We start from the raw sequence: 72,089 nt of genomic DNA on the forward strand, positions 1-72,089 counted from the left end.
TAGGAGATTCAGAGTTCCTATCCTGTCGCAGTTACCACCTGACGAAGGCCAGAGGAATAGTTGGCTAAAACGTTGTGAAACAACAACTAATAAAGATGAGAATAATAGTTCGCAATAAATAAATTAACACAACTTTATTTTTTTATTTTTTTAATGAAATCGAATAGTCGTTTTCAAATTTGTTGCCATATGAAATAACTATCTGGAGATTGATGCAAACTCTAGCGAGCACATAAGACTTTAAATCTTAATTTGCAGCATAAAAGTTTGGGACCGACAAGCAAAGATGTTACATTTCTGAATTTTTGAGATGATTACTTATTCGTCTTATTTGGATTCATCGGACTACTGTTCTCGTCTTGAGTGTCATTTTCACAACATTTCGGTGGATGTAACCGCCGACCTTCTTCAGGTGTATCTTGTCAAACTCTGGAATCTACACATATTTTCGGGGGATGTAACCGCCGACCTTCTTCAGGTGTATCTTGTCAAACTCGGGAATCTACACATATTTTCGGGGGATGTAACCTCCGACCTTCTTCAGGTGTATCTTGTCAAACTCGGGAATCTACACATATTTTCGGGGGATGTAACCGCCGACCTTCTTCAGGTGTATCTTGTCAAACTCGGGAATCTACACATATTTTCGGGGGATGTAACCTCCGACCTTCTTCAGGTGTATCTTGTCAAACTCGGGAATCTACACATATTTTCGGGGGATGTAACCTCCGACCTTCTTCAGGTGTATCTTGTCAAACTCGGGAATCTACACATATTTTCGGGGGATGTAACCTCCGACCTTCTTCAGGTGTATCTTGTCAAACTCTGGAATCTACACATATTTTCGGGGGATGTAACCGCCGACCTTCTTCAGGTGTATCTTGTCAAACTCGGGAATCTACACATATTTTCGGGGGATGTAACCTCCGACCTTCTTCAGGTGTATCTTGTCAAACTCGGGAATCTACACATATTTTCGGGGGATGTAACCGCCGACCTTCTTCAGGTGTATCTTGTCAAACTCGGGAATCTACACATATTTTCGGGGGATGTAACCTCCGACCTTCTTCAGGTGTATCTTGTCAAACTCGGGAATCTACACATATTTTCGGGGGATGTAACCGCCGACCTTCTTCAGGTGTATCTTGTCAAACTCGGGAATCTACACATATTTTCGGGGGATGTAACCTCCGACCTTCTTCAGGTGGTGTATCTTGTCAAACTCGAGAATCTACGCACAATTTTGAACGGAACCCTTTATTTACTCTTGATCTGTCAGGCAAAGACACATAGCGCAGTGGTTAGATTACTTGGAAAAATCAATTGTAAAAAGTGATATTCACCTGAAGGTTAGAGGTTCAATTCTCAGTGTGGGTGACTGAAAAATGCAATTGCGAATTAATTAGAATTTCTTGCCTTCGGGCCGGGATCAAAGTGTAGTATCTGTTCTGCAGATGCTGCACTTAAGATAATTTGTCCCGGTCAATGGAGGGGAAACCCTCTATATTGAGACAATTATTATTTTTGGTCACAACCAGAGTGCCCCTTTTTACCCTACTTTTAGGGGAGCTGGTTGGTCCCCCCCCCCCACATTAAAAACGGCCTTGTGCCTTATTTGCTTTCGTGGGGAAGCAAATAAATACAATTAGAACCTCTATCTAGTCATGGCCGAAGGAACAAGAGCATGCTACCCCCTTGAAGTAAATAAAGCGTTCAAAATTATTATTCTTTTATATACTAACGCATGTCCACGGTGTTTCCTACAAGCCGCATTGATATCGCCTTCAAACACAACTACTTTTATAATTCGAATTTGATGGTATGAATAATCGGGCTGATTTCCTGAAGAGCTTCCATCGCATTTTGATTTTGCAAACCGATAATTTTCATGTGCATTTCACGTTCTTGTTATGCTGATCGATATCCGAAGTGATGATTGCTTCATCATCTCGAGAGTTAGTTTTTGTATTAATTTCCACATTTCAATTTTTTTTATTTTGACCACTGACCTTAGGCATTTAGTTAAAAAAAAAAAAAAAGAAACCCCTAGGCATTTAGTTAAAAAAAAAAAAAAAAAAAAAAAAAGAAAAGAAACCCTTAGGCATTTAGTTAAAAAAAAAAAAAAGAGAAATTTTTGGTAAATTTCATTTGCATATTGAAATAGGATATTATGAAGAAAAAAAAAAAAAATTTTGGTTCTTTTAAAATTTTTACTTGGTGCTTCTTCAGACTGGCACTTTGTGGCAGCAATTAAAAGTAAAAAGAAAATACAAAAAAGTCTGTATGATGTACGCACTCATTGCAAAACGAAGATGTCATATTCCAAAAATCACATAAGTCGTTTCTTATATTTCTTTTACACTATGAACAATGCTTTAAGGAAACTACATCCTTCTCAAAAAAAAAAAAATCAATTTATTTTAAGTTCTATCACTTTCTTTAACAGTTTTAACCATTTCCCATGAAATATATCGGAAACAACACAAAGCGTAGAAAAAGTTTTTATCTTCACTCCTACGTTGTCGGCTAGATTATTTTTAGTTTTTGAAAAACATTTCTTAAATAATATCGCATTTCTATATGCGAATGAAATTTACGAAAAATTTATTGCATTTTTTACTCAGTAATGCCCAGGGGGTTTCTTCCTGGCAAGTTTTTAGTGCTTCTGTATTTAAATAATAAAAAAAAAATATTGAATTTCAAATAAAACAAAATGGTACCCATGTAATTGTCATGTCGCAAATAGTAACACAACCAAAAATTACAGAAAGAAAATTAATTAATGAAAAAAGACATTTGTAAAATCTAGCGATTTGGTTTCGAAATCTTTGATTTGAATCGGAAATTTAAGATTTCAATTTCCCGCCAAAATTTAATCAGTTATTTTTTTTTTTTTAAAAAGAAATAAAAATCCAAACAGTTAAAAAAAAAAAAAGTTATCTTTTTAAAAATTCACAAATTATGTATATACGCTATGCTTATCTTTGTTTTCTGAATAAATTCTGTCGGCTACACATGGTGTTTGAACTGAGTTACTTCCTCTTTGCTTACATTATGTGACCCAATATGCCCACCCCAGCGAGTAACTTTATTGAAGTATTTTTTATCTTTATAGAAACTGTTTCTCACAAATAAGTTTCTACCTTATGGTTTCCCATAATTTTTGGATATGTTACTATTTGTGACATGACAATTACGTAGGTAGCATTTGTTTTCCTTGAAATTCAATATTCTTTTTGTTATTTAAATATGGAAGTACTAATTTTGTTTTTTGTCAAATTATTTATTCATGTTTTAATTAAACGTAACTATCAGATTGAAACTATCGCAAGAAATACAAATATATAAATTGTTTTCTGATATTTTACAAAAAAAGCTATTCGATGAGCAATTTGAAAAAAAAATGGGTGTTTATATTTTCTTTGTTTAAAAATGTATAAGTTATTTATTTATGACGTCCGATACAGTTTGAGGCTAAACCTGTTCTTTTCAAAGGCAGCAGAAGCAGGTACAGAACTGAAACCTTTCTTTTGTTGTATCAAAGACTGTTAACCCTGCATTTGTCCCATGAGGTATTTTATCACTCAAATTTTGCTTAAGTGTTTATGATTCCTAGTTGGCAACTTATTTTTTTTTTTTTGCTCTTCTGACTCGTGGTATGGCACAGTTGTATCTCAATTTTCCGTGGAGGTAGACATCGCTTTGTCCTTATGGGGTGTCTATCTATTGACCCCAGTTGACCAATGTAGGTATGATTTTATGATTTACATATTTTTGCATTTTTCCAGTGGGAATGAAAATTTGAACATATAAGCACTCTGTAATATTTAATGTTTTCGTATTTTCCTTATCATCATAAGATTTCATGGGATTATTATTTCTTTACAATTTATTATTCTTTCAATCTTGTAACTATCTCATGTAATATCTTAATTTTTTCCTTAGTTTTATAATTCATTTTACTGTATTTTTTATATTAACAAGATACAAGTGATTCAAACTGTTCAACAAGGACTGTAGATATATGCTGAACCAACAGGATAATTATATTTTACAAAATAATAAAACTATAAACATTTTTGTATTGGAATGTATAAACACCTCATGGGACTAACCATGATTGGATCATTCAGGTGACTAACGCAGGGTTAAATAAATGTAGATTCCATGATGAAAGGCAATAAGCATCGTTCCAAAGAAGGTCATGAGCAAGAAGGCAAGGTACACCTCCGCGGTGTACTTAGCCGTGTCACACCACATCAGAAATGGTGCTCTGTTTCTAAAAAAAAAAAAAAAATTAAAAAAAAAAGTTCTTTCTCTTACAAAATCTGCTCTCATAAACTTTCCATCATCGCTTCAATCACTTGTTTTTTCATGTTGAATAATCGCTGTGGGATTTTTTTCCCATTTTTGTGAAAATTACTTGCGGCATTTGTGTCACCGGAAGCCAATGAGAGTCCATCTTCACTTAAGTCATCCTGCATCGAAGAATCACACGGTTCAGGTGGAAGAAAATCAACATCATCATCATTCTGAAAAAAAAAAAAAAAGAGTATTTTTTTAAAATCTTAGAAAATTCGAGGAAGCTTAGACTGCGGTCCTCAATTAGAAAATATGCATGGGAAGGAGTAAACTTGAGGTGCATTTAGTTTTATATGATCCCTGTTGATGTCCACTGGTACATGAACCCCAAGTGAATAATAATAATGGGACCTGTGGAAATTCCACAGGGGACTCATTAATACGTAATATATTGATGTTGGCATTCTGTGTATGTTCAGCGTAAATGGAGATGCTCTGATGTTATTGTAGTTTTCTTTGTTAAAACTGCAAAAGTATTTATCTAAGCTAGCAAGGATGCCCGGTGTAGCCCGGTTATAAAAGTACGCTTAAATATGTTATTTTAATTCTTGCAGATTTCGCATATATTAGTATATTATTATAGAGTTAATGTTCTATCGATTTTTATAAAGTTGTGAATTCGAAAATAAAAAATATATACGTATGACTTGGGTGCATCAGCTTGAATCGAAATCGAAGCCAAATCTTATGAAAAGTTGGCCTAATGGTTATCGTACCTGACTCACTGTCAACAATGGACCGAAGCCTATGGAGAACACTAACCACGGCATGAACATGATTTGCAAGTCTGCACAAGTTTACGTCACAAGAAAAGAGAGAAAAAATGCATCACATGGCGAGGAAGAGAAGCAAGTTGTGCATCGCTTATGGAATGTGAGGACTAAAGGACATAAAATAAGGGAAATGAGACGTCCACTTTCTACTCTATTGGGTGGGTCAGTTTGTTCGTAAAACTTTGGCCTATTACACCGTACGATACATGTTTGAAGTTAAGCAACGATGAACCTGACCGGTAGCAGACGGGTGACCATTTGGGAAGGCTAGGCACTGTATGTACTGAGTGCAAGATGAATATGTGAATACGAGGACGAGAAAGTGTCAGATGGTGGGGAGACAGTAACTTTTAAAAACCGTGTGTGCGTGAAAAGACTTTGGAAGTATAATGAAATGCATAGTTTTGAAAGAACCACAAATAAATTTATTTCATTTGCACTTAAAAAAAAAAATAAATAAAAAAAATAAATAAATAAAAAAAATAAATAGATAAAAAATAAATAGATAAAAAAATAAATAAAAAAAAAAATAAATAAAAAAAAATAAATAAAAAAAAAAAAAATATAAAAAAAAAAAATATAAAAAAAAAAAAAAAAAAAATAAAAATAAAAAAAAATAAAAATATAAAAAAATAAAAATATAAAAAAATAATGCCGAGTCAGATTCTTATTTTTCCTGTTTTATTTGTTTGTTTCTTTGTAGTGTTACCAGGCAGCGTGTGGATCTGAGAGGTTTGAAGTGTAACGACAGTTTACAAGTAACGGGCACGTTACTCCCTCTCCCTCAATGAAAAAAAAAAAAAAAAAAAAAAAAAAAATAAAGAAACGTATGTATCAAATGAGTTACTTACCATTGCTTGTACAGTGGCTGTATTCGTTTCTACACTGTCATATTCACGGTAAAGAGGCTTTATGAATTTATTTGTTCTGTTAATTAAAAAAACAAAAAACAAAATTGTTTAAATGAAATGATAAAATATATAATGTTCTTCGCTTGAGTGCTGTTTTCACAGTATTAAAAAAAAACAAAAACAAAAAATAAAACGATCCAACCTCTGACCTTCTTTAGGTGTATCTTGTCAACTGAGGAATCTTTCTGTCAAACTCAAGAATTTGCGCAGAATTTCAAATGGAAGCATTTATTTAATAATCCACGAGGGTACCATGCTCTCGTTTGATCAACTATGATTCGACGGAAGTTCTAAGCAATTCACAATTGTAGTTTGCGTATCGCCTGCACTGAGGATTTAACCATCAACCTCCAGAAGAGTGTAACTTTACAACAAAATTTTACTAAGTAGTCTATTCACTATATCAAGTGTCCTTGCCGACAATCTATATACAATAGAACCCTGTGATACGACATTAAAAATTAGTAACAAAATACAGTACAGTATATAATACACATGTATATAATCAAATAACATTATATATAACACTGTAAGGTGGGGCAAATAAGATAACAAGGGGCCGGAAAAACATTATATTCCACATTGTAACCTGGAAAAACCGTATCCTAGGGTTCTACCATATCTTTAAAAGTGAGAATGTGTGTGAGGACACTTTTCAACCATTATACTCAACAAAATTTTGTATATAGAATATTCAGACACATGGAAAACTTAACCAGTTTTCATCTGGATAAAAAGACTGCTAAGGGATCATCAGATTTTTATCTGTTTGTCAACTATTTCAGGATTGCGCATACACGAATTGTTCATATAAGATTACTTAAGAATAAGTAAGTTTGAAAATACTTTTTAAAGATTGTGGCAAGCTGGCCTAATGGTTATTGTACTTGACCCACTATCTTTAGGTTCGATCTCAGCTAAAGTATTTTTTTTTTTTTTAACTTACAAAAAGTGAACTGTTTAGAAAAATCATAATACTTGCATAATACATGTCTCAGTTTCTTTCTGTTTTTCTTTTTTTAGAAGAATTTAATGTTACGTTTAATACCGGGCACATCTAGTATAAATTTTAGTCTTAAACCTATTTTGTTTCCTAGGTGTACAATTTTACTATTTATTATATATCACCATGGCTGTATTCATTCGATCAAGTAGTTTATTTCAAATTTTAGCAACAGTGATCACGACAGAGTCATGTTGCTAATTCTAGGGCCAGGTGAGATAACTATTGAATTCTTGAAGTTTGTCAAAATTTAATGAGATTTTTTTTAGTTTTTAATTATTTTAAGTATTCTTTTTTTCCTTGTTATTTTTTTTCTTTTAAAAAAATCTTTTCAAAATTAATAAATTAAATTATTAGAACTTCATGGGTTTTGGAAAACTTCAATAATTGGATGGAGTTATCTCCCCTGGCGCCTCTCTCCTCATGGCTGAAATTGTCAACATGGCTCAGATGTGATCACTGTCACTAAAATTTGATTTTCTACTGTAAAAAAAAAAACAAAAAACAAAAAACTACTGGATCAAATTTTGACAAAATTTGGTAAACTTCAAGAATTAGATAGAGTTATCTTCCCTGGTGCCCCCTCCCCCTCTTCATAGCTGAAATTGCTAAGATGGCTGCATCGTGATGGGTTTCACTAAATTTTTTTTTTTTTCTTACAGAGGAAAATCAAAAAGAAAAAGAAACTACTAAGCGATTTTTTATTTCATAATGGAGATTTTACTTTATCTTGTTTCTTTTGTTAAACTGCATAAGCACGAAAATAAATATTTGCAAAAAATGAAAAAAAAAAGAAAACAAAACAAAAAGAAAAAAGAGAAAACAAAGAAAAAAAAAGAGGAACAAAAAAGGAAAAGAGCAAAAAAAGAGCAAAAAAAGAGAGGAAAAAAGAGGAAAAAAGAGGAAAAGAGGAGAGAAAGAGGAGAGAAAGAGAGAGAAAAGAGAAAGAGAGAGAGAAAAGAGAAAAAGAGAGAGAAAGAGAGAGAAAAGAGAGAGAAAGAGAGAGAAAAGAGAGAGAAAAGAGAGAAAAAAGAGAGAAAAGGAGAAAAAAGAGAGAAAAGAGAGAAAAAGAGAAAAGAGAGAAAAAAGAGAGAAAAAAGAGAGAAAAGGAGAAAAAAGAGAGAAAAGGAGAAAAAAGAGAGAAAAGGAGAAAAAAGAGAGAAAAGGAGAAAAAAGAGAGAAAAGGAGAAAAAAGAGAAAAAAAAAACAGAGAAAAAAGAGAGAAAAAAACAGAGAAAAAAGAGAGAAAAAAGAGAAAAAAAGGGGAAAAAAGGAGAAAAAAAAAAAAAAAAAAAAAAAAAAAAAAAGGAGTACCTTGGTAAGATGCAAGGGTCAAAGGGGAAAAAACAATCCAAACGTTTTTTTTTCTCGGTTGTAAACACTTCAAGACAGTCATCCTCTAACAACTCCCGCTTGTTCCGTTCAATAATTGTATCACACATCGCCAACTGATGGAGGCTGAAAATAAAAATTAAAACTTACAATAATTTTTTATCAGAACACATTAAATATCACTTTCATACATTTAAAGGTTGCAGTTATTTACACAAAATTATCTGGCACTTCTAAACTATGGGGACAAAATTTCAGAAACCGTAAAACTGAATTTCACATGAAAATAATGACATCTATGTATTCCTTGTATTTTAAGATGATTATATCCAAAAACTACGAAAATCGATATGGTAGAAATTATTTATTAAAGAAAAAAAAAAAAAAATAAATAAAAAAAATAGAATTTGATGAAAACAATCGTAAGACACAGGAGAGTTTAAAAGAGAGGTAATTTTCCGTTTTGATTTAAACAAGATGGCGGCATTTTTTCACCTGCTAACACGATTAAAGTTGTTTTGTTTAATAATTTGGTTATATTCAGGGAATTTTGACAGCATAATTTGGAAGCTAACATTGTAACTTATTAGAATTGACAAAAAAAAAAAAAAAAAAAAAAAAATCAGTTGAAACTGAAAACTCCATTTATCAACTACAAAATCTCATCCCAATTCTGTAGAAGCACCAATTATCTTTTCATGAGCCTGGTTGCTCCTCTCATAATTACTGGAATGATGGAAATCTTCCTCAGATTCCGGTTTCTTTCATGCTATACATAAGTATATGTATGGAGTATTGTTGCCACATCTGGGCTGTGCATCTACCACTAGTCTCTCCCTCTTAGATAAGGTCAAAAAAAAAAAGAAAGAAGAGTTGTCAATCTAATTGGTCCCACTTTATCAACTAAGCTCCAGTCCCTGTCCCATCACCACAATGTTGCATCACTACTGTGCCTGTTTTACAAATATTTTAATGGAATGTGTTCTGGTGAATTCGTTTAACTTGCACCTCCTCGTCGTACATATCCCCGACAAACCCGCTTAGCAATAAGATCTCACCTGTGGAACGACTATAACTCTCTTCCGTTTGCCTGTTTCCCACCTGACTACAACTTGGATTTCTTCAAGTCCAACATAAACAAATTCCTAATGAACCGCCCCCTTAAATAAGACACTTTATCAAATCTACAATACTAACTATTACTTTAATACTATCCCATTGATTACTGTATATGCAATAACCCTTATCCCCTAGCAGCTTCCGGGCCTTGATGTAAAAGTGACCTCCATGTAAAAAAAAAAAACAAACAAAAACAAAAAAAACCCTCTTCACTGTTGATGCCCCTAAATGCCAGAAAGCTTTCTATTCTAATAGTTTCTTCCTTCTAGAACAGCTAGACTTTGGAATTCCCTTCCTGCTGCCTGCACATATACAGAAGTGTAAACGTTACATTTACATAACATAAACAAATATCTTGTTGCTCTTTCCTAAACATGGTCACAAATAGTAGACCCTTACGTCCAAGTGGAGATATGCTTTATAAGGGGTGAAAATGAGTATAAAAAAAAAAAAGAAAAGTATTTTGCGATCTTCTTCCTCTCAGCAGTTTTTAACCCAGCATCGTTACTAACACTAACTTCTACTAGGGTTGTTTCTCCTTATCTCACTAAACCATGTCAGATTTAATAGCTCGTTTTCTTGGTACGTTACTGTAGGAATTGCATAGTCATAGTGGATTGGGTGCTCCTTAAGACATAGTTGACCAATCGATTTTTTTAAATATACCGTTTTAAGTAAAAACAATAATACATACTTAAACGCCATGTGGAAAATAGTAATATATCCAAAAATGGTGCAAATTCATTGAGTAAAACAACTGCTATTGTGTTTTTAACAAAAAAAAAATAAATAAATAAAATAAAAACAAAATAAATAAATAAGAAAGCCTATCGCTTTAGACGGCAAATACTGCAGCCATGACACTAAAATATCCCGTTCGGAGTTATGTCCCCTGCATTTAGACGGCTACTTTGTAAGGTTATATTGATACTTATTATACAAACTTTAATTTTTGGCAATTATAATTTAAAAACAATTTTATATGAGCTTGCACGTATATGGCATAATCTAGAGGTACGATTTTAACAAACTCTATGCATTAAATTAGGCTGTATTTCGGCAATAAATCGTTGAACGCTGTCTTCCAAATATCCCCAAATAAAATAATTTCATTTGCAATGAAAGAAAATAGAGTTGTCAATTTACAGTCTGCTGCCTAAAAAAAAAAAACTATATGTATATATATATATATATATATATATATATATATATCTCTTAACTTTCTTGAAGTTTTACATTTGGATTTTACCGTCACTGGATTTTTTATCTTCCACCAGACTATCCATTCATGTGTAATCACCTTTTTCTTTACCATATTCCCTCTGCTTAACTTATTTTGTTTTCAAGTAAGATCTTTGACTTACTTGTTGTTTCATCAAATACTTCTGCATGCAAAATCCGATCCTGCATTTTGCTAATTCCTACCCTCTGATAAGAAGGAGAGTATTTCTTCGAAACTCCACGGATTAAGGACTATCCATTTATTTAGTGTTTCCTTTTCAGATTAAATGTTTTTAACTCATTTCAAAGTGTTTTTTAACATTTTAACAAAATAAGGGAAAAATATATATATATATTAGCATATTGGTTGGTGTTGTCTGGTCATAAAAGCATAACTTACCGCATAACACAGGCAAACTTGTCAACTAAATGCTGTGAACAAAATTTTAGAGGATTCAACTGGCATGTGACAATCCGTTGGAAATTCCAAGTCGTCATTCGATTATAACCTGAAAAAAAAAAAAAAAAAGGGGGGGGGGGAAATAAATAAAAAATAAGATAATCAATAGCAGGAGTTTGGCATAAATAAAAATATATTTTTCATTAATTCAAATATTTAAAAGACGTGGCTAATCACGTATGGAGAGAAAAAAAAGTGTGTGTGTGCGGGGTTGGGTGATGAGGGTTAGAGCCCCATCTTGTTGCCTAGTTGAAAGGTGGCTAATTACAAATTCTTCCCTCTTTGTCAGAAACATCATTCATGGAATGTGAGGACTAAAGGACAAAATAAGGGAAATGATAATTGTGAGGCTGACGAAAATAAACCCAATGTCCACTTTCTATTCTATTTTATGCCAGTTTCTTTGTAACAATTTTGCCTATTACACCGTGTGATACATATTTGTATTAAACTGAGGTTTTTACGATTGCACGTTATATATATATATATATATATATATATATATATATATATATATATATATATATATATATATCCGGCACAATCGTGTTCACACACCGGTTCTTGCCAGATCATTGAAGCTAAGCAACGAGGAACCTGGTCAGTGCTAGAGTATCTGGGGGTATGTTTAACCTATTAGGGAAGATGCACTAGCAGTGTCAGAAATTTCGTGAAAATAGTGAATAATTCCACCCCATCTTTCCAAGCTTATAACTCCTCGAAAAATGTAATTCAAGCCCTAATTTTTTTTTTCAATTAAAGGAGCAAGGACCAAGGTTTTATTAAAAAAAAAAAAAAAAAAAAAAAAAAAACAATGTGTTTTTTTTTAAAAAAAAAAGGTTTTAAACTTCGGACTTTACAGGTAAATTTCTAAAAAAGGGATTTTTTTTTTTGTTTTAAATTTGAATATATTATTTATTGACCTTTTCTCTTCAATTTGTGATATATAAAACTATTAAACATAAATTAATTATTTACATTTTAAGAGAAACTTGAAAATGTGTGACACTTACACAAATGGGGGGGGGGGGCGTGAATTAAAAAAAAAAAAAACGTGTCTAAAATATTATATTCGGTTTATTGGAAAGAACATAAAATTTCACATTGACCCTGAAAATATCGTAAAAATAGAATCAATAGAAAAATTTTGATAGATTTTTAAAGTTTAAAAATTGAAAAATATTGAGTTCGGAAAATTCATTACTGCTTTTAAAAAAAAAAAAAAAAATATTTCTATTACTTTTAAAACAACTGTAATAGTTTATTTTGGAAGTATAATCCATAAAGAAAATAAATAACCCACTTTTAACAGAGAAATTACGAGATTTTCATATTTTATTCGCAGTTTCGTGTTAGGGGTGTCAAAAATTCATACAAAAATTCTGATACTGCTAAAGATGCACTCCAAAATGAAAGCACCGGAAAACTACCTTCCTGAGATTACCATGGCTCTGCAATTTGGAGAGTTGCGGTCGCCGACGACAATGTTAAAACAACAGGGTCATTGATGATGAGGGTATCTATTAGAGCAATCAACTCGTGCATTTTATTAGTTTTTTTTTTTTAGTTTTTTTTTTACAGAAAACATGGAAGCTAACAAAATCACAGCTCCTGTGATCATGAGTTTAACAAAACTAAAAATTAAATTAAATTTTAGACCTTTTCTTTTTTTTTATAAATATGTTAGTAATAATATTTTAGCATTTGTTTGATATTTTTTTTCTAATCTTAAACAAAAACTTAATATACGAAACCAGAGTCATTAAGGTAAGCGGATTTTGGAATTATGACAAAGAGAAAGTAGTAAAGCAACAATACAAAATATTTTTGTGTCAAAACTTTATCGATTTTTGAGGGAAAATAACTTCAAACATTGAAAAAAATTCAATATTTGTCAAATTGTATACTTCAGGTTTCTCTGGACGTTCAAGTATGAGAGTATTTGAAGGACCAAATAAATTAGGACACAAAGGAAATTTCCAACTTGAACCTGTCGATAAAGCTGCCGTGACAAGATCTAAAAAGTTAATTGTGCTAGGAGAAAGGCAAGTTCGGAGCATAAAGTGCAAAGTTTGACACAAGACCTTGGGAGCAGTCAAAGAAATTGGAGCCCAGATCATTAATTACAGCACTAGCCATTGGCTGCTCTTGAATGACCAATCACATACGAGTCCGAAGGAGGGGTGTTTCCTCCATGGTCATGGCGTTTCCTCTTATTCCTCCTCTATGGTCATGATGTTAAACCACTGGTCGACAGTCATGGATTGGTTGACCAACCAGAAAGTGCATCTGCTAAAAATCAGGTTCATAAAAAGAGGGACACCGAATTGAGAAATAGAGTTGGTTCGTTGACCGAGAACCAAGTCCCTTATCGACAACTCTGACGCCGTCATATCTGCCGTTTTTGACTATCAAAAATTTCCCACCAGTCAACCATATTCTCTCCATATCTCCAGTATTAAATTTTTTTTTTTTTTATCAAGTTTTTTTTTACACATATTATTGTAACACCAACGTGTTTCAATAAATCTCGTCATTGTTGTCGATTGTCCATTTTCTACTTTTCCTTTGGAGTCGCCGAGTCTGTTTGGTAACTCCAACTACAAGAACTGAACAGTCTTTTAAGGCCGCATTACCTCAAGCCTTCTTTTGTGAAACTATTCTGACACAACATGGGGCATGAAGGAAGGTTTGAATGGCTAAAACTTCATGTGGTAGTCACAAAAACCTGACTACTCTAGTATTGTGACAAAGACAGGACACGAAGGAAATTTCCAACTTGAACTTGTCGATAAAGCTGCTGTGACAAGATCTAAAAAGTGCTAGGAGAAAGGCAAGCTCATTCTAACCTCTATTGCTTCAACATCCCATGACCAGAATAACATTCTTCCACAATCAGAAAATAGCGATGAAACTGATGCAGATATGCTAAAGGCTATTATTTTAACACAATGTAAATCAGGACTGGTTACATTTTAAGAAAATAAACCAAATCAAAATATACACTTTTAGCGCATTATTTAGATGCATTGATGGAAGTGAACAAAGCCCAACATTATTCACTGGTCCACTTGGAAAATTATGTGGCAGCACAGGGCTCTACGGACAAATTTATCTTTAGTTGACCTTTGACAACTAAATATTTTTGTTTTCTAGCCAAACCCACATGATTTTTAGAATATGACATCTTCGTTCTGTGACGAGTATGTACATCATAAAGATTTTTCTATGTTTTTTTTTTAATAAGTGTAATTCTAAATATACAACAAATTTTATGTTGATACTTGAAGGTATAAACATTCTAATTTCTTCAGATGTTTTTTTTTAAACAGCCTTCGTTAAAAAAAAAAAAAGAAAAAAAAAGTATATCGTTCTATTAAACTTTTATTGTTTAAATAATTTAACTTTGTTTTATAAAAACAAAAAAAGTTGAAAAGATATTTTTCACTCAGTAGTGAGCTTTGGAAGATTGTCAGTGAAAGAAATACAATCGCCAAAAGATGAGCGTTTCATTATTTCTAGTTGCAACTTTGAAAAATCACTAGAAAATGCAACTGTTTCACTCGCAACATAGTCTTCTAAGATAGCAGTTAACAGGAAACTGATTTCACTGAAGATCAAAAAAGTACTTTTAAAAAGGGTAAAACCAGACTGAATTGGATGTGAGAGAAAAGATATTTTTTTCATGCTCTCTCTCTCTCTCTCTTTTTCTTTCTTTCATGCTCTCTTTTTCTTTCTTTCAAGCTCTCTTTTTCTTTCTTTCATGCTCTCTCTTTCTTTCTTTCATGCTCTCGTTTTCTTTCTTTCTTTCTTTCAAGCTCTCTCTTTTTCTTTCTTTCAGGCTCTCTCTCTTTCGTTCAGGCTCTCTCTCTCTCTCTCTTTCTTTCAGGCTCTCTCTCTTTCTTCCTTTTTTTCAGGCTCTCTCTCTCTCTTTCAGGCTCTCTCTGTCTTTCTTTCTTTCAGACTCTTTCTTTCTTTCAAGCTCTCTCTCTCTCTCTTTCTTTCAGGCTCTCTCTCTCTTTCTTTCAGGCTCTCTTTTTCTTTCTTTCAGGCTCTCTTTTTCTTTCTTTCATGCTCTCTCTTTCTTTCTTTCATGCTCTTTTTCTTTCTTTCATTCTTTCAGACTCTCTCTCTTTCTTTCTTTCATGCTCTCTTTTTCTTTCTTTCTTTCAAGCTCTCTTTCTTTCATTCAGGCTCTCTCTCTCTTTTTCTTTCTTTCAGGTTCTCTCTTTCTTTCGTTCAGGCTCTCTCTTTCTTTCGTTCAGGCTCTCTCTCTCTCTCTTTCTTTCGTTCAGGCTCTCTCTCTTTTTTTTTTGTTCAGGCCCTCTCTCTCTTTCTTTCTTTCTTTCAGGCCCTCTCTCTCTTTCTTTCGTTCAGGCTCTCTCTCTCTTTCTTTCGTTCAGGCTCTCTCTCTCTTTCTTTCGTTCAGGCTCTCTCTCTCTTTCTTTCGTTCAGGCTCTCTCTCTTTTTCTTTTGTTCAGGCCCTCTCTCTCTTTCTTTCTTTCAGGCCCTCTCTCTCTTTCTTTCTTTCTTTCAGGCTCTCTCTCTCTTTCTTTCTTTCAGGCTCTCTCTCTCTTTCTTTCGTTCAGGCCCTCTCTCTCTTTCTTTCGTTCAGGCTCTCTCTCTTTCTTTCTTTCATGCTCTCTCTCTTTCTTTCTTTCATGCTCTCTTTCTTTCTTTCAGGCTCTCTCTCTTTCTTTCTTTCAGGCTCTCTCTCTCTCTTTCTTTCTTTCAGGCGCTCTCTCTCTTTTTCTTTCTTTCATGCTCTCTCTCTTTTTTTTTTCTTTCATGCTCTCTCTCTTTTTCTTGTTCTCTTCCACGTGAATCTGATTGACCTACCTCCAGCTACAAAGTTTGACATACATCAGCAACATAACCCTTGAATTCTACTTGCACTAACCAACCTGCACAGCAAAATCAAAATTTTCAACATGCCGGCGTAACCCGGGATAGATTACATATCACTACTACTACTACTACTACTCACCTTTGGAAGATTCGAAAATGCTTCTGTGTCGAAAAACAACCACATAGAGAACGGCCTGGCATAAATAGTAAAAGGATCCGTGTGAAGATAATAGATTACTTTTATCTTTTGGAACTGCCACCAAATCGATGTAGGAATGGATCCAATTGCAAAACTCATCAAGACACATTATTATTGAGCTGGAAAAGGAAAACGGAAATCTCAATTTGCATAGAAACAATTGGAACGTCTGAAAACTAGAATTCATTTCTGTTGTGGACCGATAAGGGGTCCGGAAAAAAAGGCACAAACTACGAATTAAGTGAAACATATACAATATAAATACAGGGTATAAAGAGAGCACTGTACCGTACTAACCTTACACAGGTTGAAATGGCTTCTTCCGAAGGTGGAAGTTTCATGGGGTTATGAAATTCACAAGCAGTACTCAGTTATATGTTTCAGAATTTATTTACACGTTTCAAAACAATTTTGATATATATATATATATCAAAATTGTTTTGAAACGTGTAAATAAATATATATATATATATATATATATATATATATATATATAAGTATAAAATATATTTTAGTCATCGACATACAGACCTGTTTCGTTGTATCACAACTCATCAGTGCCGCTAGACTAACACCTCTCCCAAGCCGAGGATCGAACCTAGAACCGTCGTGATGACAGTCGGCAGTCCTACCCCCTTGACTATGGAATCGGTGGCCGAAATTAACCTGTCCGAACGATTATTTAAATAAACATTCGTCCGCTACTCGTAGAGGGCTCAAACGTTTGTTTGTAAACAAATCGCGAGCTTCGCATTATTTCAGCTAAATTAAGTAGCGAATAAGATAATTTACGAGAGTGCTCTACCAAAGAGGGGAGCTTTATATATATATATATATATATATTTAGTTGGAATTCATTATTGAGATGAACATAATTTATTTATTGCGGACTATTATCCTTATCTTTTTCTTAGTTGTTGTTTCACGAACCTGACGAAGGCCAGAGGAATAGTTGGCCGAAACGCCGTGAAACAACAAAGAAAAAGATGAGGATAATAGTCCGCAATAAATAAATTAATTTTGATTATATTTTCAATATTTAAAAAATATCCTAATGGTATTTTTATTAATACTTAAAAAATAATTATTTCGATTTTATTTTTTAACTAGCATTTCAGCCCGGCGTTGCCCGGATGTTTGGAGGTGTGTTGAGAAAAAAAAAAAAAAAAAAAAAAAACAAAAATGGTAGTAGAAAGGTAGGCTCGAACCCGTACTACGAAGAAGGAAAAGAACAGGAAAAAAGCGATGTCTTTACTGTTACGACCACCGCCAAACCGGAAGTGACGTAGGTTTAAATTAAGGCTAGACAATCGAAAAGAGGGGATGACTTTTGAAAATATCGGCGAAAAAAGCGACCCTTCCCTGTTGAAAAGTACCCAGTTGAGGGTGAAGAAATTAATGTTTTTAGCCAATTTTTCGGTATTGGTCGTCTGAAGGGTCGAGCTTCAAAACGATACTGACCTTGTGAAAATCCGCCACCTCTGTCAAAAGTTTTAGGCAGACATGCAAACATACATAGATTTATATATTGGTAGCTCAAATTTTCGACCCAAACCGATTAAAAAGCTTGCCCTATCTCTGAATACCCTTTATGTAAAATTTCAAATGTTTAGACCAGAAATTGTCTGAGTAATTTGGTAGAGAGCGCAGAGGTAAAATTTTTAAAAAAACTTTGACCCCTATTATGACTCCTTAAAATTTATTGTTTTGGGCTCAAATCAAGTTATTAAGTTAGATCCATGTCCAAGGAACCTATATCTAAAATTTCAAGTGTTCATAACCAAAATTGGTGGAGGAGTTTGGTAGAGTTCTCAAAAGTCAAATCGTTGAACTTTGACCTCTTAACAGTGAAATTTCTGGCTGAAAACGGATTACAAAGATTTTCCCAAATCTCAGTACCCTGTATATCAAATTTCGAGCCTGTAGACTGAAAATTGACAGAGTTATTGTGTAGGGAAATGTACACAGACAGACAGACACGTTCACTTTTATAGATATTTTGACATAAATTTTTACTGGACATTAAGATTTTTTTCAAGGTAATAATAGGAATAAGGGCTTCAAAGTAAAAGGCCAAATTCAAGGATTTTCAAGCCTGTGCAAACCTTGAATGAAACAGCAGAGATACAACAACCCAGAAACAAGAACAACAAAGCAACACTCGCCTGGTTGATTACAAAACTGGAATTACAAATGTACATTTAACTCTCGCCATCCAAAGGGTATTTGAGTACCCTTAAAAAATGTGCAGCAAAGTAATTCCTTTTTGGACAGGCTCCTATCCGCTGGTACATTCTTCTCATACCAAAGGGGGGGGGGGGTAAAAAAAAAAATCACCCCGCCGCTCTTCTATCAAAGTAGAAAAAAAAAAAAAAAAAAAAAAAAAACAGGAGAAATTTTAACCTACTTCCTACAAAAAAAGTTTAACACGCCGTCATCCATAGTATCATATAATTTGCAATTATTTCTGTTCATGTTTTTAACCATTCTGATCTTTTCCGCATTGCAAACAACATTATTAAATAGCTACAAACTTTTTTAATAGCAAGTTATCGTTCTCTCTTCTGCAGTTTATATACTTACCAGCAATGCTTTAAGCAAATTACCATAATATTCTATTACATTTTCAAAATAAGTTCAAACAATAGAAAAACTATTCAAGCCATTTTAAAGCAAACAAACTTTTAGCTAAAAAAAAAAAGATCTAAAAAAAGCAAAAAAAAAAAATAATCTATATCTATAAAAGTGATTTTGGCTCCAAACACTTGAAATTTTAGATGTAGGTTACTTGGACATGGATCAAACTTTTTAATTTTATTTGAACCCAAAACAATAAATGTTAAGGGGGTCAAAATTAGGGTCAAAGTTAAAAAAAATTTGATCTCTGCAATCTCTACCAAATTACTCAGCAAATGTTTGGTCTAAATATTTGAAATTTTACATAAAGTGTAATATAGGGCAAGCTTATGAACAGTACATCGGGCCCAAGCAAAGCCGAGCTGAACTGCTAGTAAAAAATAAAATTGTTAAAATGAAATATACTAACACAAATAAGGCTTTTTCAATCTACCTTCTACAGAAGGAGTTTAACACGCCTTGTCATCGATAGCATCATAATTTTTTTATTTTTGTTTGTGTTTTTAACCATTCTGATCTTTTCCGCATCGCAAACATCCTTACTAAATAGCTATTAACTTATTTAAACAGTTATGTTAGCAATATCCTCTTCTATATTGTCACAATTCAAGGACTTTTCAAGCTTTTTTTTTTTTTTTTTTTTAATTACATTTTCACCCCAAACAAGGTGCATTGCCACTTTGGTGTAGGGGGCTACTATCAGGGGCAGCAACTACTGGGATACTATGTTGGGATTTGGGCAGCAAGATGTTGGTTCACATTACACTTGAACTTCTACATGTCAGTATAGTTAGGGAAGCAGGGACCTGGAATGGAATTCCAGAGTCTAGTGGTTCTGGGGAAGAAACTACTGGAGTAGAAAGATCTTTTACATCTAGGGATCTCTACTTTGTGGGGTGGGATTTAGCTGCCTGTCGGGTTTGTCGAGGGTGTCTACGTCGTGGGGGCAGAAGTGTCTGCAGTTCATCAGAGCATTCACCATTAAAATACTTGTAGAACAGGCAGAGGGATGCAATGTTTCATCAATGGGACAGGCTGAAGCTTAGATGCCAGTTCAGGGCCTATCAGATTGGCGACTCTTTTGAACCTTGTCGTTTTCTTCCTTTGAAGATTGTAATGCTGGATATGAGACAGCCAAATCAGCTTTTTATTGAAACCAACTGAGAGCTCTTTTTAGTATCCTCGCTGTTCCCTTAAGTGCAATTATCTAGATCTCTTTTGCACCTGCTCCACCAGGAATATTAGTTAGGTAGGACTTCAGGTTCTTGGTACCTATAATAACTGGTATGATTGATATCTCCCTAAGATTCCAGTTTCTTTTCATATCATACATGAGACCTTGATATTTGGTCTGTTTCTCCCTTTCGACTCTGTTCAGACCTCCATCATTAGGAACACTCACTTCAACCAAGATTGCCACTCTCTCCGACTTATTCCATATAACTATGTCAGGTTTCACAGCAGCATTTTCAAGGTAGGTGGGTGTAAACGCTAAGATGATTTGTGAAAAAGATACTCACCTTGTAGGAAGATATATCGACCTCGCTAGAAAACTGCCCAGGTAAGAAGCACACGCCTGTCTGAAGATGGTGTTTGTGTTAGGGTTGCGGCATTTCTTCCACAGGTAATCAATAAAACCATCACATAAGTTCTGCAACAAACGTAGAAACCATATGATGAGGGTTAAGAACTATTACTAAATTGGAAAAGGGAGGAAAGAGATAGTGCTGAGGTATGCCATGAGTAAGTGGTTTTAATTTGCCTATATGCTGGTGAGACAATAGTGTTTGTTTATTCAACAGAAACTTGTTCACATTAGACAGCAATGTTATAGTCAGCTGCAAACCATCCCCATGGTATTGCATTCCTCAGATAGACACTTCTAGAAAAAACCCCAAAAACTTTGCACTTCAATTTACGTTTAGTTTTAAGCACAAATAGATTATATAGGAAATTGTTAGCGGTTATTAGCTAGCCGAGTGTCTGCCGTGAATGTTCTAGGGAAGGGGCATAAATAGAAGCTTAATTGAGCACCTGCCATGGAAACAAGCCAAACATGCAAGCTCCCTCTCCATGAGTGAAAAACTTCCTTTCACCATAACTCATGTTTGTGCGAAATTAAAAAAAAAATATCCAAGGCATGGTTATTGAGAAAAATGTGAACAATTTTGGGCTATTTTATCCTTTAATGGCCCCTAGGAGGGCTAGAGTTACTCCAGAAAATCTGTTCTGGCAAAAATTTAATTTCACCATGACTAATGTTTGTGCAAATTTTTTTTTTTTTTTAAATCCAAGGCGTGGTTATTGAGAAAAGTGCGAATAAATGAACACAAGTGAATTACAAGGTCAAATCCCCCTTTTGTCAGAAGACCAATAATGATAGAGCGGAGATAGATTCGTTACATCTCTTTTACGATGAGTAGGACGTTTCATTTTGCCAATCAAGACTTTTGTGACAAAAAAAAAAAAAAAAAACTGCATCGAATATCCTAAAAGAGAAAAGTTTGCTGAATATAGAAACTGATACGTTGGCAGAAAATTCGTTGCTAGTGCAGAGAGTGATCCGCGCTATTTTTTAAATCGTATTTCCAAGTTTAATTAAAGTTTTATGTTTTTTTATTCAATTGTAAGGTTGAAGTATAGAATAGGTACAAAACACCCTCCCCATGTTAAGAATGGCTTTTAAAATAACATTATTTACGTCTAGATCACTCTCTGCACCAGTACCGAAAATTCAATTTTGTTTTAAAATGGATTGAATTTTTCAAGGAATTCCATTTTATTCCGATTCTATCTATTATATACAAAGGGCAGCTGTTTTTTTATTTTACTTCAGCAAATTTTAAGAGATCAAGGGAGCTAACTCCCTCCTGGACATAACACTTCATTCTGTTATGATTTAAATTTATATCCGAGGGCTCTTTTAAGAATAGATGCTGTTCCCTTTATGACTGCTATTTGTATTTTGTTACAGCTTGGTCTTCCAGGGATTGCTTCTAAGTATTTATGAAGATTCTTTTTTAGTAAGCCTGTTGCTCGTATAACAACCGATATAATGTTTATTTCTTTCAGAGACCATGCCATTTCGTGTCTATGTATGACCAGCTCAAGGCCAAAATCTACAAAACAAAGATCCACAAAGCTGGTATATCCTTGACCAGTGTTCCATGGATTGCATAATTTATTTATTCTCTGGGAGTCATCTGGGTCATGTTTTGTCCTGATTGGGGATGGGGGAGACATCTGTTATTCAGTGTTAGTCTGTACTAATTTAGAAAGAAAATGCCCACACATTTCCTAAGAAATCGATTGTATGAAGGAGAGTTGTACAAGGTGCCTTCAATAAGTTTCCAGATTTTTTGTAAGGGCACTTTTATTGATAGTACATGCATGAAACTTTAGTCCCCTTTGAAGTAATCTCCTCTGGCTACAATGCACTTGTACCGTTCCAACAACTTCTGAAAGGCCTCACGGAAGTCCTCTTGGGTGAGCGTGTCAATGACCCTCGTCTCAGCCTCTTTCATCTCAATTGTCTCATAATGACAGCCTCTAAGGTTTCCCTTGAGCTTAGGGAATAACCAAAAATAACAGGGAGCAACGTCTGGACTATAGAGAATATAAGGAACTGTTTTGATGCCCATCTTGGTTAAATAGTTCCTCGCAAATAATTGTTTGTAGTTCCCACACCGACATCAAACTGTGCACTTATTGTCTCTATAGACACACGACGGCCCTTATCCATGAAATTCTTTATTTGGCCAATCAACTCCGGTGTTCTAATTTCCTTACTCCTCCTACACCTCTCATCATCCCTCACAGACTCTCTGCCTTGCTTGAATCTTTTATGCCACTCAAAACCTGATGCTTGATTTATGCAAAATGATTCAAAAGTAGTCTGAAGAATTCCATGTTTGTGACGTTTTTTCCAAGTTTAAAACAGAATTTTATTGCATATCGTTTTTCTAAAGTGTCCTCACATAGAGATTAAGATTACATTTTTGAAATTCACCAACTGTGGCAATTAGGTTTTAGTAGGATGTATTCCAATTCCTGCTGTAGCTGTTCATTGGAATGTGAAATCATAAAAATTGGTCAGTCATCTTCTAGAAGTGTAAGCCATGTTTAGTTTCATAAAAGTTTCCAATGGTTCGTTGTTTTAAACAAGTCTTGAGAGGTGACTGGTTTGCAGTAGACAGTTCCACAGAGCAAAATATTCTTACCGTGTCGAGACGGAGGGGAAAAAAAAAAAAAAAAAAAAAAAAAAAAAAGACGTGAAATTGCTCCAGAAAAAGGTTTAATATTTATGAAGCAATTCTGCTTTCTGATTGGTTGGTAGCAGAACATGAATTTGATTTGTCAGTTCCTAGCAGCATCGTTTATAAATAGAATCGTCCGACTGTGTGGGATCATACCCCATTACAAATCCAAAATATTGCAACATCTCATAAGATGTATAGCAATAACATACTGAATTTTCAAGAGTTTATGACAGTTTTAAATGCCTGTACAAAAAAAGTCCGGAAACTTATCGAGGGCATCTCACACCTTTTGCTAAATAAACTATAAAATAGAAGCCATCCATGTTCTTTAGAGAGAGTGCGTAGGCCAAATTCCAGAATAAGTATCACAGTTGTATAACAGTATAGGCCAGTCGATGGTATGACCAACCTACATGTTATACTAAATGTCCTTGAAACGGTATCATACTGTGACAATAGGCCAGTCAATAGGATCTGTCAATTAGGCATCTTTTTATCCAGGTGAAGATTAAAGGCATACCTGGGATGTTGGGTGTGATTGGCTCCTTCATTCTCTCAGGATGAGGTCTTCATTCTAGGAGTATTCTAGTTGAAATCTTCGGGTTGGGGTTCCTTTGATTGGAATCGTCTTCAGACATCGTTTCGACATTTAAGGCAGAACAAAACCTCATATGTATGTATGCTCAACTATTTCCCTACAGTGCAGTAGTCAATGGGACAATATCGTAGTAATCGTTAGTAGTGGAAATTTGGTAAATTGGATTACTTAAGGGGAACGGCTCATAAAGAACTTGTTTATGTTGGACTTGAAGATGACCATATTTGCAGCCCCAGTCGCTCTCACGAGACAGGGGTGATATGACGTTGGGTGCAGTGGCGGATGATGTCTGCTATCCTCTTTCCTCTGCTGAAAAAAAAGATCGTTTAACTATTGTTTCTTTCTTTAAAGTCACTTAAGCATTAACAATAATGATAACCGACACTGGTTGTAGTTTTCGTATGGTTGTAGTTTTCGTATGGTTGTAGTTTTTATATTCATAAAAGAGAAAAATAAAAATATTAAATATGTACAGTTTTTAACAGGAGAATCAAAACAAAAGAAAATGTTATCTGTAAGTTTTTTCTTTCTGGTGGTAACAACAGTCGACAAACAGGGCCTTAGTTTTTTCTCAATAACCGATTCTTGCTTCTAATTGGTCAATGGATAAGTGCTTATCAAACGACGGGGTTGGGAATGGTGGACAGTCTCTTCGCGTCAACTCTCTCTTGATTCTCTGCACAAAACTGATTTTTCTTGCTCGGCACAGGTTTATGTATGGCGGGTTGGGGTGAGTAGGAGCATGCCGGGTTGTCTCTGCTAACCAATTATCATCCAGTCTGTTGCACCCTAGTTCGTCCTGATTGGATAATCAGCCACCTCTCTCCCACATCATGATCAGGTAATTTTCCACCAACAATGGTTTCCTTGTTGATAATCGTCTCATACACCTGGGAACCCGTACCGCCACTATGGATCAGCTCGAGACCAAACATCCGCTAATATCTCCAAATAATCATTTTTCATATTTTCAACTTTACAAAAGAAATGTATTTCACATCAGTGAACATGGCATTTTTTTTCCAATTCGCATAGTGATCCAGTGTTTTCTGGACCTGCCATTAAAATGAAAAAAGGCTCTAATTCCGCTTTCGCTGGCCCCATTTTGGGGCAATGCTCTAATTTAGCTCTCTGTAACCCCTCCTCTGGAGATAACCTCTTCTTATCATGACTGGTTGGGTCACAAGTTGTAATATAGCATGGACGGCTATATGCAAATATCGAGCCATGAACAAAATGAAGTCATGGTAAGGAAAAAGAAGACTATAAATAGAAGAGAGCACGTTTGAGAAGACGATCACCTTAGAGAGCACATCAGAAAAGATGATCACAGAGAGACATCACAGCTATAATGTGAAGTCACGTGTGGCAGGAGAATGAGAAAATGACTGTTGCAGAACAAAAAAAAAAAAAGGCGAGTTGAATTTTTTCTATTCCTTGTCTAATTTGCGACTGAGTCTACAACATTAGAGAGTGAGAAAAAAAAAAAAATGAAACTTACAACATTGTATTTACAGATGAAGAAAAAGATGAACTGGACATGACACGTAGCATCGGTTGGTAAAATTATTGTTTCAAAGATCAGTAGTAATTCTTTGAATAATCTTTTGCAATTATTCCAATCTAATTGTACCTTGGAATAATCAGCATTATTGTTAAAATCTGAAAAAGAAAAAAAAAAATTTATTATCGCTCATATTGCCACCTTTTTTCTTCTTTAAAAATCTGGATCGGACAAAAAATAAGCTGCTCATTCAGATTGGCACTTATAGTGATAAACACAAAATGAAGAAAAACATTTATCTTTGACCTACTTGTCACGGAACGAAAAAAAGATCAAATAGTTTTTTTTTTTTTTTAAAAAACAAATTTGCTGATTTTTACTGATAAGTGAAGGCCGAAGAAAATACTTTAGTCAGCTCAGCGCATTATGTTAGCATTAGCGCTTAGAGAGCTGTTTTTTTTTTTGTAAACATTGAAAAAACAGTTTCCCTTTTTGCTGTCGTCATTTTTTACCGTTTTTTTCCATTTTTAACTTGGAGCATAAAAACATGGAACACATAAAAGAAAAATAATTTAACATCATTGGAATGCTTATTCTATTCTCTTTCCATCAATGTAATTCTTTTAAAAATTGACCAACAAATAAAAAAGATATGACTTGTTGAAGCACATTAGGTATGTAATATTGCCGATGTCCACGAAAATATAACATACGCTTGTAACGCTGCTTTTTCCCCTCACATCAACACGGAGTAAAATTTGATTTTCTTCAGTAAAAAAAAAAAAAAAAAAAAAAAAAAATTTTACTTAGAAAATTGAAGTAAAACTTTTATATTGTACCTACTTATCACGGAATTACAAAAATTGATCAAGTAGTTTTGTTTTTTTTTTAAATGAAAAAAAAAAAAAAAAAAAAAAAAAAAAGGCCGTTTTTTTTTTACAGATAAGTGACAGAAAAGCCCATGTTTTTACTAGAGAACATAAGGGGAGATAATCAGTGATTGTTTTTAGAATTTCCACGTGCATTAGGACTGTCCACACTTGTTCACCTGATCCCGGATATGACCTTAAACTATATCCGATGGTGAGGCCCCAGCTTGCGGGCTTTGGGGAGTGTGGAGCCACACTTTAATTGCCATTGCTCCCAGGTCCACTCTGAATGACTTGAAAAAAAAAAAAAAAAAAAATTCTATTAAAAAATTTTTCAAAATCACTGGATTTTGCATTAAATAACCTGAAAAGGATTGATATGCCGTAAAACCAACCAACCAACCAACCTTGTTCACCGATTCGTTGCCCGCTTTTTTCAGTCTCATCGAAACAGTAAAATTTGATTTTCTTAAAAAATTTACTAGATCAAATTACATGATTTTTGGAATTTTTCATCTTCGTCTCGTGACTGGTACATATATCAGACAGATGTTTTCTTTAATTTTAAATGCCGCCATAAGTGCTGAATAAGTCCCAAAACTAATATTATAAAAGTTTCAACATAAAGGTTGCCTTGATTTCAAAGTTCAAACAATAATTTTATTAATTTTAATTTATTCAACAAAAATTAAAATCTGCTAAGTATAAAATCATCATATTCTTAGTCTACGCTCCCACCACCTCTCAACAAACAACAAATAAATTAGTTAATTAAATCTCCAATATAAAACATAAACTACTATAAAAAAAATAAATAAAATAAGATAAATAAGAAATAAAAATAAGTAAAAAAAAACACAAACAAACTCAATCATATTAGATTAAAAAGCCATCAACAAGGTCCTGACAATAGTTTAGCCCGATACTGTTACTGTTTACAACAACACGTTTGAACCAAAGATAAACTATTATAAAAAAAAAACAAATAAATAAAATAAAATATAATAAAAATAAATAATTTAGAAATATAAAATAAAGAATTGAAAAAAAAAAAAAAAAAAACCCTAACCATATACTACCTACAAGTTCCGAGCGATGATTTGCTGCGGTACAGTTACTGCTTACAACAGCACGTTTAATCAAAGTCAAGTAAATATCTGACGAAGAGATCTTTCTCGAAATATTATATTACACGGACATACCACCAGACCGACTTTCCCAGGTGACCACTGTGCAAATATAAATATATTGCGTGTATGAAATATATGAATATGTACACATCTATTTATAAGTTGTTCTAATAAAATTTCTCACCTGTTTCAGCTTGTGTCTTTCTGTTACTTCTGCATTGTACCGCCTTCTACAATTCTATTTAACTATAAAATCATCAATTTAATGTTTAACTTGTTTCATAATCATACCGACACATGCTTTTTTTTTTCCCTCTTGGCTTTTCTTTCGTTCCTCTTCCTGCATTGTCACCTCACACCATGGCTTGGTCATTTGCATACACGAGATTCCACAGCTGCTAATATACCTATCATTGGCTTTGTTACACTTTCAGTGACCTAGTAGGGGATGCCCTTTTCTCTTCATCTTCCCTGCAACCTCTTTCTCATAGAAGAGACGTTATGAGCTTGTCTCTACTTTATTGTTATTTTCATGGCAAGTGCTCGTCTAAGCTCCAATCTATGGTGTGTCCCCCCCCCCCCCTCACCAAACTTTCACAAGAAACACTCGTCCAGCTGAAAAAACCATTAATAATTTCCTCCATTCTTTATCTGTGCCTAAACCTAACCGTAGATTCCATGAACAAAGCTTCTTTCTTAGAACTGCACACCTGTGGAACTCTTCCAATTGCCTGCTTTCCAGCTGACTGTAAATATGGTCATCTTCAAGTCCAACATAAACAAGTTCTTGATGAGCCGTTCCCCTTAAGTAATCCAATTTACCAAATTTCCACTACTAACGATTACTACGATATTGTCCCATTGACTACTGTACACTCTTTAACCCTTATCCTCGAGTGTCCTCTGGGCCTTGATAAGTGGTGACCTCTGTGAAAAAAAAGGCAAAAATGATTGATGCTGGACAAATACCATAAAAAGTGGCATTATTTGTTATTCTGTGTTGAACCGTTTGTGGAAATTGACTTGGGAGCCATCATTTATCAAGGCCCGAAGCCCACTCGAGGATAAGGGTCATTAATGGTGTAAATTGGGTAGAATTTAATTAGTTAAGGGGACGGCTCTACAAGAACTTGTTTACATTGGATGTTTTCATGAGTGTTCCCATATGAATTGACCCTGTTACCTCAACTGTACTACATCTGCCGACTCAAGAACTCATCTATTCTTCCAACGTGACCATATCATCAAAGTCCTCTGTCCGGCACAATTCTCCCTGTACTGGCCAGATTTAATCTTCACTCAACGCCATCAGATCTAAGCTCGTCTTTAAAATTAATATTACACGCACATCACATGATATCATTTCTCTCCATGCAACACATATCCTCATCCCTCACTGGCCAAGTTTCACTTTCATGTTTTAGAGATTTTTCACCTGACTTTCAAACTAACCTATCTCTGGCCAGGTCTTCATTTATCCCTTTTTCTCTCAGGTTCATTTTGATCACCTCTTCTAATGTTTTTCTTGGTCTTGACCTGCGAACTGGACCTGCTACCTCAACTGTTGTACAGCTACTAAACCAAGAACTTTCATCAATTTGTTCAATGTAGCTGTAAAATTGAATTCCTTTGTTACGTACACATCTCCTTATGCTGCACAGATTTAATTTATTTTCCTTTGTATCATCAGAACTCTATGGACAATTTCTTCTTTTATGTTCATTTACTAGCCTATTAGAAAAGTTACTAGCAAAACCCACATGATTTTTGGAATATGACATTCTTGTTCTGTGACAAGCATGTACATCATAAAGATTGTTCTGTAAGATGTATTTTTTTGGTACTTGTACAGTTTAATCAAAACATTAAAAAATGAAAATATCGAAGAAAAGTTATATTGTACGTATCCGGTATGGACTGTAGTTCTAAAAAAAAAAAAAAATCACTTAATTTGATAGAGTAGTTTTTTTTTTTTTTTTTAGAGCAGAAAAACAAGTTTTTATGACAGCGCGCTGGAGGCAGCCATGTTTGGATTTTTAGAACACGACATGGGGAGATAACTCAGTCTAAGGCGCAGACCCCCCCCCCCCATCTTCAATACTAGCTTTTCTTCCTAAAAATCGAAATATGGCTATTTTTTGATTGGTATCATAGCAAATTGTTTTTTCGCTGTATATATATATAAAAAAAAAAAAACTACTTGATCAAATTAAGTGAAATTTTTTTTTTTTTTGAGAACTTTATTCCATAACGGATGTGTACAACTCTTTTTTTCTTTAATTTTTTGATATTTTCATTTTTTAATGTCTTGATTAAACTGTACAAGTACCATTTTTTTTAAAATAAGCCTAATTCTAAATATGCAACGAATTTTATAAACATTCAAATTTCTTCAAATGTTCTTAAGATGGTAAAGTAAAGTTTCCTCTAATCTCTAACAGACTATGGATACCATCAAAGGGGTGCCTGCGCGTGAAATTTTTGTGGCAAGCAGTGTGCAATCTCCAGCCACACCTCTCCTGAGTCGACATTGTTTAATTCCAGTGGCAAGTGGAATGTATATATATAAGTTCAAGACGACTGGGAACAAATACTGAGATAAGCGGAAAGCACATACAGCGACTAGAATTTCCAAATGGTCACCCATTTGGCACTAGCCAGGCTCAACATTGCTTAACTTCAGTGTGTCAATGCGATTATGCCATATATATGTTTTTAAACAGCCTTCTAAATATATATATATATAAAACGCAAAAAATGTTTTTAATAATTCTTTAAAAAAAAAAAAAAAAAAAAAAAAAAAAAAAAAAACTAATTTCAATAATTCTTAATTGAAATAAGAGCGAAAAACTTTTCGATGATTATTAAAAAAGTAAAAAAAGAGCAAATGCACAGGGGAGATATAGGCATGAAAAAAAAGGAACTGATTTGTCGCCGCTTCCGGTAGCAGGCACACTGGAAATTAGGAAATACATTAGCTGACTATTACTACAAGGATTTAACAGCCGAAAGGTAAAGAAGCGATGCGCTTACTGTTATGGCATGTATTTTGTATGTACGTCAAGAGAAGGTTCATCAGAATATCCAAAACTTCGGCCGTAGGCAGTTTCAACAATGTTTGTTGATCTTCTGTTTTCTTTTCAATTTCCTGAAAAAAAAAAAAATAAAAAAAAAATAAATAAATAAAAATAACTTTTCAAAACTGATCAGATCATATATATATATATATATATATATATATATATATATATATATATGATGTGCCTTCATTAAGTTTCCAGACTTTTTTCGTATGGGAACTTTTATTGATTGTACACACATGAAACTCTAGTCTAGTAATCTCCTCTGTAAGAAATTAACTATTAATGAAAATAGTTTTTAAAAACAATTAGCGAAAATTGAGTTTTGCAAAAAAAAAAAAAAAGTTCTAGGTGTAACAAAAGGGAGATAATAATTTTCTGAAAACTGAAAATCTTTGGCCAATTTAGCAAAACTTGATTTTCGTTAATTGTCTCCAAAAATTATTTTGATTAATAATTAATTTTATACCTTAATGTTTTTTTGTAAATTTTGGATATTTTCATTATTGTGATGTGACAATTTAGTAAATATCCCGATTTTATTCTTTTTTTATATCAAAATAAGTCTTAGTTAAGACATGGATCTAGGAAAAGATAACTCTGATGACGACGGCAGCAAGACGTTGAATGGCCATGAAAGAGGATGAATCTCTAGCAAATCAACGGTTCTATGATATTAAGAATTATGTTATTCAACAGTAGCTATGAGGATGATCTAAGGACAACGAATAGGTGCAAATAGGCGAATCAGATGCCACTACGCTGGGGTAGGTAATAGCAACCCACCCCATGTTTTCTGCCAAGTTCAAAATCATGTGATGTCTTCAGAGGAATAGGACCAACTGAAGCCTATGGAGAACACTAACCATGATTCCATCTACGGCATGAACATGCCATGATACAAGAAGAAAAGTTTGGAATGACATGCAGATTTAACAGTGAGCATCCTTGAGAATGTACATGCAAATCTGGACACCGAAATTCTGAAAAATAACAAAAAAGTCCACTTAACTTATATTAAATACAAGGTGCAATGACAAAAATGTCGCCCTAAAGAAAACAACACTACAGATTTATTTTAAAACTTTTATTGAAAAAAAAAAAAAAAAAAAAATCAATTCAGGTAACTTGATTATGTAGTACAGCTGACATCTATTCAATGTAGCTGCTTTTTAGCCTCAATCACAGTCTCAATACATGTCCGGAACTGGGAGCATGCCCTTTCCACAAGCGCCAGCAGGAGCTCGGCGAATACTTGCCGGACTGCGGCAATCAGGCTGGGTTTAGTGTTGTGTGAGGTTATGTTGATGATGTTCTCGATGTATGACCAAACAAAGTAGTCCAGGTCGGGGGAAGCAATAAGAGAAAAATACAAAGTTGTAGCACTCCTAAAGCCAAGCCTGGGTCTCTTTGGACTTATGGGCCGGCTCAGAGTCCTGCTGCCACACCCGGTGTACCTGGATGTGCTGAGGAGTGTGGTATCACCACACTCCTCAGCACATCCAGGTACACTTTGGTGCTGATTTTCAAGTCGACTTTGAAGGTGGCATGATGTGGCTCTCGCTTGAAACCACACCAAAGACCATAACGGTAGCCAGAAACTTGTTTTCCTCACCCTGGGTACGTCCCGCAAAGGTTGAACCTTCTAGATCTGCATTTTGAAGGTACTGGCAATGGTCCTGTTGTCCTAACTGTGATTGGTAGAGAGCATGAGTTGTACAGTGGTGCATCTCCGATCTCGCTCGTTGAACATTGTATCACTTTCAGACATGATAGAAGGCTCCTATCGCTCTTGGGATTTGTACACAACTGGCCAACTAGTAGATGGTTTGCAAAAAAAAAAAAAAAACAAAAAAAAAAAACAGTTTCCATCAAATGGAAATGGAATCATGTTGTCTTTTCTAGGGCGACAATTTTATTGTTTCATTCTGTACAATAGTTCCCACACTGTCACATCACCCCAGTATTACATCCTTGTACCTTTTTGTTTTCACAGGTTCTTCCACAAAATGTGCTAAAAGACTTACCATGTTGAATACGGAATCCGCAGCTTCCTCTTCTTTCTCAGCGTTAAGAATATCATGACGCGGACAAGAAACCTAGAGACATACGAAAAAAAGAAAAAAAAAAAATCATAGAAATGTTGACCAAAATTTATTTTGCAATCATAATAAAAAAAAAAAAAAAAAAAAAATTGAAAAATAATGATTGTATCTTATCGCTATCCAGCTTCATAAGCTCCTGCTTCCTTGACTACATTGACATGTAGAACTTCTAGTGTAATGTCAACAAACATCTCGCTTCCCAACTCCCTACATAGTATCCCTGCAAATGTGGTCCCAAATAGTAGCTCCTTACGACTTAGTGGCACTGTGCCTTACTTGGAGTGAAAAAAAAAAAAAAAAAAAAAAAAAAAATTATTGGAAGTGAGTGTTGAGCAACAAAAAGTAGTAGTAGGCAGGCAGGCTTGAACCCGTACCGCAAAGGAGGAAAAGAATGTGAAAAAAAAAAAAAAAAAGAAAAAAAAGTGACGTCTTTGCATCCATCACCAAACCGGAAGTGACGTAGGTTTAAATTAAGGGTAGACAATCAAAAAGAGGGGATGACTTTAAAAAATATCGGCGAAAAAAAAGCAACCCCACCCCGTAGAAAAGTACCCAGTTGAGGGTGAAGGAATTAATGTGTTTTTAATATTTTTTTAAATATTTGTCGCGCAAAGGGTCAAACTTACAAAATGATACCGATCTCCTGAAAATCCGTCGCCTCGGCCAAAAGTTTTAGGCAGACACACAAACATGCATTTAAACAGACAGGTAAGATTTATATTATAGACTAGTAGGGGTGCCCGGCATTGCCCGGGTGTAAAAGAAGAAAAAAAAAAGTTTTGGGAGGGGACACGACGCTACGTGGGCAGAGAAATGAGGACGGGTGAAATGAAATGTTTAAAAAAGCAGGTGTTTAAACGAACGTTAATGTGTGGTTTTCTAGATCAAACATCACGCCATAGTAGTAGTAGTAGCAGCAGCAGTAGTAGAGGAAATTAAATCACAGCGCGAATTTTGTAACATAAAAGTCGCCGAAATAAAAGATACAGACGACGTAGTTTCGTAAATCGGACATATTATAATCTAGGGAGTATATAAAAAAATTCTAAGAAACAGTGACACCCTCCCCAAAAGCCTTTGGCGGACATAAAAAAAAAAAAGAAGAAAATGCACACACACATTTTCACTTTTATATTATAGATGATTGGTTGTCTGTTAAAAGTTATTAAACGAAACAAGTGTGTTCAGCTACCCCTCCCCCCATGAAGAGGCGTAGGGCAATAAAATAGAGCATTACCATCTGGACAGCATGCAGTTCTGGCAAACAGAAGGAATTCCCTGCAGTTTTTGAAAGATGGATTGAAGTAATGAGCTTGTGTGTACGCAGAGGAGTCAAGTTTGAGTATGTGTTCCCCGCTTAAGAACAACACACACGGTTCCTGGTTTTGTCGGACCCCAGACACTTTAAAGTAAGCATTTCTGTTTTCTAAGCCAGGCGAATGACAGGAAACCTCCCAAGATGCCCGCTCTTCATTTTTCCTTTTCGCCTCTGGCCTTCCCCAAATTTCATTCATTTTGGAAGCATATCACATGCTCCCCAACTCTCCCAGCCTATTTTTTCTTTTCCTATCTAGATTTTAGCTCCACTTAGAGATCTACCTGCTTGTTTTCGGTTCTTATCAAGTTGGAAAACAGTGGGCGGTAGGAGGGGGGACTCAAAACATCGAAAAAAAAAAAACAAAAAAAAAAAACAAAAAAAAACTAATGTAAAAATCGAAAACAAAAAAAAAAACAAAAAAGAAAACAGAAACGAACGTGAAAAATGGCTTAAATAAGCCTGTTTCGATATTAAAATTTAAAAAAAAAAAAAATCGGTGGGTACCCGGGTGTTTTTGGGTGTATGTGGTCGGCGGGGGTGGGGGTGTTAATGAAAATCTAAGAATAAGCAACGTACCCCCCCCCCCCCCAGAAAAATGAACGTTACGTGAAAAATGGCTTAAATAACACTGGTTCAATATTTAAATTTAAAAAATCGGAAAAAAAAAAAAAAAAAAAGAAAAAGACATCTCACAACACGATTTGAACCCAAAACGTTTAGATAACGAACCAGCTAACATGACGGACATGAAATTTAGTCAGTTTTTCAACTATTTAAAGTAAATCAGGTCATGACGTCATCTGACGCATGCGTAGAACCGGTCGTCGTCATGAGAGGACCGTTTTCGAGAGCAACAGGAAAAAATGCATGCTAAACATGGCCGGACAGGGTGTTATTTTTGAAAATACCTGTAAATAAATGTCTTGTTCCCTCTGAAAAAAAGGGAAGTCAAGTTTTTTGTCTTTGTTACCTTTGTGACAGTGTCTACATGTTAACGTGTGTAACGTTACATTAACAAAAGATTAAAATGGTGAAATTGTTTAAGAAATTGAAATGCATTGTGTTGGATTTAATTTTGTAATTAAATTATTTTTTTTAAAATATGATTTAAGAAATTTTTGTCTCCTTTAAACTATTGCATTATTAATGCCTAATACAACAAAAACAAAAAAAAAAAGGGGTGCTTATTTAAAATTACACTTAATTAAAAAAAAAAAAAGAAAAATCTTTATGATGTATGTACTCACCATGCAGATGACACACTCCAAAAATCACATAAATTGATGAAATAGTTTCCCTTAAAACTAAGAAAATCGAAATTTATGAATTTTAAGGATTTAAAATTTTCTAATTATTCTGAATCCCAAACAAAATCTTCGTAGTTAAAATGAGTTGTCTCTTTTGAAATTCTGAAATATGGTAGTTACCGGCTCCATTCTTGCTTCCTCATGAAATTTGATTTTCTTTAAAAACCTACTCAATCAATTTATGTAATTTTTGGAATATGAAATCTTTGTTCTGTGATGGGTACATACATCATAGACTGAGTAGAAGTACCAGTTAAGAATCCGTTCTTAACAATTAGCCCGATAGATGCAGGGGCCAAGAACTGGCCCAGTACCTGTTGGGCTGAGGTACGCCACCTTGGTAGTACCTAGGAGGCCTACCCTTCCAGGCCTTGCCACCCAGCTTTCGGTTGGAGCAAGTTTATCACTTACTACCTAAGGCAAGCCAAAGTACCCCTCTTTTAGAGGTGCTGGTTTGACTACCCACCTTCTGACCTTATGTCACATCATGCGGCAGTGGGAAGCATGGCTAATATCTACATCATAAAAAATTTTTTGTATTTTTTTTTTTTTAAATTAAGTCACATTCTAAATAAGCAGCAACTTTTGTTTTTTTAATTAAAAAAAAAAAAAAAAAAAAAAAAAAGCAGCAACATTTTTTTTTTATACTTACATCAAATGCAGTAATTTTTGAAACAACCAGTTCCAAGATTTGGAACCGATAAGTCGGCATGGATAATGTTAACTGAAGCAAATTGCGGACGTAGCATTCGACTTGAAAGATATCATGCTTGAAATATGGAAACTGTTTCACGATGATCCCCATCAACGTACTTTGCATCCTAAAAGAAAAAAAAAACAAAAAAAAATCTCTCAGCTGAAATGGTTTAGCAATCAAAATTGAAAAATCTGTAGATTACTTGATACTAGTATATCCGACATTGCCTGGGTATCAAATATGTTTAACATGACAAAAAAAGAGCGCTTGTGTAAAATGGTGAGGTTTTAAAAACCAATGCATTTCAAATGAAACCATTACGTACTTAGGCGTCATGTTGAAATTAGTATAAACTCAGAGCTCCCTGGCATTGCTCGGGGACAAAAGTATAACATAACTTCTACCCCCCCCATCTCTTTCTTCTTTGCCCAGCCCATTCCTCTCTCTAAACATACGCACACACAACTTAAGTCAGTGTAAGAGAAATAAATCTATGAAATAAAATCAGAATTACCTCCTTTACATGGTAACAAAAATGGATGCTTCTGTATTATAATAATGAAAAAAAAAAAAACAAAAAAAACCCCATTGAATTTCAAGTAAAACAAATGGTACCTACGTAATTGTTAGGTCTCAACTAGTAACATATCTAAAATTTACGAAAAATGATGAGGTAGAAAATTGATTATTTAGACTTTGCATCATAGAATTTGATCCTCCTCTGACATCATCTCCCGGACCTTGCATCCAAACTTGTGACTGACTTTTGTTTGCCATCACTCTCACACGGACTTTGTATACAGACTTGTGAAAGACTGATTGTCACTCCCCGGGGATCTGGATTATTCAACAATTATTAACAAGTTTTTAAACTTATACAGTTTTAGTGATTTTTTTTTAGAGATGGCTAAATTTAAACGAAAATAAATCACAGAAAAATATTTTTATTATACAAATATGAGGTTTATTCAAAGGATTTATTTTTGACATTTATAATTTAAATACATAGCCTCCTGGTATAATCTAGAGATCTAATTTTCAAAAGCTCAATGCTATTAGGCTATATTTCAGCAATAACGCGTCCAATGTTGTCTTCCAAGTGGTCTATTGTGTCTGGTTTATCAGTGTAGACAAAAAACTCTAACTCAAAAGAAAATAATCTAATGAGATTAAATCACACAAATGAGATGGCTAGTTGACAGGTTCATTTAGTAAAATTATGTTAAATTTGAAAACGCTGTTTGGGTGTCAGTATCTTTATGATGAATTGCCAAACCAAGCTGAACTGAAAATAACTAATAAGAAAATAAAGTTGCCAAAGTTTGGCGCCTCTAGAAGAAAAAAAAAAAAAAAAAAAATCATCCTGTAAAAATACTATTTCAGCCATAAGGGAGCCAACTCAGATATTCAATGAAAATAGAAGTTATTCCCCTTGCTTATCTTGCTTTTTTTTTTTTTTTTTTTTTTTTTTTTTGTGATTAGCTAGGCCCTTGGCGTTGGCTAATTGTAAAATACGCTTAATTATTATATTTTAATTCATGAAGATTCCGTATTTATGATTATAGGATCAATTCTCTATCAATTATTATGATGCCTCCATTCAGTCTTGAAAGACAAAGGATACCCCCTGTAGGGGCAGCTGCACATGTAATTGTGAGGCAAGGGTTGCGCAATCTCCAACCACACCTTTCCTGAATCGGCAACGGTTGTAGTCCAGTGGCAAGGAGTCCAGGACGATTGGAAACAATGCAGAGATAAACAGAGAGCACATACAACACCTGGAAGTCCAAAATGGCTACCCATTTAGTACTGACCAGGTTCAACATTGCTTAACTTCAGTGATCCAGCGGGAACCGGTGTGTCAACGTGATTATGCCGTACATATCGATCATTATATTTTACCTAATATATAGTAGTGATTTAAGTGTAAAAAAAGACTTTGGTGCCATCAGCTAGAATCAGAATCAAAACATACTGCACCAGTTTTAGTCATTACCGTTTGAGCTATCGCCCGACGGATAAGAAATAGTTAAAAATGAACCTACTTATAAATGTATGTATATTTGTGCATGCGTACAAGAAAACTTATGTTGACTTATGCCCACCCAGTTTCAATTAAAAAATTTATTTTATTTATTTTTACTCTTGTTCATCCGAAACAATGCATATTGTCACTTGCATGTAAAGGGTTACTATTGGGAATTGTGTTTACCGATGATTATCTAAAGAGATGAGCGAGATGCTTGTTTACATTACATTTAAATCTGTACAGGTTAGTATAGTCAGGGAAGCAGGAAACCAGGAGGGCATTCTAAAGTCTAGAAATCTGAGAAAAGAAACTATTAGAGTAGAAGGCGTTCCAGTATCTAAATACCTCTACAGTGAAGGGGTGGAATTTTGTTGCTAACTGAGCTTGTCAAGGGTATGTACAAGTGCAATGCGTTCATCAAAGCACATTCTATTAAAATACTTGTAAAACAGGAACAGAGAAAGACAGTTAAAGTTCTTCGGCCATTTAACGCGGCCGGATGGCCTCACTATAAAAAAAAAAAAAAAAAAAAAATTCAGCATGCAGAAAAAGAAGAGTAGAGGAAGACAAAGTTCATTGACAGTCGGGTAATTCCATTTCAAATCATCCAAAAAAAAAACATCTTTGACACCCTTACCTCCCAGATTTCTTCCAAACTTTCACCATATGTTGGTGCCATAAAAACTAGAGAATCCTCCCTATCCGCTTACTTGACTTTACCTGCTACTTACATCCTTGCATCAAACAAAAAACAAACAAAATAGTTTCAGCCAATCTAAAGAAACACCAGAAAGCAGCAATACCACTTCTTAAATGAACAGGAAGTCAAAATAAAATTCATGACTTCCTGTTTATGGTGGAGTCAAGTGACTCCTTGTACATTGCTCTGTCTGGAAGTGAGGCCCGTAAAACTGCCCATCTTTGAGGTTCGATTGTGAGCTAACGAAGAAAGAACCAAACACCTTTTTTGGAGGAATTTAAGTTCAGACTATCAAGAATGTCTAAGAACAAAAAAATAAAATTCAATTTCCAATAGTGCCACGCTTTTTGGGTCGCCTTAGACAAATACCCAAATCTCGGCTTAAAAGATTAATAACTCAGAAACAGTTCATTTTCAGAGGGTTTAAACATGATTTTTGGATTCCTTGTGTGGAAAACCTTGTTCATGCAAATTTTCAAGATTCTACCTAGTCTAGAAATTGATTTATGCCCAAAAACCTAAGTTCATAATTTCGCAAATTTTCGCCTCGACGCGATATACGTAAAATACCAAAATTGCGATATTTCTGGAACCGCTTGGAGTTAAAAGCTCAAATTTTCAGGATTCCCTAGTTTTTATGATACCAACATATGGTGAAAGTTTGGAAAAAATCTGAGAGGTAAGGATGTCATGGTCTGGATTTGAGATGAATTACCCAGTCTCAACAGTCTCACTGGAAACCCAACTATAGATCTAATCAGAAAGACTGAATGCAGAGGGGACTGGAAAGCCATGTGCATAGACGTCTGTAATAAGAGACCTGATACCTAAAGAAGACGGATGCAACATTGCAACAATGGGACATGGATTAAGAGATTTCATATTATCACATATCTAATAAATTGTAGTGAAGTATTACTATTATATTGCCAACAACATGGTACAACAATAGCAGATAAAAATTGGCTAGTTAGAAGCAAAGTTAGATTTGTCAGTTTAAATGCTATTTGGGTTTAACTTTTAAAAATCTGACAAGATAACTTTATATGTGGCTAGCATGGGTACCCGGAGTTACCCGGGTGTCGAGAGGTGGTATAGTAAGGCTATTAAGCAAACTGGCCCCTAAAAAAAAAAAAAAAAAAAAAGAAAAAAGAAAAGAAAAGTTTCAATCAAATTAGCAGCGAGTGCCCGTGCGAGCACAAAAAAAAAAAAAAAAAAAAAAAAAAAAAAAAATTAACCATTGTAGGCAGGCAGGTTCGCAAACACTGTCTTGCCCATGGTGACTTTATGACACCATTGGCCTTCGAAATAACGTCTTTTAAACATACGTTGAGATCGCTAGGCGTATTATGACTTGCAAAAATATTGATGCAAAAACTGTGCAGTTGACCAATACAGAATATCTTTTTGGCCGATGTTTAGATATTTATCATCCAAGAGATTGATCCTTCTAACGATACCAATTTTGTCACAGTTCGATACGCCTGTGAAAAGTTTTTGACCGACATACAAACACACATTTTCACTTTTATATATGTGACATAATGAATACAAATACATCCCTCCTCTTTACAAGAACATGATTGGTTGGTTAAGCCATGAATACAGACTGGTGGAGCTATCCATGACAGATGTTGAAAGGTACGCCAAAACCGCATGCTAAGGATGTACCAACTGCCACCATGAACACGCGCTCAGTAAGGCGGCTTACCAGATTATTACTTGATTATCTTTTTTTTTCTTAAATACTTGGGAGTCACCACTTATCAAAGCCTGAAGGCCATTCGAGGATAAGGGTTAATGAATATAAGGTGTAGTAATCGGTCCAAGTTGGGTAGAATTTGATTATTTAAGGGGATGATTCAACAGGAACTTGTTTACATTAACTTTGAAGGCAACGGTATTGTGGGAAGCAGGCCAGCAGAACAGTGTTCCACAGGCGACCAATTCTAGGAAAGAGGTTTTGTTCATGGAATCTGCATTTAGATTTAGACACAGATAGAGAGTGGGGGAAATTGTTGATAGTGGTTGTAGCTAGTCGAGTGTTTTTTTTTTTTCTTGTGAAAATTTGGCAAGGGGGGGTAATAGATTGGAGCTCAGACGAGCACTTGCCATGAAAATAACAATAGAGCAGATACAGGCTTGCAATGTCTCTTCTGTGAGAAAGAGGTTGCAGGGAAGAGAAAAGGGAGACCTACTAGGTTTCGAAGCCAGTTTTGAACTCTAGCCAAGTACACCAAGCTACTTCAAACTCATATGTCCTTTTTTGCGGGACGTTGTTTCAGATCAGAAAAAAAAAACCCACCGGAAGACGATGACAACATTGAGGGACACTTAAATCAACACACTTGTCTTGAATTGACTTAAAAGAAACTTGGACATTGCTCCTGGTATTTATAGTGAAGAGGAAGATGGTTGGTTGGTTGCTTTTGTTTTACGGCATATCAACCCTTTTCAGGTTATTTAATGCCGAATCCAAAGATTTTGAAGAAATTTTTTTTAATAGAATATATTTGTTGTTTTTCAAGTCGGTTTCTATTTAACCCATAGTTAGGACCCTAACAGGTACTACCACTCCGAATTGGAGTGGACCTGGGAGCAATGGCAATTAAAGAGTGGCTCCACACTCCCCAAAGCCTGCAAGCTAGGGCCTCACCACTGGATATAGTTTAAGGTCATATTCAGGACCTGAAGAGGAAGAGTTCACGTAGTTTGTAAAAGGTAGATACCATATCAATTTCTTTTATTTTTGTTTCCCATGCACCCCCCACCCCCAAAAGAGGCATATTGCCACTGTATAACACTATCAGCCAGTCACTGGTGTGTGACCGACCCACGTGTTATACTAAATGCCTTAGAAACGGTTCCATGATGATGTGACGATGAGTATCAAGGGGAAAAGCATATCTGAGATGTTGGGTTAGGGTTCTTCTCACAGGAAGACGTCTTGACTCTGGTGGCATTCTGGTTGGAACCTTTCTTGTCCTCAGGGCTGCTTCATTCGACTTAAGACATTTATGGCAGACACAAAAAATGACATGTGACACAATGGTTATATATGAGAAATATAACTATTTTTTTTTTTTTACAAGAAAATATTACACTATTTTTACAAAAACTATTTACAAGAGATAATTAACTTTTACAATTAAAACTAACTAACCATAACTAATTTACGGAGAGACAAAAATAGACGTCTTACCCCATGGCTGTCCAGACGAAAAAGAGGTCGATAAAAGGAAGCGAATCATGGGATTGCATTGCTGAAGGGTGCGTTAACAACTACCACAACCAGGGCACTAAGATAGTGCCACAACTGAAGCCTAAAGGAATACTGTGATAGGGGCTAGATTTCTAGAAAGCAACCTAGACAGGGAGTTGAGTAGCAAAATACTCGCTTATGTTGCATTTTAATTTCTGCATGTTAGTATAGTTGCAGAAACAAGGAGTAGGAAGGAAATTCCAGAGGCAAGTGGTTCAAAGAAAGAACCTATCAGGGTTAGATTTTCTAGCATTTAGAGACTTCTACAGTGAAGGGTTGGAATCTTGCTACTAGTCAAGCGAGTTGAGGGTATTTATGTTAAGGGGCTACAAGTGCAGCAAGTTCATCAGAGCACATTCCGTGGAAGTAGTCGTAAAAGAAACAAAGCTAAAAACAGCCTATCCTGCCTTGACAGAGTACAAAATAGACTTCGTAGCCTAGTGGAGGATGCCCTTTTCTCTTCCTTGCAACCTCTCTCCTACAGAAGGGATGTTGCAAGCCTGTTGTTGTTTTATCGTTATTTCCATGGGAAGTGCTCGTCTGAGGCCCCCCCCCGCCCGCCAACCTTCCACGAAAAACACCTGTCTAGCTGAAACCACTGTCAGTAATTTTCCCCACTCTTTATCTGTTCCTAAATCAAAATGTAGATTCCATGAACAAAGCTTCTTTCTTAGAAGTGCACGCCTGTGGAACTCTCTTCCGTTTACCTGTTTCCCACCTGACAACAACTTGGATGTCTTCAAGTCCAACATAAACAAGTTCCTGATGAACCACCCCTTTAAGTAAGACACTTTATCAAATTTAACAATTACTACGATACTATCCCATTGATTACTGTACACGCAATAACCCTTATCCCCGAGTGGCTTCCAGGCCTTGATAAGTGGTGACCTTCATGAAAAAAAACAAACAAAAAAACTACTGTGGAAATGTGATAAGGGACATGTTTTAGATCAGAAAAAAAAAACAAACAAAAAAACACAGCAACGTACAGAAAATGATGACAAGAAAATACTTACATTGGCACACGGTCTTGAATCGACTTCAAAGCAACTTGGACATAGCCACAAATGGTCAAATGTTGCCGTTGTTGAACAAGAACTGCTTGTAGCGGGTCAATATCTACAACAAAACGATATTACGTTTCTGAATTTGTGTCGGTGTAATACTATCAACGTCTCTCCAAGAGGAAAAAAATAACAACAAAAATGAGGAAATAGGTTCATCAGCAGAACAAAGGAATAGGAAGTTGTTCGTCAAGGTACACAAAAGATGTAGCATCAGAAATGCCGGATGATGCCACATAACCTTGCTAGCCTAGGATAAATTGGTTGTTTGAAATCAAATTCTAGTTGAAATAAACGTTTAAATAAATATAAACTAGAAAGCTAATGCGTAGATAAATAGTATAAACAAAATCGGTTTTAGAACGATTGAATTGATAAATTAATCATTTAAAAATAGGTTTGATCTCTAGCAGTTCGACATGGGATCTTAGAATGAGACGTGGAGATCGAGCTAGTTGCTGGAGTTGGGTTTTTGGAGCTAACAAGAGAAGTTGGGTTTCTCCGAACGACCGAGAAGCGGGTTGAAGTCAACAAACTGGAACTGTGAATAAGAACAGTGCTTGCAAATAAATGTTATTTTTTTTAATGATTTCTGTGTTGCCCCTTTTTTTTTTTTTTTTTTTTTTTTGAAAAATTGAAGATCTTTATTCCACATCTGATGGTCCAAACAGATGAAGCAAAAACTGGCCGAATGGAATCGACGGACGAGAAAGTATTGTCCCCTTTAATGCTTTGCAATTTGTATATGTCTTATGAACAATCCGTTAAATGTTATACACATATTGACATAACCACGAGATGATCACTATACAAATATATGACGGACTTTCCTGTCGATTTCGACGCATGAGCTTTTGCCATAACAACTAAGTTGCTCAGAAATTCACACACACGATTTGTTTATAGTGGTGAAGGTTTTGTGTAGAACCAACCACACTTTTCGCTATTACTGCTAACATTTGTCAGTGCAGATACTGCCACAGGACGGAGTATACAGTAGATCGCAGGTTTTTACATCAAAGTTTTTTTTCTCCTAGATGCATGTTTTAACAAAGACTGAGGATGCATCGCTCCCGATGAATTAATGCGCCTCCAGATATCAAGCTGGAAATTTCTAGGACTCCACACTATACATACAGCGCCTAGCCTTCCCAAATGGTTACCCATCTAGTACTGGCCAGACTCAATGTTGCTTAACTTTGGTGATCTGTTGAGAACCGGTGTGTCAATGTGATTGTGCCATATATATATATATATATATATATATATATATATATATATATATATATATATATATATATACACACCCAAACATATCTACCAACATTTCAAAACTGGCTATATTACAAGGAGAGCTAAAATAGCCAAAAAAACAAAATAAATAAATAGCAATGGGTGCCCGGCGTTGCCCGGGTGTTTGGAGGTGTATGCTGAGCAAAAAAAAAAGTCAATTTTTTTTTAACTTTGACCCCTATTATGACCCCTTAAAATTTATTGTTTTGGGCTCAACTTAAGTTATTAAGTTAGATCCATGTTCAAGGAACCTATATCTAAAATTTCAAGGGTTTAGACCCAAAATTGTTGGAGGAGTTTGGTAGAGTTCTTAAAGGTCAAATTGTCGAACTTTGACCCCTTAATCGCAAAATTTCTGGCTGAAAACCGATTACGTTGATTTTCCCAAATCTCAGTACCTTGTATATCAAATTTCGAGTCTTTAGACTTAAAATTGACAGAGTTATTGCGTACGGAAATGTACAGACACACATTTTGGTGTCTGAAGAGTAGCTATTTTTGGAATATTTTTAAATGATATGTTTAAATTTGTCCAAATGGTTATGAAACAATTGTAACACATAAGGAAATACACTAAATGATATTCTTAATTTATATTTTGTTGTCTTGATAGATCCAAACCCTATGTTAAACTTCTTTATAAAAAAACAAAAAAAAAAAACAAAAAAAAAAAACGAACATGATGTAAAAAAAAAAGAGTTAAAAAAAAAAAAAAAAAAAAAAAAAAAACTTGTTTAAAAAATTGGGGGAAAAAAAAAAAAAAAGTTTTGATAGGTAAGTAGTATTGAACCCGAGACGTTGAGATGAAAACCTTGATAAGTTACCCACTCGCCCTCGCAATGAAAGGTAACTGAAATCAATTTCAATTTAACGTTTATAAATGACAGGTGCGGCGAAATCAATTAGGTCAAAGGAAAGTAAATTCCGCACTTAATTTTAGCTGCGGGATAGTTCTTTTGTTTGTTTTTTACCCAACTTTGTCTGGTTTCCTTTCCCCAGCGTGTTGGGGAAAACCAGCTCGCTCCCCTTTAATAGGGGAGTGTCCAAATGAAAGCAATTGTCCGGTATGACGGTGAAAAACGACAGCGACCAAACGTCTATTGCTTTCTGGACACTCCCGGCCCATAGGCCGAGAACCGCGCCTTAGTTTCACATCAGTTTTGCTTTTATACGATAAAGTCGAATCAACACAAGACGGGCCGAAATAGCAAGAATTGTGTCAAACTCGATGTAAATAAATCTAGCTGCGACGCGTGTTCACAATTCGTACATATTATGATCTACACAGTATATAAGAAGTTCTAAGCGATAGTAACCCCCCCCCCCAAAAAAAAAGCCTTTCTTGGACATACAACTCTTGCATGCGTTTTGCCTTTTATATAGATGAAATTTCTGAATTTTTGAGACAAGGATTGGTTATTCGTATCATTTAGAATCTTCGGACTTATAATTTTCAAACACAAAACATCGGACTGTAATTGTAATCGATTTTTTTGCTAATACATCAAGCATATTTTTTTTTTTTTTTTTACAGGATTACTTTTGGAATCTGTACTCATTTTGACATGGTGAAACGTAAGTGCCTAATAATGTTTTCATCTGCTATGTGTTGGTTTAAAAGATTACCAAATCTACACAAGCACCAAAAAAGAAAAATTAATAAGATTCATTTGCACAAAAATTATATTTGTGTCTTGTATAGTTTCTGACTTTTAGCTAGACCTACACAATAGATGAATTGAAAAGAGTCTACTTACTCGGCCTGAACCTCTGTACCAAAGCGATTAAAACATTTGTTAAGTGCACAGGTTGCGCAATGCTTAATGCAACCAAGAAATCCAAGTATTCTTTGCATAGCGATTCACTTACGTACCAATTAATGCTCTGAAAAAAAAAAAAAAAAAAAAAAAATCAGTGTTTATCAATATATATTTTAAAAAGAAAAATGGTGAACACAGTAAGTTTGGGAAAATGAGTTCAAACAAAAAAATTATACAAAATATTGTTAGAAACTCAATATATATTATGGTGATATAGGCAGACATAGATTTGGTAGGTTTTGAAAGAAAGAGAGAGAAAGAAAGAGAGAGATGGAGAGAGAGAGGGAGAGATGGAGAGAGAGAGGGAGAGATGGAGAGAGAGAGGGAGATGGAGGGAGAGAGAGAGAAGGAGGGAGAGAGAGAGAAGGAGGGAGAGAGATGGAGAGAGAGAGATGGAGAGAGAGAGAGGGAGAGAGAGAGAAGGAGAGAGAGAGAAGGAGGGAGAGAGAGAGAGAAGGAGGGAGAGAGAGAGAGAAGGAGGGAGAGAGAGAGAGAAGGAGGGAGAGAGAGAGAGAAGGAGGGAGAGAGAGAGAGAAGGAGGGAGAGAGAGAGAGAAGGAGGGAGAGAGAGAGAGAAGGAGGGAGAGAGAGAGAGAAGGAGGGAGAGAGAGAGAGAGAAGGAGGGAGAGAGAGAGAGAGAAGGAGGGAGAGAGAGAGAGAGAAGGAGGGAGAGAGAGAGAGAGAAGGAGGGAGAGAGAGAGAGAGAAGGAGGGAGAGAGAGAGAGAGAAGGAGGGAGAGAGAGAGAGAGAAGGAGGGAGAGAGAGAGAGAGAGAAGGAGGGAGAGAGAGAGAGAGAAGGAGGGAGAGAGAGAGAGAGAAGGAGGGAGAGAGAGAGAGAGGAGGGAGAGAGAGAGAGAGAAGGAGGGAGAGAGAGAGAGAGAAGGAGGGAGAGAGAGAGAGAAGGAGGGAGAGAGAGAGAGAAGGAGAGAAAGAGAGAGAAGGAGAGAAAGAGAGAGAAAAAAAGAGAAAAGCAGATTTTGAGGGTTTTCAGCCTTTTTTTTTGCCACGAACAATGAATTGTTCACTGCTCCTGGTAATAATGGCCATCCATGCCAGTTGAAGTGCTGCATCTGTACTAGAAAGGGTACAATGTTTATCCCAAACAAATGAAGTCGGAGTGCTTACCTTTGAAATTCCATCCTTGGTCCCTCAGCTGTACAAACACGCAAAAATTAAAATGAAATGTAAACAAACATCTTGCAGCAAAACTCCCTATTTAAGCAGCGTAGAAAGTGGATGTTGGGTTTACTTTCGCCATTTTTCATGACTCTTGCTTCCCTCATTTTGTTCTTTAATCCTCACGTTCAACGAGTGATGTTTCTGACAAAGGGGGAATAATTGCCGTTTCCTGAAGCTATCCATCTAACACTTATCGTTGTCTACTTTCTGACATTGGAATAGATTTTTTTTTTTTTTTAATTCTTTATATCAAGTGGCTTCAGGATTTGTCTTAAGCAATTTCCATAAAGGAAGAAAAAAAAAATCTGGCTCTTATTCACAATAGCCTCTTGACATCTCAGTGGCAATATCCCTGATTTGAGATGAGGGGGGGGGGGGGGTGAGAAGAAGAAAAAGAAGAGATAACTTAATAATTCAAACTTGAGTTTTATAGTTGTAATACTCATGAATATTCAGCATAATCACGTTGATGCACTGGTTCTCGTTAGATCACCAAAGTTAAGCAACATGGAGCCTGGTCAGTACTAAAATGGGCGACCATTTAGAAATTCCAGGTGCTGCTCTCTGCTTATCTCAGCATTGTTTCCAGTCATCCTGAACCTCTCCTTGCTACTGGACTCAAGCAGTGCCGATTCAGGAGAGGTGTGGTTGGTTAGGGATTGTGCAACCCTAATCTCATAATTACACATGCAGCTACCCTTGCAGGGGGTATCCATTGCCTTTAGAGACCGAACTGATGCTTCCACTTATGAATTCTAATTGTTTAAAAATGATTTTCTTTATAAAAATAAAACTTGATCAATTTATGTGACTTTTGGAATATGACATTTTCGTTTTGTTGCAGGTATGTATGTGATACAGATTTTTTTTATCTTTATTTTTGTATTTTTTAATATAAGGGGAATTCTGTCCAAGAACCCAGTTAATTTTTAATCAATTTGATAAAAAAAAAAAAAAAAAAAACAGTCGAATGACTCACCAGAATAACTCTGACAAAATCATAAAAATGTTGATCCAAAAGTGGAATACATTCAACAAATTCTTTGAGGTACGCCTTCAAAACACTGACCTGTAAAAAAAAAAAAAAAAAAATTTAAAACTTTAATAAAAATCAGAAATTGATTAATGATCGATTCGACCACCTACCACTCGATCTGTGGTCTCATCAAAAGATCAAAATAGGCATGAAACTCTGGATTTATCAGGCGCTTGTCAGGATGGCCCCTCTCTATGGCTGCGAGACCCGCCCGATAGGAGTTGCAGATCATCTCAAAAAAGATTGATAGTGTTTAACAGATACTGCCTCCGCCGAATTCTGCAGGTCTGCTGGCACTTTGTCTCCAATACACATTACGCAAGATCATCCTCCTTAACCAAGCAAATTTAAAGAGGAGACTGTTGGTTTGGTTACCCTACGCGCCGCAACACAGGAGTTCATCCACAAAGTAATAGCTTCAGAACTACTCTAAGATTAGCATAGATGCCCAGGAGATTAGCTGAAGACCATTACACATCATCAAAACCCTACCTCTGGTGTTCGCTGCTGGTCCCAGGACTGCATGACTATCTTGGTCGCTGCAGACCTCTGGGTACGGTCTGTGGAATCTTGAGTGAATGGCGCCAAAGTTATTGATTAATGACATAATACAGAGATGATAGGAAAAGGAAGTTGATGGAATTGTGCAAATATACATTAGAATTTCTAACATGACTAAAACCCGATGGTTGGCTGGATCTAGAATATATTAAATCATCTACTGAAATAAGATAAAACTCACTCCTTACAGAGGAAATAGGTTATATGAAGCATCTATATATATATATATATATATATATATATATATATATATATACAAGGCAAAATGTGTGTGTATGTGCATTTTTTGTGTATGCCCGGCAAAGGCTTTTTTGGAGGGAGTTCTCCAGGAGGGTGTCACTATGTCTTAGAACTTTTTATATACTCCTTAGATAATAATATCTACGATTTACGAAATGACGTCGTAAATATCTTTTATTTCAATTTATTTTTATTTCGGACTATTATTCTCATCTTTATTAGTTGTTGTTTTTGATCTTTTATTAGTTTTGTTTATTCACAACGTTTCGGCCAACTATTCCTCTGGCCTTCGGGGCCCGTGGCGCAGTTGATAGAGACGTTGCATCTCTACAGTTCCAGATGAACATTGTCTGAAGATAGCGGTTTCAATCCCACCCAAAGCGTGCCAGAGGTTAATTGGCCAAAATGTGGTGAGACGACAACAACTACGGATGGCAGTGATGGCTGAGAATGCAGTTAGGAGATTCGAAGTTCCTATCCGTCGCGGTTACCACCTGACGAAGGTCAGAGGAATAGTTGCCCGAAACGTTGTGAATAAACAAAACCAATAAAAGATCAAAAACAACAACTAATAAAGATGAGAATAATAGTCCGAAATAAAAATTAATTAATATATAATGCTCATCTCAAAAATGAATTCCAATTAAGGAATAATATATATATATATCTTGTTTCAGCGAATTTTATCTGACAAAATTTGCGTGCTGTGAATTTGGTTTCTCTACTACTACTACGGCGTGATATATGACATTCAACCATCTGCGTTTTTAAACGTTTATTTTCACCTGTTCTCATATCCCTACCTTCATGGCGTCATGCTAGGTCATCAGACTATTAACCTCAAGGCTTCAGGTTTGAGCCTACCTCCCTCCCAAAACTTTCGCTGTTTTTTTTGTTTTTGTTTTTCTGATAATTTTTTTAATATTTAAACAGGGTTACTATTTCACTTATTCTTTAGTTTCCATTTTGTTTTGATCTAACCCATCCCCAACACACACACACACACACACACACACACACACACTTCCAAACACCCAGGCAACGCCGGACACCTCCGCTAGTCTATATATATAAAAGGCAAAATGTGTGTGAACATTTTTTGTACGTCTGGCAAAGGCTTTTTGGAGGGGGGTTCTTGGTGGGTGGGTGTTTACTATTTTTTAGAACTGTTTATATACCGTCTAGATCATAATATCTAGCATTTATGAACATGCGTCTAGATTTTTTTACATCGACTTTTACAAAATTTTTGCTATTTCGACCCCTCTCGTGTTGGTTTGACTTTTTTGTATAAATAAAGTGAAACTAAGTTGAAACGACAATGGTTCCTCGGCTTTCGTGCCGGGAATGTCCAGAAAGCAATGAGCTTTTGATCAATACGGGGGAAACCCCTTATATCAGACAATTGTTATTCAATTTACCCCCCTCTCCCCCAAACATCTTGAGGAAACAAAACCAGCCAAAGTTGGGTAAACAAACCCCAAAAAAACTGCCTCGCAGTAAAAGTTAACTGCGGGATTTCTATTTGATCTCATTAAATTCAGTTTTTAATACTTAAATTCAAGCATTTTTCTGTTACTCTCCCTTGCTGGCTGAGCGGGTAACATGTCAGGTTTTTTTCACATTTTATTTTCCACCTTCTGCCTCGAGGCTTCTGGTTCGATCTTACCTACCAACCAAAACTTTTTTTTTTTTAATTTTATCATATTTGCTTTACCCCCCCCTTCTCAACACACTAACAAACACCCAGGCACCCCCGCTAGTCTATAATATAAATCTCACCTGTCTGTTTAAATGTATGTAAGTATGTTTGTATGTCTGCCTAAACTTTCGACAGAGGCGATAGAGTTTGATCCTTCGGCAGACAAATATAAAAAAATTGGCCAAATACATTAATTCCTTTACCTTTAACTGGGCACTTTTCTACAAGGAGGGGTCGCTTTTTTTGCCAATATTTTCAAAAGTCATCCCCTCTTTTTGATTGACGAGCCTTAATTTACACCTTTGCTACTTCCAGTTTGGCGATAGATGCAACGGCAAAGACAATTGTACTTGATACCCCTACACTGTACACTCAGCATTATACAGGGAGGATCAAGGGAAAGTGAAGTAATCCTGAGAATGGAGTGACACCCTCCCATACATCTGTAATAGCTAATGGAAAAGGGAGCCTTCAAGTTGCCTTCAACTATAGTTGGCCACTTAGCTTTATAATGAAACGCTAAAAAAAAAAAAAAATTAAATTTCTTACCGGAACATCTTGACTCAAATGCTTCAAAAGTTTGTAGTAAATTTCAGGTGAATCCTGAAAAAAAAGTTTAAAGACAGTTTTAAATTTTATAGGTAAAAAAAAGAAAAAGATAATTGTAAAATTCATGGTTGCCGAATCAAAGAAAATTCGGTAAATTTTTACATTAGGTCCACCTCCACAATTTTCTTTAAAATGACGACTTATTTTCAATTATGCTGAATAAGAAAATCTGATTTCAATTTTGCAGGGACAAGTAGTTTTTGTGATATAAAGACCTGTATTATGCACTGTAATTCAATGGCCGCCATGTTTTTACGTGTAGACGATAAACAAATTTACTTCTTTGCAACTAAAACGGCTCTTTAATTTCTTTTTTTTTTTTTATAGTCTTTGTGGGTGGGTATGCTTACAGCGAATATCACAGTTAAATTTGAGGCAAATATTCCCCCCCCCCCCGGGGTGTTTATTTTGAAAGCCATTCTTTACATGGGGAGGTTGAGGGTGTTTATTTCGAAAGCCGTTCTTAACATTAAATTACTCAACAAAGCAAAAAAAATTTGTAATTGTTTTGTTTTACACGCATACACATTACTAATTTCTCGGTTGCAAGAAAAAAAAAAAAAGAAAAAGTGGATTTGGTAAAAGTGCACCGAGGGATTTACCCTTAAGTTTTTTTTTTTATTATATTCAACTGTTTACATGTGTATTCGGATCTTCTGCAAACAAATTTCACAGTTTAAATTCTCGCTGATAAGAATAACGTACAATAGTAACACCGTAAAATCTAATGCTTTCTAGAATAACTTTTGTGCAATGGCCGCCATCTTTTTTTTTTTAACAAGGAAAAAAAAGTGTTATGGTATTTTTTTTTTTCCAAACAAGCGAAAAAGAAAACGATTTTTTCTTTTTTTTGGCAAAATTTGTCATTCTTAACATGGGTGAGGTTGCTGGGTGTGTATTCCGACAGCCATTCTTAACATGGGGAGGTTTGTTGGGGGTGTCTATTCCGACAGCTGTTCTTAACACGGGGAGGTTTGTTGGGGGTGTCTATTCTGTCTGCTACAATAACTGCAAATTTCTGCGCATGCATACCCACTTCACCGTCGTACATGAAAGTTTTGAAAAAAAAATGGCGGCCAGACATAACTAACTATACTAGTAACCACGGGTTAGTGAATGCGTTACTTGTGAAAATAATTTGTGTTAGTGACAAAATAAACTGATATTTATTCGCAGCAGACCTGAATATACTTGTAAACAGTTGAATATAAAAAAAAATCAACTTCTTAAAGGTAAATCTTCGGGTGGTCTCCCAGTGCACTTTCAACCGTAGATTTGGACTAATGTAAAAAATACTGCAAACTCATTTACTTTGGGAATTGCATTGCAGTAAAATTTTCTGACTTAACAAAAACAAACAAACAAAAACTGCTGACCTTTGACATTTCTTCTCAGCTCCCTCGGCTATATCAACACAGAAATTTAGATGCTATTGGCTCGCGGAAAATACCAGTTTCCCTGCTGATTGTCAGTGTTTATGTTATAAATATTTTGATAACAAAGAAAATAATGTTTGAATAACAGAAAGAATATTATTAAAGCGAAATAAATATTTAAAGATAAAATTATGTGTATTAGTCATGGATTTTTTTTTTTTTAATTTTCTTCCTTTGAAGATTGTAACGCTGGGTATGGGGCAGCCAAACCAGCTGCCAACGAAGAGCTCTTTTTAGTATCCTCGTTGTTCCCGTAAGTGCAATAGTCTGGATTTCTCTTGCACTTGGTTCATCAGCAATATTAGTTAGGTAGGACTTCAGGTTCTTCTTCATAAGCCCTGTGTCACCTATAATAATTGGTATGATTGATATCTCTCTAAGATTCCAGTTTCTTTTACATGAGACCTTGGTATTTGATCTGTTTCTCTCTTTCAGCTCTGCTCAAACCCCCATCATTAGGGACACTCACTTCAACCAAGGTTGCAACTCTCTCTGGCATCAATTGGGATGGATGGCTCTCGTCTGGGAGAGGCCCCGTGTTTTGACAAGCTTCTGGGTTTGACCTTTACTCCTGATCTGAAATTGAACACGTACATCAAGTCTGTTGCCAAGGTCGCTGGAAAGATGGTGGGATCCTTCTACCGCTCCAGAAGATATCTCACTACTGATGCAATTCTCTATCTATATAAAAGCCAAGTATGGAATACTGCTGCCATATCTGGGCAGGGGCTGCTAAAAATAGCCTATCCTGCCTTGACAGAGTACAAAATAGACTTTGTGGCTTAGTGGGGGATGCCCTTTTCTCTACCCTGCAACCTCTCTCCCACAGAAGAGATGTTGCGAGCCTATCTTTGTTTTATCATTATTTCCATGGCAGGTGCTCGTCTGAACTCCAATCTTCTGGTCCCCCCTCGCCAATCTTTCACGAAAAACACCCGTCTAGCTGAATTCACTGTGAAAAATTTCCCCCACTCTTTATCTGTGCCTAAATCAAAACGTGGATTCCATGAACAAAGCTTCTTTCTTAGAACTGCACGCCTGTGGAACTGTTCCGTCTGCCTGCTTCCCACCTGACTACAACTTGGATGTCTTCAAGTCCAATGTTAACAAATTCCTAATGAACCCCCCCCCCCCAAGTAAACACTTCATCAAATCTCCACACTAACGTAATGTACTTGCAATAACCCTTATCCCTGAGTGGCTTCCGGGCCTTGATAAGTGGTGACCACCGTGTAGTAAAAAAAAAAAAAACAAACAAAAAAACAAAACTTATTCCATATAACTATGTCAGGTTTCACAGCAGCATTTTCGTGTGTGTGTGTGTGTGAGAGACATATAAGGAGATCTTAAGACATGGATTTTTTTCTATTTGTTTCTGCATGCTCCCAAAAAACATGACTTGATATTATGTGACGTGACCGTCCTAAGGAGCGATTGGGCTTCCCACAGGGGAGGAGGCTGAGGCTCCCGAAACACTGGAGAATGCCGGCACATGATTATTTTACTGTTAAGCATTATTGTATGCCCGGGCAACGGCAACCAACCCTGCTGAAAGGAAGAGTTAAATTATAAATTTTATTATTTTTATGAAACTGATATAAATCTGATTGTTTGGTGAAAGTGACAATTTGCTGTCACTTTGAGAGACATAACGAAATATAATTTTGTTTCCGGTGCCAGCGAGCCCTGACTTGGGGATGTCTGGCCTTTGAGTGCAATACCCGACCAAGAGGTCACGGGATTAACCTTTTTCAATCGTGAGAAACGGGCCTGAGAAAGTTTGCAGATTCACAGGTAAACATACACACACATGGGGATTCCCCTGAGGTGACGTAATCAGTGGTGATTAACCCAGAGACTGACCCCGACCTAACTATCACCTTACTACATAAACGGGTCCCCATGCAAAAACCTGCAGTTGGAGCTGAGATTTGAGAGAAATCAATCGTCACTTACCGCTTTCTCTCTTCCCGAACCGTCACCACCACAGAATCGAGAGTAATTAATCTAAATTGGGATTCAGAGTTTTTGTCAAAATCAACAACTGAACAATTGTATATAATTATATATTTATCTTGAATTAACCAGTAGAATAGATATAACCGAGTCTGTCTTTCTTTTGCATGCATGAAACTGATTCATTTCCAGTGTAACAGATCGACGAAGCAACGGCCTATCAACCCGAAGGACGAACACAGGTCACATTATGGTCCGTGACCGAGGATTGACGCATATGTGACCAGGAGATCCCTATTAAGGATCGCTGAGGGTTAACAATTATTGTTTGGAGAAAGTCTTCATTTTGGATTTTCCATGTTCCCTGGGAAGCCCTGCATCACTGAATCGATTGCGGTCACTTTTTTTTTTTCTGTTTTCTCAATTTGAATCAAGATTCTCTTGTTCTGACTGTCTTCTGACTATTTAACTAAAAACACATCTGCATCCTCTATTTATTTTAATGTGTATGTTTGTTAACCGGTTTGCACTCAAAATGCACTGATCTGCCCCATGACCCCTGCAGGTGCAATGCTGTTATATAGTTATTATTATTATTATTAGACTATACCACTTGTGCGCGTATGTTACGTGAGTTCTTATTAGTAATGATATGTGTCTTAGTGAGAGTTCTTGTCTTATTACATATGATGTTGTATCTTAGAGAGAGAGAGAGATGTTGTTGTAATGACATTTTATAACACAGACATATAATAACAATACAATTTACCTTTTTGTAGAAATCACAAACACAAAGATGAGCTTTATTCAAAACACATGATAATTTATTTTCTTACGACCGGTCGGGATTTCCTCATTAAGAACTCAAAGTTTCACATCTTAGTTTCTGAAGTGACGTCTCGCTTCAGACGTCCGCCTGTCTCTGTCTCCCCTGACTGTCTCTCTGACTCTCTCCACGACCAACTAACTCCCACTTCCTATATTGAGAATCCATGCATCCCGGCCACGTGAGCAAAATTCACGTGTTTCAACATGCGCGACTTTGCACGTTTTCGACATTGATTTCCCAATAACCTATTTTTCTTGTGTTGTTTCCACAAAGGAATTTAACCTACATATCTAATTTATTTAACTCATATTTTATTATCCACATTCTTTTAACAATTGAATAGTTTATTTATTATTTATTTCATCCGAATTAACAATTTACTGGACATTCCATTTAAACCTATTGTTCTTTAAAACTTATGTCCAGGGTTCGATTTATGCTTTCTCTTATTTTCATTTTAACTAATCTCTCTATTTTTATACTTACATGAACAGGAGACAGCCCTTATCATGTAACAATGCGTTGTTAATGGAAGTCAATGAGTTTGAAACCTATCGGCCTGATCTTCAACTTCTCTGCACTTAACTTGAACACAAACAAGTTGATTCCAGCTAGTACCGTGTTATTGATGTACAACATTTTGTTTTTGTTGTCATGTATTTTTTTTTCTTCATTTGTTTTTTTAAACAATGACACACTAAAACTCCTGACTTGCCGATACCAAAATCCATATACAAGTGACAAGTGATTTAAGAGAAAGAGGAATAAATGAAGATCTGGTCAGAGATTACTTTGAAAATTAATTTCGGTATTCTGGAAGATATTAATCCAGACGTAACTCAGCATTTGCTTGGCTTTCCCCGGAACATGACATCAACAGCTTGGGGGTTTTTTTTTTGTTTTTTTTTTTACACTGTGATCACCACTTATCAAGGCCCGGAAGCCACTCAGGTATAAGGGTTATTGCAAGTACATTACGTTAGTGTGGAGATTTGATGAAGTGTTTACTTAAGGGGGCGGTTCATTAGGAATTTGTTAACATTGGACTTTAAGACATCCAAGTTATAGTCCGGTGAGAAGCAAGCAGATGGAACAGAGTTCTACAGGCGTGCAGTTCTAAGAAAGAAGCTTTGTTCATGGAATCCGCGTTTTGATTCAGGCACAGATAAAGAGTGGGGGAAATTTTTCACAGTGAATTCAGCTAGACGGGTGTTTTTTGTGAAAGATTGCCGAGGGGAGACCAGAGATTGGAGTTCAGACGAGCACCTGGAAATAATGATAAAACAAGGATAGGCTCGCAACGTCTCTTCTGTGGGAGAGAGGTTGCAGGGTAGAGAAAAGGGCATCCTCCACTAAGCCACGAAGTCTATTTTGTACTCTGTCAAGGCAGGATAGGCTGTTTTTAGCAGCTCCTGCCCAGATATGGCAGCAGTATTCCATCCTTAGACGTACTTGGCTTTTCTGCTGCTTGATGTAACAAATTTGTGTTCTATTTTTACAACAAAACAGAGCGTTCTCCACAAGTTTTACAAGGGTATTTTCAGAATAAACGCCCCCAACCTCCTCATACTAAGAATGGCTTTATTACTTCCTCAGTTGTGTAAAAAAAATGATTGCAAGGATTACTCCATGTTCAATAAGAAACCTTTTTTTATCCTTTTCCAAATTGTTGTCTGCTACTTGGATTTCCAGCTCGTGCACACGTGTGTTAAATTGAAAATTATCATGTGGCATTGTAATTGGCTTAGCTTTATGTTACGTCAGACAGCAGCAGAACCTGAGCTGCTGACGTCATGTTCCAGGGAAAACAGAGTGAACGCCGAGTTACGTCTGGATCAATATATACATGCATACCTCAGTTTTTAAAAGCCATCCAACAAATGGTACTAAACAGATTGTTATATCGAACACTGCTGGAGGATGCCAAATAATCAGAATTATTATTATGATCATCTTTACTGTCTAGCAAAATATGTATCAAGGCGAAATTTTTTTTTTAAGGATTAAAATTAGTGTTGGGACGATTAATAGGAATTGGAACTATCGGAACTTTTTGAGGTATCGGAATCGGAAAAATGTAGGCTGATCTTACCATGCCAAAAGCGATTCCTTAACTTATCTTTTTTTTTATTTGATGTTAGTTAAACAAAAATCTTTCATCACTTGTAATAATAAAATAATAGTGATTTAAATTTCCAGTAAGACTAAAATCTCCAGATCATCCACTCACAAGTGTGTTTTTACGTTTGACCCGCCCAAAAAAGTGCTATAATGTATTTTTGAAAATTAGAAAATTCTATGTTCTGGGGGAAAAAAATTAAATTACCCCCCCCCCCCCCAATTTGGTGTGCTTTTCTTTTCTGGCTTTATTTCTTTTTCATCTAATTTCAAATTTTCCGCAGAAGATTTGCACGCCATGTGAGAAGATAGTTTGCTTGTTGAAGCTGTCATTTATGCGCGTAGCATAAACGGAAGCTGCAAAATGGTGGAAAGTAGTTCGTGGGTTCAGGGGTTAATACCATGCAAACGGTAAATTTGCCCAAAGTTTGACTATCACATTCGTTGTCAGCGCCTCAATTACCTATAAAAAAAAGAAATTAGAGTGGTTGGTGTTCTGTTGTAGCGTATCTGGATATTTACCGTTTTTTCTTTGTGTTTGAAAGGCCATTAAACTTACCTTTTTCCATTGTTTTAATGCAAAAGCAACGTCCAACTTTGTTGCAACCACGTTCGTTTTCTCTTTCTTTTTACTCATCGTAAAAACACCAAAACAAAATCCTCGTTTTTAAGGTCTGGAAATTTAAAAAAAAAAAAAAAAAAAAAAAATTAAAATACAATAATAATAATAATAATAATAATAATAATAGAAACTGGTGAATATAGCACCACAAGGATGTTACTTGCAAAGGGGGGGGGGGCACAACAGCAAAAGAGCTCTTTCACTCTCTGAAGATCGACCTGTTGACTGTTGAATCATTTTTCTTCCTTCTTTTAATAAAATATTTTTCATCGTTTACGTGTTCTAAAAAAGTTTCATTTGTTTATTCAATGTTTTTATAACAAGTGAAGCATTAAAAAAAAAAAAAAAAAAAAAAAAAAAAAAAAAAGACTAATAAGTCACTTCACTATAAGAAAATACTACCGAAGGCAGTGAAATCGTGCAAAATAGTCCCAGGGTCTAAGGGTTCATAACATGCAAACGGTAAATTTGCGACGGGTTTGATTATCAGAGTCATTGTCAGCGACCTCAAATACCTCAACAAAACCAAATTAGAATGGTCGGTGTTCTGTTGTAGCATAAGGTAACATTTACCAAATTCCGGTACTTATGCAGTGCACTTATGTTACCGTGCTGAAATAATAACGTTACTTAGAAAACCATTCTAAACATGGAGAGGGAAGACGGCTTTGTAATTATTGTGTACGTTTACCTAACAATTTACTAAAAAAAAAAAAAAAAAAAAGACATTGTAAAACTTCAATTTAATTTGAAAATACTAGTTAAAAAAATAGCGCGGTAACATAAGTGCATACGCAGCCAAATTCCTTTCATATAATAGTAAATAGATAGTCCGAGATGTTTTTTGTCGGACTTTTTCGTTTTTGCTGTCCACAGTACAAAATGTCCTAAAATTATTTTTCCCTAATTAACCAACTGCATTTCCTTTAAAATAATTTATATCGGTGATTGCGGAATTTCTATATTTGTCATTTTTGGGCAAAGTTTATTTTTTTTCTGACACGCACATGGCGTAAGTAGAGAAATGAAAATGGATAAAGCGATTGATATATAAAATTCAAATGTTTTCTTAAAAGAAAGAAAATCATCGTTAATTCTGAAAAGAAAGCCATTAAAAAATATTAAAAAAAAACTAAGTTTACTTACTTATATTTTTTAAAAATATCTAATTAAAAAACAACCAGATTGAAAACTTGAGGAAATTTCGCATAAATAATGAAAGCAGAGCTAATAGATTATTTCAGAGACGAAGTTTCGTATTAAAGCTAGCAATTAAATTTACGAATTTATTAAATTTATAAATAATTTATACAAATTTATAAATAACATATTATTATTAATTCAGTTAATTTATTTATTAAAGTGTTAGGTGAAAGTACAGAATAGTTAACAAAGCAGTCTCTCTCACTTTTCTAAATAATAACGTTATTATTTCAGTACAATCAGTAAACTAATCCGGGAGATGCGGGAGGGACTTCGTTAACTATTTTGTACTTTCACTTAATAATAATATAGTAATTTAATAAATAAATGGTAACTTTTCAGATTAGGCCCACCTCCGCAATTTTCTTTTGAATGGCAATTTGGAACGGTTTTAGACTATGCTGAATATGAAAATCGCCTTGAAATTTTGCAGAAATAAGTAGTTATCGAGATATAAAAAGTTGTATTATGCTATCTATTCTTTGGCGGCCATCTTTTTTACGCGCTTGCAGTGTCAGTCATAGATGAGTAGATTTGTTTATGGCGCGCTCACATGTAAAAAAGATGGCCGCCAAAGAATACAATGCATAATACAACTTTTTATATCTCGATAATTACTTATTTCTGCAAAATTTCAATGCGGTTTTCGTATTCAGCATAGTCGAAAACCTACTGAAGTTGTCATTTAAAAGAAAATTGTGGAGGTAGACCTAATCTAAAAAAAAAAATTCCAAATAAATTAATAAATAAAAGTTAGTACACAATTTGACAGAATAAGCGATTCGAAACAAGAAGTGTATATCATCAGGAACTGAATCTAACGGAACACTGTTTGCCAAACTACGTATGATATACGTTATGTAAACTGGATAGTGGAGCCACTTTTGCATTGCCACGCCATTTGTCAAACAAAAATGTGCGGCATTCCTCGAGACATTTCGGTAAAGGTGGAGAATCTTTTCACCCTAAAAAAAATCCTTTAAAATGATCACTGGTGCGGAAAACGAAAATAAAAATGTAAAATTCCAGAAAACAAGTAGTTTTCAAGATGTGAAGAAATTATAGTTTCAAAAAGTGGGGGATCACTTTTCTATATTAAATTAATGAAAAATGACCACGCACTTTATGGCCACCTTTTTTGTTGGAGGGTTGGGGTTTGGTCAACGTAAAATGAACACAATTTAACGTAAAATAGGTAATTGTGGCCTGGTACAAAACTCGTTCCAGGAAAACTCGTCTCCGGAAAACTCGTCTCCGGAAAACTCGTCTCCGGAAAACTCGTCTCCGGAAAACTGGTTCCCTTTCGCTAGATAGGAAAACTGGTCCCTTATTGAATAAATATCGATTGAAAACACATTTTATGATCATTCTTGAAGGGGATATTATTTTTTAAAATAGACTATAGCCCCCCCCCCAATATTTTTAAAAAATATTTTTACTTGTTTAATGTTTTTTTTTTTTTTTTTTTTTAAATAAAATCGATTTTCTAAGTGTCCGTTTTCTACCTAACTGGCTAAGTTCTTAGTGGTTTCACTTATATTAAAGCGTTTATTATGTTCATACAAAGTTAATTACAAATTTTTTTTGTTCTTATTTTAACGATGTTTTTTGGAGTCATAAAAACAATAATTAAAAACAAAACCAAAAAATTTTAAAATAGGCAGCGATTCGATTTTTCGTTGCTTTTTGTTTTGGTTTTTTAATTATGATAGTTTTTTTGTTGTTATGTTTTTGTTTTCTCTCATACAAAATTTACTCATGCGTTATTTAAAATTATAATTTTATCAATTATCAACATTTATTGTCGTCCTGTCAAATTTTGCAAAAATTAACTAATAAATTAAAAACGAAATATTTTTTTGGCGCGAGAGATGCCACCCATGTGCTAACAATCTCTCGTTAACTAATTTTTAATTTTTTAAAATTTTTACTTCAAAATTCTAAAATCAATCATTAAGAGAAAAAGTAATCACTAAATAAATTTATTAATCAATTTTCGGGTTTGTATTACTGTACACATAGATTCGAAAAAGTTGTCAAAAAACAAATATATAACAAATAAATGTTATCAAAGGCAAGATAAATTACTTTTCTACCAAACTGGATATAATTTTCGTGTTTTCATTCAATTTAACATGTTTATTCAGCTCAAAAAGCATACAGTGTTTACCGATGTATTGGAAAATTCAAAATGGCGGCCGACTCTCTCTTTAACACGTTAAGTTCGGGAAAAAGTGTTATAAATAATAAACTAGAGAAAATGCTATTAAAAAACCACCGAATATATGTCAAATTATGTCACGGTAACATATATTGAGCAAATTTCTAACAGTATTTTGTCTAGTTTATTATTTATTACACCTTTTTTCGAACTTACCGTGTTAAAGAGAGAGTCGGCCGCCATTTTAAATTTTCCAATACATCGGTAAACACTGTATGTTAAATTGAATAAAAACACGAAAATTATATCCAGTTTGGTAGAAAAGTAATCTATCTTGCCTTTGATAACATTTATTTGTTATATATTTGTTTTTTGACAACTTTTTCGAATCTATGTGTACAGTAATACAAGCCCATAAATTCTTTTTATATTAATATAAAAAAAAAGCGGTCTCGTTTATGAACATACTAACTGCTTTAAAATAAGTGAAACCACTAAGAACTTAACCAGTTAGGTAGAAAGCGAACACTTGGAAAATCGATTTTATTAAAAAAAAAAAAACATTAAACAAGTAAAAAAATTTTTTTTTAAATATTATGGGGGTTATAGTCTATTTTAAAAAACAATATCTCCTTCAAGAACGATCATAAAATGTGTTTTCAATCAACATTTATTCAATAAGGGACCAGTTTTCCTACCTAGCGAAAGGGGACCAGTTTTCCGGAGACGAGTTTTCCGGAGACGAGTTTTCCGGAGACGAGTTTTCCGGAGACGAGTTTTCCCGGGACGAGTTTTCCTAAATTCACAAAACTTCGCTTAAAAGCTTGTTTGGGGTGTGCTGAAAACGAATATCGCATTTAAAATTGGGACCGGCAACTAGTTTTCATGATACTGTAAAGATATTTTTCCGTAGGTTTCATGTGATAAAAAAAATATATGCGCGCTTGCACGTACAACAAAGGCTACAACTTATAGATAAAATATCGTATTTAAATTTTCCGCAAATAAGTAGTTTTACATTGCTTAATATCTGGAAAACTATTTATTTGTGGAAAATTTAAATGCGATATTTGATATTATAAGTGGTGGCCATTGTTGTACGTACAAGTGCGCGCATATATTTTTTTTTTATTACATGAAGCCAGCAGAAAAGTATCTTTTCAATATCGTCAAAATTTTTTTTAATGCGATATTCGTTTTCAGCAAACCCCCAACCCTTCAACAAAAAAGGTGGCCGTAAAATGGGTGGTCATTTTACTTTAAATTAGTATAGAAAAGTGATCCCCCACTTTTTGAAACTATAATTTTTTTTCACTTGTTTCCTGGAATTTTAAACGTTATTTTCATTTTCAGCACCCCCGAAAACATATTATAGTGGTTATTTTAAAGGATTTTTTTTTGTGGGTAGAAAGATTCTGCAATGTCTCGTGGGAACGCCGGATGTGGACCATCATAAGCATTACCCATTCTTTCGGGAAGCGAAAGGGGCATCGTAATTATCAGACGCCTGAGCCCCATCCGCTTCCGCCATTAGGGAATGCAAATGGAATTATTTTGAGTGCTTGTTAAGATAAAGTCGACAGATCAGTTTTTTTTTAAATATGTTTTTAGCAAAAACAACAGTGCTGATTTAATCATCATGTCGAAAATAATAATATATCCAAAAATTACGAAAAGTCATCTGGTAGAACAACTCCTAATGTCTTTTTAGTAAAAAAAAAAAAAGTCTGTCGCTATCGGCTAACCCCCCCCCCAAAAAAAAAACGCCGGCCATTACAGGTGGAAAAAGGGGGATAAGTATGTCCCACTGTATTTGCAATTTTGAAGGTGTTCGCATTCTAGCGAAAATACCATTTCCTCCATTTTCCGTAAAAATTACTTTTAACTATAAATAATTTTGAACATAATAGCAGTTTTTCTATTCGATGAATTTTCGTAATTTTTGGATATATTACTATTTTCGACATGACAATTAAGTAAGTACTGTTGTTTTAAGCAAAATCAACATATTAAAAAGAATTGATCGGGTCCTCCTTCCTTATTTTGGTTCTTCTTCGTTATTGTAGTGAAATTCGAAAATTGAAATTCAAGTGAATTATTGTGGATAATTTTTTTCATTTTCATTTTTAGCCGACATCATTGAGACCAAGGGGAGACAATTCTTCTTTGTTATTGTACCTATTTACTATGCCTCCCCACGGGACAGAGTTAGACACCAGGGTCGTTTTTTAACGTGGAGAAAAGGTACAAAAAATAAAAATTGTCTCAGTCGTGAAGGATTTCTCCTCCACCGAAAGAGAACAAGAAAATGAAGTGCAGACACTTTGATCTTGACCAAAAAGCCAAAAACTTCAATGAAACCAATGGTATCTACTGAATTGTCATGTCGTTGAAATGAAAATATCCCAAAATTACGAAAAACGATCAGGTAGAAAATTAATGAAAACAATTATCGTAGAAGTTTTACTAAAATGGCCAAAGATTTTCAGTTTTTAGAAAAGATTTACCTCCCTTTTGTTAAAATTCGAACTTTCTAATTTCTTTTTTTTGCAAAACTCGCAAAGTTTTCGCCAATTGTTTTCGAAAACTATTTTCCTTAATAATTAATTTTCTACCTTTTCAGGTTTTTTGGGTATGTTCATTACTGCGACTTGACAATTTAGTAGATACCGTTGGTTTCATTGAAGTTTTATATTTAAAATTTCGAATTTCGCTACAATAATAAAAAAAAAAAATCCCGTAATTGTCTCCCCTTGTTCTGAATGGTGTTTGTCAAAAATGAAAACGACAAAAATTATCCACAATAATTAAAATGCACAAGTGCCCTAACTTTTACAAAACGATAGAAAATTTATTTTTCTTTCAATCTTTATAGTTTTAAACTTTGGTGCTTGGCTACATTCTATGACAGACATGAGGGTGAAACTAATGAACATATATCTAAAGAAATTTTTTTTTTTTTTTTTTTTTTACATAGGCATGAGGGTGAAACTAATGAACATATATCTAAAGAAATTTTTTTTTTTTTTTTTTTACATAGGCATGGCATCACCACTTATCAAGGCCAACAGGCCACTCAAGGATAAGGGTTAAAGAGTGTACAGTAGAAATTAAACAATATAGTAATTGTTAGTAATGGAAATTCCGTAAATTTGTTAACTTATATGGAACGTGTCATCAAGAACTTGTTTACGTTAGACTTAAAGACAACCATATTGTAGTCAGCTGGAAAGCAGGAAAACGGAAGACAATTCCACAGGCGTGCAGTTCTAAGAAAGAAGCTTTCTTCATGGAATCTACGTTTAGGTTTAGGCACAGATAAAGAGTGGGGGGAATTATTGATAGTGTTTTCTGCTAGGTGGGTGTCTCTTGTGAAAGTTTGGCGAGGGAGGACCATAGATTGGAGCTCAGTCAAGCACTTGCCATGAAAATAACGATAAAGCAAAGACAAACTCGCAACATCACTTCTGTGAGAAAGAGGTTGCAAGGGAAGAGAAAAGGACATCCCCTACGAGGCTACGAAGTTTATTTTGAACTCTATCAAGGCAGGATAAGTCCTTTCTAGCAGCTCCTTCCCAGATGTGGCAACAGTACTCCATCCTTGGGCGTACTTGGCTATAATATAGATAGAGAATTGCATCAGCAGTGAGATATCTACTGGATCGATAGAAGGATCCCACCATTTTTCCAGCGGCCTTAGCAATGGATTTAATGTATGTGTTCCATTTAAGATCAGGAGTAAAGGTCAAGCCCAGAAGCTTGTCAAAACATGAGGCCTCCCCAACCTCCAGTCTGTAGTGGAATAGGGCCATAACTGGTTGTTAATGTTCAATGCTGCCAAGACTAAACTTATTTGCTTTAATAATAAAAAAAATCTTCTCAACCACTGCTTCCCATGGCTAATGATAAACTGTCTGAAAGTACTTTCCTCAAGCTCCTAGGGTTACCATTCACAGGCAACTTGAATTGGAACAAATACATTGAGACAATTGCCAAGGTTGTTGCGAGGAAGGTGGTCTCTCTCTCTCATGCTAAAAGGCTACTCGAACCTGAGACTATCTTATATCTCTACAAGGCCACGGTTCGCTTGCATGGAGTATTGATTGTCACATCCGGGCTGGTGCATCTGCCATTAATCTCTCGCTCCTAGACAGGGTTAAAAAAAAAATTGCCCACCTAATACATCCCGCATGAGCAACTAAACTCCAACCTCTGTCCCATCACAGAAACGTGCCATTCTTATGCCTATTTTACAAGTATTACAATGACAAGTGTTCTGACAAACTCCAAGCACTTGTACCCCCTCGACAACAATACCCGTGACAAACCCGACTAGCAGCAAAAATCCCTGTAGAGATACCTAGATGTCGTAAAGCCTTCTACTCGAATAGCTTTTTCCCTCAGACTGCTGTACTTTAGAATTCTCTCCCAGGCTCCTACTTCCCTGACTATACTGACATGCAAAAATTCAAGTGTAATATGAATGGACATCTTGCTGCCCAACTCCATAAATAGTATCCCTGCAAATCTCGTCCCAAATAATAGCCCACATGACTAAGTGGCCCTGTGCCTTGTTTGGGGGTGAAACAATGTGGTGGACTGGTTGCTTATTGCTCTTGCTTTTATAATTGTTTCCGGTGGTCTTTTGTGCATGTGTGGATTTCCTTTGAAAGTGAAGTGACCTTGTCCATCTGTGCGTACATGTGCGTACGTTAGCGTGTGTGTGTATACACGTGAATGTGAGTGTATGTACGCGAACGTGAATATATGTGCGTGTGTGGACATGCACGCGTATGTTTGTGTGCACATATGTATATGACAAGTAATATGGCTTGAGATGTGAATGCGTGTTTTTGTGTGAGACTAGGAAAGGCTCCCACAACAACAATAATAAAAATACAAAAAATATGAAAAGATAGTCAACTGATCGATTTAAAAAAAAATATATCGTTTTAATCAAAAAAACAATATTAAGTACTTAATTGTCATGTCGAAAATAGTAATATATCCAAAAATTACAAAAAATAATTGAGTAGAAAGTTATCTATAGTTAAAAGTAATTTTTACAGAAAATTGTGTAAAAATTATGGACGTTATAAAGTATTTTAATTTTCAAAGTTTATGCGGTGATCGAGAATCTTTAAATCAAGGGAAATAACTCTAAATAACTTCAAACTTTTGTGAGATTTTAGAAAACCATTATTGTGACATGACAATTTAGTAGCTACCATTGGTTTCACCTGAAGTTCAATATTTTCAATTCTCAAATTTCACTGCAATAATGAAGAACCTCTTTAAGACCTGTGATTGTCTCCCCTTGTTCTGAATTTATTGTCCTTTCAATCTACAATCTACATAGTTTTAAACTTTGGTGCTTGTCGAGATAGAGTCGATAGATCGATTTTTAAAAAGTATGTCGTTTGAAGCAAAAACAATATTTTTTACTTAATTGTCATGTCGAAAATAGTAATATATCCAAAAATTAGGAAAATTCATTGAATAGAACAACTGCTATTGTATTATTTAATTGGAATTTATTATTGAGATGAGTATTATTATTAATGTATTATTATTAATGTATTTTTATTGCAGACTATTATACTTAAAAAATCGATCTATTTACTCTTTCTCAGCAAGCATCTTAACAGTTTAATCTGTTTGTATGTTTTACTACTCTAAAATATATACTGCTGCTTTCATTTAGTCGATTTCGGTGCCTGTGTAGAACGCCATATAAAAACCAAAAAAAATAAAGAAAAATATTTATGATGCATGTATCTGTGACGGAAAAAAAAATATCATACACCAAACATCATGTTAATTGGCAGATATAAAAAAATCTGTCTAACCGTTTTTGCGCCTTGAACAGTAGCAAAACAAGACAATCACAACAAAGACCTACTTTTAAAATTCAATACAAATTTTATTGATCCTTGGTTGTAAAAAAAAAAAGGAATGCTCATCTTTTGCCGCTGTAAGCAGAGCTGTTAACAACCTCGATAGGTGATAATCTTTCATCTTCAACAGGAAATGGAAGCAGGTTCATTCTTTCTTCAAAGATAAGAGTTTGCAGCCGTAAAAGGGGTTGATAAGATGCCTTCTGATGTAAAGGATCCAATATTCACACTGGTAGCATACTGCAGAAGTCCATGAAAATGTTAGTGCCGTAATTCATACCAATGTAAATCTCTAACGGACTTAATGAAGATGTGCCTATATATAGGCATGTAATAAAATGTCTCAAAATCTCTAGTCGACTTATGGTAATGTGGCTAATTATTTAGACATAAGATAAAATGTCTCAAAGATATGAAAGTTGCAGGTTCCATGCCTCCTACAGGGAGTGAGTTTCAAACGTCCTTCTTTTAGGATTCGGTTGCTTGATGAAGCTTGTGGGGAAAATAGAGAAGGCTATGGGCTATAGAGGTTTATCAGGTTTGTGTCTAACTCTCTGACTCCATTGAAATAAATAAAAAAAACATATTTTAAGGGTGAATAAGAAAAGGCAACTTTATTTACTATTTGGGAGGTATATAGAGAAGGTTCGTTTTGTGGCAGAAGATAATGTTCGTGAAATGTGTTTGAGAAAATCAACAGAAAGAATGTTCATTGGGTTATACTTATCGGTTTAGGTGGGAACAAAGTTGGTTTGAATTTACTTTGGTGTCTTCCTTTTCTGGTGATTTTTCGTGAATGAAGCAGTGTTTAGTCATTCAAGGCGTTCGGGCCATAACGTGGGGCCAGTACGTCATTTTTGACTTTCATAACCTTTTCGGGGCCCCTCCGGCCACGTGGAAAATCAACCGTCCTTTTCTTTTCTTCTTCAAAACCCCAGAAAAAAAATGCGCCAAGAACCAAACTTCCTTTTTCCCCCGGAAGTCCCGCGTCTTCCAGTCCGCAGTCAATTCTTATCAATCCCCACAAGGCTTACCACAAAAACATGCTTGTGTCTGTCTGTTGTGCAGGCAGAGAAGGAAAAATGAAAAGATTCAAGATGGCGACAGTGGTCTTTTAATGCCCATGGTCTCGAACAGTTCTTGAAAAATCGTGTTTCACACCATAAAAGCTGGTTGCTGGGGGGGGGGCAAAAGCATTCTGACCTGTGTAGAGTGAACATTGTCAGACTTTTCCGAACTTGTTTACATTAAATTTGAAGGCAACGATATTGTCAAGAAGCAAGCCAACAGAACAATGTTCCATAGGCAGGCAGTTCTAAGAAAGAAGTGTTCAAACTTGTGTAGAGTGAACATTCTTGTGCGACTCAGACTTTTACGGTTTACCCATCTGCCCAGTTCGGGTCCTTCACTGAACCTGAAAAGCAAACACACAAAATACAAGAAACCCGTGAAAGCACAATGCTTCGCAAAACATAAAAATAGCCAATCTGATTGGTCCAAAACAATACCGTTGGAGGCATGATGTAATTGTCCAATTTCTAACGCAGAATAGTTTTATTTTTAAATAAGAAAATCAAATTTTATGAGTGAAAGACGATCGATAATCTTGTGACACAATCCTTAAAACAAGGGAAATAACTCTAAATAACTTCAAACTTTTGTGAGATTTTAGAAAACCATTGCCGTGACATGACAATTCAGTAGCTTCCATTGGTTTCATTCAAAGTTCAATATTTTCAATTTTAGAATTTCACTGCAATAATGAAGAACCTCTTTAAGACCTGTAATTGTCTCCCCTTGTTCTAAATGGAGTTGGTAAAAAAAAAAAATGAAAACAAAAACATTATCCACAATAATTAAAATGCACAAATGATAGAAAATTTATTTTTCTTTCAATCTTCATAGTCTTAAATTATTTAATCTGTTTGTATGTTTTGCTACAGGGTGGAACAATAAATTTGTTGTTCTAAGGAAAACAACACTACAGCTTTATTTTAAAACTTTTATTGAAAAAAATCAATTCAGGTAACTTAATTATGTAGTAGAGCTGATGTCTATTCGATGTAGCTGCCTTCAGCCTACATCATTGCCTCGATGCTGGTCCGGAACTCAGAGCATGCCTTTTCCACAAACGGTGGCGGGAGCTCGGCGAATACTCAGTGGATGTCAGCGATCAGGCTGGCTTTGGTGTCGTGAGAGGTCATGTTGGTGATGTTCTTGACATATGATCAAACAAAGTAGTCCAGTGAGAGAAGGTTGCAAAGTCATAGCACTCCTTCTGAAGCCAAGCTTTATTCTCTTTGGACCTGTGGGCCGGCACTGAGTCCTGCTGCCACACCCAGGGTTTGGCAGCGGTCACCTGATTGCACCTGGGAATCACCACACTCTTCAGCACATCCAGGTACACTTTGGTGTTGACTTTCAAGCCGACTTCGACGATGTGAGTTGGCATGATGTGGCCCTCACTCGAAACCATAACCAAAGACCATAACCGTGGCTGGAAACTTTATTGATCTGTGCCCTCAAGCGTTGAACCATCTGGATTTACATTTTGAGGGTGCTGGCAGTGGTCCTGTTGTCATAGCTTGGATCGGTAAACGGCATGAGTTGTACAACGACACATCTCTGATCTCACTTGTTGAACATTGTGTCACTTTCAGACATGATAGAAGGTTCTTATCGCTCTTGGAATTTGTACACAACTGGCCAACTAATAGATGGTCTGCAACAAAAAACAAAAAAAAAAACGGTTTACATCGAACAGAAATGGAATCATGTCATCTTTTCTAGGGTGACAATTTTATCATTCAACCCTGTATTTTAAAATATATAATTAACATTGACAAAATAGTTTGTTTTTAAACAATACAATGATCAGTTCTTCGTTACTTTAGAGAAACTCAAAAATTGAAATCTTGAATTTCAAGTGAAACCAATGGTATCTACTAAATTGTCATGTCGCCGTAATGAAAATATCCAAAAATTTAAAAAAAAACGATAAGGTAGAAAATTTATTATTTATGAAAATAGTTTCTGAAGACAATTTAGTGAAAAATTGAGTTTTGCAAAGAAAAGAAACTGGAAAGTTCTAATGATAATAAAAAGGGAGGTAAATATTTTCAGAAAACTGAAAATATTTGGCCATTTTAACTGTTTTTTTTTAAATCTCTAATATAAATCTCACCTGTCTGTTTAAATGTATGTATGTATGTATGTATGTATGTATGTATGAATGAACTCTTTTTCTGTGTCAACGGCCAACTAGCACCGTGTATATTTGTGTGTGTGTGTATTGGGGTGGAGAGGTCTCCCGTAAGCCGTGGTGAAGGCAACCTTTCTAGGAGAAGCAAATCTCTGATTTAAAAAACCATAAAGCGGAAGACCATTACCCGCATTAAGCTGGTCTGCAGTTTAATTTGTTGCTGGCTATCTTGCTCTTGCTTGTTGCTGGATCTCAACATTTTGAACCGAGAGAGAGACTTAGCTGTCGTACAAAGCTAAGACTCTGTAACATCATATTTGTATAGATACTCCCTCAGGCATTTGGGCTCATGGATTTTAAATGTCTGAGGGAGTGGCACTCGTCTGACAAGACGTTGCAATCATCATGTATGTATGTATGTATGTATGTATATTTGCCTGCCTAAAACTTTCGACAGAGGCGACAGATTTCCACGAAATCAGTATCATTTTGAAGCTTGACCTTTCGGATGACAAATATAAAAAAAATTGGTTAAAAACATTAATTTCTTCACCCTCAACTGGGCACTTTTCTACAAGGAGGGGTCACTTTTTTGGCCGATATTTTCGAAAGTCATCCCCTCTTTTCTATTGACTAGCCTTAATTTAAACCTTCGCCACTTCCGGTTTGGTGATGGAAGCAACAGCAAAGATCTCACTTTTTTTTTCTCCACATTCTTTTCCTCCTTCGCGATACGGGTTCGAGCCTGCCTATCTAGTACCACTTTTTTTTTTTTTTTGCTCAACACACCTCCAAACACCCGGGCAATACCAGACACCCAGGCTAGTAATTAATAAATAATTCTACCTTATCGTTTTTCATAATTTTGGGATATTTTCATTACTGAGACATGACAATTCAGTAGATACGACTGGTTTCACTTGAAATTCTATATTTCAATGTTCGAATTTTGCTACTATAACAAAGAACCAGATTGCATTGGTGGCTATCACTCTCTATCTATCTCTCTCCCTGAAGGCATTCATGAATTCATTGTTGCTCATCAGTTTTTGATGTTGCTCTGGTGTTCAGACCGTCAACATATATTTCTCATTCTTCCCTCTTTGGTTTTCATACAAATTACTAGTAAATTTCACAGTGTATAAGGATTATTTGATACTGGAGATATTCATAATCGTATCCTATTTCCAAAAGACGGGAGATGTAACATATGAGAAATATTTTGAATCAATTCTCTTCTTGCTGTTATTTCAGATCATTTGAAACCATATCAGCAAGTTTTAGTCTCCCCTCCATCAAGGCCAGAGGTTTTGAGAAATATATATATATATATATATATATATATATATATATATATATATAAAAGAACAAATAGTTAATAAAACATGTTAAAAAACACTTTGAAAAAGAGTTAAAAACATATTTAATCTGAAAAC

General features: G+C 35.2%; 1 protein-coding gene across 1 annotated transcript; it reads right to left on the reverse strand.

Annotated features, from left to right (window-relative positions):
• Positions 1-3,627: 3,627 nt before the first annotated feature.
• LOC145265564 (RNA polymerase I-specific transcription initiation factor RRN3-like) lies at positions 3,628-59,455 on the reverse strand. Its single transcript, XM_080121539.1, has 16 exons — positions 59,337-59,455; positions 58,128-58,242; positions 51,170-51,223; positions 48,061-48,150; positions 45,841-45,967; positions 42,743-42,845; positions 35,688-35,856; positions 32,333-32,404; positions 30,259-30,373; positions 25,224-25,384; positions 20,386-20,516; positions 16,169-16,347; positions 11,122-11,230; positions 8,364-8,507; positions 5,987-6,062; positions 3,628-4,532 (listed from the first exon to the last, which is right to left on the reverse strand). The coding sequence occupies exons 2-16, from the start codon at positions 58,203-58,205 to the stop codon at positions 4,335-4,337; spliced, it is 1,806 nt and encodes a 601-aa protein (XP_079977665.1). The 5' UTR covers positions 58,206-58,242; positions 59,337-59,455; the 3' UTR covers positions 3,628-4,334.
• Positions 59,456-72,089: the final 12,634 nt, after the last annotated feature.

This window comes from Euprymna scolopes, chromosome 40, assembly GCF_053919585.1.
Source record: "Euprymna scolopes isolate OS-2025 chromosome 40, ASM5391958v1, whole genome shotgun sequence".
Classification (NCBI taxonomy): domain Eukaryota; kingdom Metazoa; phylum Mollusca; class Cephalopoda; order Sepiida; family Sepiolidae; genus Euprymna; species Euprymna scolopes.

Bases quoted from the DNA above. Each gene is read 5' to 3' on its own strand.
- LOC145265564 (XM_080121539.1), bottom strand. From the start codon at position 58,205: ATGAGTAAAAAGAAAGAGAAAACGAACGTGGTTGCAACAAAGTTGGAC. The intron at 45,968-48,060 runs GTGAGTCATTCG...TTTTTTTTTCAG, and splicing joins ATTTTGTCAGAGTTATTCTG to AGCATTAATTGGTACGTAAG. The intron at 11,231-16,168 runs GTGAGTAGTAGT...TTTTTTTTTCAG, and splicing joins CATTTTCGAATCTTCCAAAG to GTTATAATCGAATGACGACT.